The sequence below is a fragment of the Physella acuta genome, unplaced genomic scaffold (assembly GCF_028476545.2).
Source record: "Physella acuta isolate Inbredline_101_S28 unplaced genomic scaffold, ASM2847654v3 ptg000195l, whole genome shotgun sequence".
In the NCBI taxonomy this organism is placed as follows: domain Eukaryota; kingdom Metazoa; phylum Mollusca; class Gastropoda; family Physidae; genus Physella; species Physella acuta.
Genome location: NW_026731714.1, coordinates 2,178 through 72,710, shown reverse-complemented (window position 1 = coordinate 72,710; position 70,533 = coordinate 2,178). Strand labels below are relative to the sequence as shown.

The window sequence follows — 70,533 nt, the reverse complement described above, 5'->3', positions numbered from 1 at the left end:
TATGTCTATTTGATCGTAAACGTTACCCATATCCCAGAATTATAATTATTATAATTAATGACGCTCAGTTTTTGAGTAAACACATTAAAGTGAACATTACTGAGATTGAGTTTTATGAGAATATGATATTCCATTTTAAAATTCTGAATGCCTTTGAGAAATCAGAAAGAAGGCGAAATACACCATTAAAGAGCACTAAATTCTCCGCTATATAATACACAATTTAGAATATAATAGAATAGAACCGCGTAGAAAAAAGACTTACGCCCCTAAAGTGATGTAAAATTATCGATTTCGCATGATTTTTTTCTTGAGAAATTGGAATTCGCGTTAAGTACTACTTCCGTTAATCGGAAACCACGCAGAATTTGAGGGAATCTTGAGAATATTATGTGGGAAATGTCGCCGACTTAACTGAAACGGTACTCAAAATTATGGGTGTTATAGAAACTTGAAAGAGTACAGGTACACTTCCGATAATTGGAGATTGCTCAAAATTGAAAGTGCTTCAAAGATAGTTATATATGTATATGCAAAATTAATTTCTCCGTATCCTTGAGGCTATAAAACGTCAACATGTAACGAAATCTCGACTTAGATCTTTGCACGATTACAATACTTCCTTTTTATTCCGTATGATAAAGTAGGGATGAGTAAAACGGCGAAAACTGTTAAAATATATGTTAATTATTCATCAATCAGCACGATTAAAACACTTTCTGCAGTATATTGTGTACGAGAAAGTAAAATGAAGATTACAAAGGGAAGCAACTAACAATTAAATTATAAATAATGCACAAAGAAATAAAGATGTGTTTTGATCAAAAACCTGTAAGCAAAAAGTCAATTTATTTTTGTAATTTATTATTATGTAGCATTTTGTAAATTACGATTTACCGAGTTTTTCAGTTTCTGGAAAAAAGAAAATTCAAACTAAAATTAACTTTAAATTAGCACTTTATTCTTTTGTTAATAACATTTTTTTAAATAAAGGTATTCAATTTTTATTTTCATTACAATTTCTTTTTCCACGAGATTTCATTCTATTTAAAAAGTTTAAGTAATTAAAATGGATTTTATAAATCATGTCTATATCCCGAGATGCCATCAACTATTGTTTCATATAAGAATATTCGAGAAAGTTTAGGGGAGATCACTCCCGGTTTATTTTTTAAATACTTCTGGCACGCAACAAGATTGGCCTACAACTTCAACATACAGTAAAAGACAATCGAAAGTAATTGAACATGTTAAATGTTTTGAGATGAAATTTAAAATGTATTGTACCGTCAGTTAAAATTAAAATAAATATATCTAGATCTAGGTAGGTACTTGTAAAATTTAGTGAAAATTGAATATACAAAACGATACGGCGTGACGTGTATGTATCTTGCGCATGCGTGGACCTCAAGACATTGTAGGTCAATGTGCGTAAGTTCCTGCCAGATCCTAATCTATATGGTTGTACACGCTGAAGAGTGTCACATGAATGTCCCGACCTTTGTAATGTTTTGAAATCAAATAACTGAATTATGTTGCTGTCGTGTTTTCATATCTTAAAGAAATCTATCTGTCTACATATTTGGGACACGTGCCTGTGGAAATTACTCGTAAAACTTTTTTAAGATAAAAAGTAATGTTCGTGCTATTCGCACATTTTATCCGATTCAGGCTATTTGTTACAGATCTTAACGATTGAACTATTTGTTTAGGACACATTATGTCGTCTAATTATCACTTCTATGCCAGGCCTTGCCAAACTTGATGGTCCAATTGTCACTTTTATGCAAGACTTGATGGGCCAATAACAGCTAAAGTTAATATTATTATGCTTACCAAAGGTAAAAAATCTAGAGATTATTCCCCAAAGTCTGTAGACAATCCCAAAGTTGGGTGGAGATCCCAAATTCTAAAGGCGATCTCCAACTCTGGAGATGATCCTAAAATTTGAAAAGGATCCCAAAGTTTGGTAAAGACCCCAAAATTCTAGAAACCCCTGGAACTATACCATTTTATGATAATCCCAAAATATAAAATTCGGAATTATTTAAAATCTATTTTAATTTGCTAATCAATGCTTTTATTTTGAATTTTATAAGAGCAGATTAGATTTCTAATCAATGCACACGTTGTTGTGTTTTTACTAAAATATTTCAACTACTTTTAACTTCATCTTAACTGTACAATTAAATAAAATTGTTAAAAACACATTTAAAGTCACATGGATTCGTTCGTAAAGCCGAATATTTTGCACCAGTTTATTTTTAATTTCACAAGGTCTAAACTGAGACCACGCCCTTGACAGTTGTGACAAACTGTCAAGGTCATCTTTTGGCAAACCAAGGTCTATGTGACAAATTTACACCAGACCCTTGGTCGTCTGCTTGTTTGATTTTGTCACTTAATTGCCGCTTTTCGTGGGCACGTGGCCCGGGGGGGGGGGGGGGGGGGGGTGCGCAGAAGAAGAGCCGCGCCTAAACGGGTCAGTGTCGGAGATTACCGCCAAATATTTAAAACACATTCTGCTGGGTGAGAACAGGAGTAGCCGCCCTTGAGTTAATAGAGTTAATAATAGTTTATAGCCAACTCTTCTTTCTGTTATATTTTCTATGTTGTGACTTGATCAGTGTTTCTTTCAGACTTTTTCTCAGTGGGTGGGGGGGGGGGGTAGGACACTGGTATAAGTATATACTTTCCATATAATTTTTCTTTGTTCGAGGGGTTGTAGCCGTGCTTTGTGGGGGGGGGGGGGGGGGGCGCACCGACACCCCCCAACCCCAAGAGATACCTGAAAAAAACACTGGATGTGATCGTCTTGTCTTTTTACCACTAGAAAGTAGATTATTAAGTTAATTGTGTTGTAGTTTGAAATAAGGAATGAAGATGGGGTTCAATCTCAGACTTAAAGATTCAAAGAGCAGATGAAGTAGAGTTCACATGTTTCTTGACCCCGGCACTATTCTCAGCTGCCTTTACTTTCACTAACGTGAGTCAGTAGGTGGACTCAGGGGCATCACCCCACCTCAACCCTCCACATCATCCACAGATATGCCTAAAAGAGTCAGTGATATGCTCTGTCTTGCACCCCCCCCCCCTCCATTAACATTATATTAGTTTTCGGGAATTAGTGGTTAGTGGAAGAAGGAGGTCAAAAGTAAAAACCTCGAATTTTTTTCTATTGAAATTTTTGCGTATTTTGATAAAATTACAATTAGTAAAAATTGTTCTTTCAAAACAAAAAATTCAAAACATCTGGCTAAACTGGTATCAGTTTGTGAGCTGAGCTACGTCAAAATGAGAATCCAAATAAAATCCATTAGTAAAGTTGCCCAGGTTATTTTAAAATGTTTGAAACATCGCAACTTAATCCTACCACGTGGTTTCTAATCTGATAACCAGCTACTCCAGTTGTACGCGACCTTGACCCAAAATCAGAATTCCGATTAGGTAGAGCTTTTCGGTCTGAAGGTCATCAGCTGAAGGTCATGGTTTAATTCTGGTGCGGTTTTGGCAAGCGTGTCGAGCAGGAATGTTCAAAACCAACTAAACTAAACTTTACTCACGATTACGCGCAGAGTTTCTTTCAGGCATCTCTTCGGGGGGGGGGGAGGAGGAATTCGCCCCCCCCCCCCTCTAGAAAAGTCTACCGCCCTCGCCCCCCCCCCCCCACCCCCAACGAAATCGAATTTATGTAGAAAATATATACGTTTAACAGTGTCGACGTCGCCCCTCTCTCCCCGGAAATTTTAGTCCGCACCCCCCCCCCCCACCCCGAAATTTTCAAGTGCCCCCCCCCCCCCGGAGAAAAATATCTGGAAGAAACACTGACTACACGTACGATACGTGTACTGTATATCGCCGTACATGATTGATACACGACTGTTCTAAACAACAACAACTACCAGCCGTATAACCTTACAGGATTAGAACCTAGATCTACATCACATGATTATGTTACCATCAGTTTCATGGAGAATACTGAATAGGTTCACCACCAAAACGATGCTGAGATGAAACAAATCAACACAAGAACAAATTAGTTTCAGATCATCAAATATCTAATCAACCCCCCTCCCCACACCACTAGCCGGCAACATCCGTGGACTGATGTCAATATTTTCATTCAACAGAGGCTGACCATCAGGTGTCGTCGCCCCCCCCCCCTGGTGTTGACCCCGGGCGCCACGTCAGCATCCAACACACAACGTGTGGGCTTTAGATGACGCGCTCGTCTCCTGATGGTGTTTTTCTATTGGTCGGACGATCGTTCATAAGGTCACACGATTGGTTGATCAGACACCACGTGACATAGAATTCACTGTTTTATTATAGCCTATGTCATGGGAGAATTTGTAGTTTTATTTTACATAGTGCAGAGATCCAATGTGGACACAATTACCCTCAAATGTTGACCACTAACCCCTCAAATGTTGACCAGTTGACCAGTTACCCTCAAATGTTGACCAATTACCCTCAAATGTTGACCAGTTACCCTCAAATGTTGACCAATTACCCTCAAATGTTGACCACTAACCCCTCAAATGTTGACCAATTACCCTCAAATGTTGACCAGTTACCCTCAAATGTTGACCAATTACCCTCAAATGTTGACCACTAACCCCTCAAATGTTGACCAGTTACCCTCAAATGTTAACCAATTACCCTCAAATGTTGACCAGTTACCCTCAAATGTTGACCACTAACCCCTCAAATGTTGACCAGTTACCCTCAAATGTTGACCAATTACCCTCAAATGTTGACCAGTTACCCTCAAATGTTGACCAATCACCCTCAAATGTTGACCAATTACCCTCAAATGTTGACCAATCACCCTCAAATGTTGACCAATTACCCTCAAATGTTGACCACTAACCCCGCAAATGTTGGCCAGTTACCCTCAAATGTTGACCACTAACCCCTCAAATGTTGACCACTAACCCCTCAAATGTTGACCACTAACCCCTCAAATGTTGACCACTAACCCCTCAAATGTTGACCACTAACCCCTCAAATGTTGACCAGTTATACTTAAATGTTGACCACTAACCCCTCAAATGTTGACCACTAACCCCTCAAATGTTGACCACTAACCCCTCAAATGTTGACCACTAACCCCTCAAATGTTGACCACTAACCCCTCAAATGTTGACCAGTTACCCTCAAATGTTGACCACTAACCCCTCAAATGTTGACCACTAACCCCTCAAATGTTGACCAGTTACCCTCAAATGTTGACCACCTATATCTCAAACGTTGACATGTTACCTTTAACCTTTATAACTAGAGTAAAGACTAGTCGTGTTGTTATAGTTATGGTTAGGTTTGGTGTAGAACAGTGTTTCTTTCAGACATTTTTCTCCAATGGGGACACAATTCCACAATACTCTTTTCCCCTCCCTCCCCTTTCATGAACAAATGCCTGAAAGAAACACTGTTGTAAAAGGATGTTTAATGGCGATACAAGCTATATAAATAAGTGGGTACGGCTAACCAAATATTTAAAAATACTAACAAAACCGCAAACAAAAAATAAAACTATTTTCACAATTAATAACTAAACTTTAATCAATCGGCAGACGTCTGCAATCCTTACGGCCGTTAATTAAAAAAAAAAAAAAAAAAAAAAAAGGACGACACTGGGCGACAACTCCAAGTCTTGCTATGCCAAGACCGACATAATTAACATGACAACGGCGCGATCCTCTCCCTTTGCCAGATTTACTTTCAACCGCATCAAAACAACCACAGCCCGCCCTACCGGACGACGGAAGTCGCCGCCCAAGGACATACGCGCTGCGAAAAACGGAAGCGCCGTTGGCCTTGCGGCTGATTGTGCAGGGGAATTAACCCACGAGATTCTGTTGACTTTGAAGGGAGACAATTTATCCGTCAAGTGAAACAGCCTTGAGAACCAGGAACGTATTTCACATGACTTAGAGAGTCAAGAAAATCGAAATCCCCCTGGCTAAAAAAGCACAGAAATAATGGCAACGGTTATTTTAAATACCCAAAGGTTAGGATGGATCATTAACCTTAGAAAACACACCTTTAGAAATAGAATCCGGGGGGGGGGGTCTTATCCTGGGTAATCCGTTAGGGTAAGGTTTATTTTAAGTTAGCGAGATTTAGGCAAGGCCGTGGGAGATACACCAGGAATGGAGCAAACGGCGTAGTAAGATGACTAAGATCAGTGTTTCTTTCAGACATTTTTGTCCTGGGGGGGGGGGAGGCGGGGGCACATAAAACTTTCAGTGAGGGGTGGACAGTGGTTAAAGTATACATTTTCTATATTTTTTTTGTTTTGTTGGTGGGGGGAGGGGCCTTCCTACTTTTCAAGTAGAGATGCATGAAAGAAACTCTCACTAAGAACTAAGATACTTGCTATTTTTTTTTTAACCACGTCTGTGAAAGTTCTGTTTTAATTTATATTTTAGGCCTACGTAAGTTACATTTATAACTTAGGTTGATGTAAGTTACATTTATAACTTAGGCCAATTTAAGTTACATTTATAACTTAGGCCTACGTAAGTTACATTTATAACTTAGGCCTATGTAAGTTACATTTATAACTTTTTAAAACAAATTATTGCTGTCCAAATCACTTTCCAAGGGGTATTATTAGCGTTCACAGCATTATGGGGCATCACTGACAGAATAACTGACAGAACTGACAGAATAATTGATAGAAACATTGACAGAGCTGACACAATCACTGACATAACAACTGACAGATCTGACAGAATAGATGACACAGCCACTGCCAGTGATGCCATTAACAGTACCGGTACAGAACTAGGTTAACGACGTCTTTAAAACATCTGAAAGAAATGTCTACCACTCCAATGTGTCTTGATGCCAGGGTTTCTTTCAGGCCTTTTTTTCCGGGGATAACTTTCAAATTTCCGGGGGACGGACACGTTGATTTTTTCTCCATTTTCTCCGGAGAGGGGTCAGGGGTGAGGGATTCGGGCGTATTGACTAATACTGGAGTACAATACATGTGAAAGTGTACAATTTCACTCATATAATTATATTTTCACCTTTTTTTTTATCTTTAATTATACACAATATAACTCTAAAATAATTATTAGGATCCTTTCCCCTCAAACGTCCCGAGTTCAGTCCCTTGTAGATGAGGCTCGATAGTAGAGGACATCAACCCTTCTAGGCAGTGGCGTAGCGAGGGAGGGTGCAGACCGCACCGGGTGACACCATTTAGGGGGTGACATCAAGGCAAAAAATAGCAAAATATAAAGAGAAAAATGATAATTCCACTTAATTAAGTGATTAATTTGAGTGTTAAAAAGTCTTTTAAGAGCAAATTTGACAAATCCCGACAAGGGTGGAGGGGTAGGGGTGCAAATCGAGAGTTTGAGGGGGGCGGTGCAAATCGAAAATTGAAAGTTTGTCCCCGGGCGCCGGGAAGGGTCGCTACGCCTCTGAAGGTTGACACCATTAAGTGCCGCACTGGGTGACACCCGACCTCGATACGCCACTGCTTCTAGGAGAGATAACTCCAAAATCAAACAACTGCTGCCTTGTAGCTTGTTCTAGGGTGGACAAAATGGAAGCAAATCTAGAAAGTAAAGCAGGCTGGAATAGAAGTCAACGGCCTATATGGTACATGACATACTGACACGTCATACTTAATTCTGTTGGAGGAAATCCCCTTTAATATTTTCAATTAAAAACGAAGAAGGTGTCCGACTTCAAAGAAAAATTTCTTGTGATTATATTTATAGATAGTCAAGGAGGTGCTTAGAGATCACATTCAATACCAGCATATTTAGTACAATCACATTCACTACCATCACATTCAGTACCATCATATTCAGTACCATCATATTCAGTACCATCATATGCAGTACTATCATATTCAGTACTGTCATATTCAGTACCGTCATATTCAGTACCATCATATTCAGTACCATCATATTCAGTACCATCATATTTAGTACCTTCATTTTCAGTACCATCATATTTAGTACCATCATATTCAGTACTATCATATGCAGTACCATCATATTTAGTACTGTCATATTCAGTACCATCATATTCAGTACCATCATATTCAATACCATCACATTCAGTACCGTCATATTCAGTATTATCATATTCAGTACTACCATATTCATGAGTCTATTATTCGTTTAATAATTTATAGAATGATAATTAAGCACTTGCTAACGGAACATTATGTGTAAAACCTTATTTAAAAATGATATGTTTAATAGTTTGTAACATGTTCAGTGCCATCATATTAATTTGTTTAATAAGTAACATCATATTCAGGCATCCTAAATACATGTAATTGTTTGTAATTTCATATTCAGAATTGTTTGTAGAGATGGGATAAGCTGACCCCAAAATTCCAGAAATTAACTTCGAATTTTTTCTAAAATTTTGTAGATGCTGATTAAAATGGAGAGTAATCTCCCGTTAATTTTAGGGGCGGTAATCCTGTGGCTGTTATTGGGTGTTTAGCCAGCGATCATTGCGTGTTTACCGGGGCTGCAGACAGAGGAAGCGTCACTCGACGGCCGAGACAACACGAGGCAAGACGAGGCAAGACGAGATGATCGGCTCGTGGACCTGCCGACAAACACGCGCTGGTCAAACAAACAGGGGGGTGGGGGAGGCATGACCTTGGCATTGGACACCACGTTGCTTCAATGGGAGGGGCAGGCCGTATAAAAGCCAAAATCTGACTTTGATTAACCATTAAGAAGACATCTCGCTGACGGTGAAAGGAACAGCAGTTTAAAACATTGGACTACTCCACAGTGCGACACAGTGTTATCATATCTAAGCACAAGTGTGAATAGTTTCCATAAGGATACTACAACAGCACCCCGCATCACCTACGCAACAGGAATTCAAGAATTTGAAGCCTTTGCATCAGGAGATATATTTCTTACAACCAGAACGAAATAATTTGCTTGAATCTAGAGTCATGTGGCCGAAAGAAATTTGGCTGTGTATTTCGCTAGTGGCGGTCATCTTACAACATGGGTCGACTGTGTTCGGTAAGTCAGAAATTATCTTATAAATCTTGTGTTGGTCAGATAGATACGTACGTAAGACCTATTGGTCATGATGCTTCCAGACCATTTCTGCAAGACAGATCGGGGAGTTGTATGGCTGATGTACGGACATTCGAATGTGTTGGTTTTCAAATAAAATCGTTTTGTAAAGCATGTTTTTTGTTATCAGTTCGAACATTTATAAATAAATCAGCTGCATTCGTTAACTGAATGCCAACCTCGGATTTGAAGCGAACCTAGTTTAGAAAGCGTTTCTTAATCCACAACACTTGTAGATCAAAGAGAAAGTAGATTAGAAAACAGGGATGATTTATAGGAACCCCCCCCCCCCCCCCAACGAAACGTCCATAGAATATCTTTTCCGAGCAGTCTAACTGAGAGGCAAAAGCATATGAGTTTGTGTCTCGGTAATATATATATATATATATATATATATATATATATATATATGGGACGGAGTGGTCTAGCGGTAGAGAGCTGGACTACTAACCCGTTAGTCTCGAGTTCGAATCCGGGTTCAAGTCAGTAGACCGTTCCTGAGTCCACCCAACTCTGATGGGTACCTAACTCACGTTAGGGGGAGTAAAGGCGGCTGGGCATAGTGCTGACCACACTATCCCTTCATATGCCGAGGTCACAGAAACAAGTGAACTCTTCTTCACTTGCCCTATAGACCGTCAGGTTTGAAAGGGAAACTTACTTACTTTATATATATATATATATATATATATATATATATATATATATATATATATATATATATATATATATATATATATATATATATATATATATATATATATATTCTAGCTTTATGTATAGCTGTCCTCCCTCCACAGCCAAGAAGATCTTCTGCTACTACAGCAGCTTCGCCCAGACACGTCACAGCGTCGGCAACTTCCTGCCCGAGAACATCAACCCTTTCCTCTGCACCCACATCATCTACGCCTTCGTCGACATCTCCACGGATGGGCGGGACCTGAGACCGTTCAACCGTAACGACCACGGTCAGAACGGTGAGTAGCCAAATCTTGAAATAGAACGTTTAGATGGGGATTCCAGTCACGTGGTGTGGCTGCTCTAGTGGTGACCCAGTGACCCATTCTTCATTAATGTGGTGACCTAGTGATCCCTTCTTCCTTATCCATAATGTAGTGACCCAATGATACACATGAAAGACAATCTATTTCACTGGACCTACACTATGCCACAAGAGAAGCTGTGTACTTTCTCCAGTGGGTGACATCGCCTCAAAAAGTAGACATGCTTTGTTATACATTTTTGGTTTTGTTGGGTTTTTTTTCATTTGGGAAAACCGTGCCACAAAAATATCCTGCAAGAAGCTTAGATGACGTAATGCTAGCTGATCTTAGTACCACAGTCTTGAAATATATCCAACAGGAATCATCATAATGACGAGAGATAATATAATACGTGTTAAAATAAAGTGTTGTGTCAATAGCAGTTAGGTTGGGCGTCACACGATGCAATCCACGCCCTCCTAACCCACCCCCCCCCCCCCGTCCCTGTCCCGGACTTATAACGCTTGTATAGCAATTAGGTTGATTCTTATATCTCGATTATCAAAATGGATTATCTTCTTCTTCTTCGTTCTTAATTGAGAATATGGTGGAGGATTCAGACAACAAGTCCAACTTCGTGAACAAACCGGACTGTGGTCTCCAGTTTGGCAGGGGCCCCATATAATTTTTCCATGAGTGGGGTGGGCAGGGGCCAGTGTCTGACTCGTGCCTGGCTATACAAAGTACATTCCTGAAGTATAAATGGATTATCAAAATATAAGATTATCGTTAGAAGTTCATTGACTCGAAGATCCAGCAAGCTGTTTTTAGTAGAACTCAAATACCAGAGTAGATGTATAAGAAAGAAACAAGCTCCCCTAGTTAGCCATTCACCCTAGCCTATCTCAACCATCTGTGCCTGATTTTCACACCATCGGGAATCCCCATGACGTACTGTTGTGTGCTTTGTCTCCCTTCGTGTCAACAACATTTCGCCCAACCATGTGTGTTCGTGTCAATAGCATCACGCTGTGTGCCCGTGTCCCCTAGTCCCCTGGGGGGGGGGGGGGGGGGGGCTGTTTATCGTTGTAGGTGTTGCCATAGGTGTAGACTTCAACTGGCAGCATCCCGTCGGTCTATGTAGGTGAATACAATTTCAGGGGTACCAGCCATATCGTACTTGCAGATTCTCCTGTTACTAAAACAAACAAAAAAAGTTGTTATAGAAAAGATTATATTTAAATCTCAACTTCTCAAGTACAGCCGTAGTAGAGCAACGAAAAGACATGGCCCGATGGCCCTCAACATGAATGAAGCCATAGTCCCATGGCCTCAAGATCAATGTAGCCATGGCCCAATGGCCCTCAACATGAATGAAGCCATAGTCCCATGGCCTCAAGATCAATGTAGCCATGGCCCGATGGCCCTCAACATGAATGAAGCCATAGTCCCATGGCCTCAAGATCAATGTAGCCATGGCCCGATGGCCCTCAACATGAATAAAGCCATAGTCCCATGGCCTCAAGATCAATGTAGCCATGGCCCGATGGCCCTCAACATGAATGAAGATATAGTCCCATGGCCTCAAGATCACATTTAGTGTAACATCATGTTTCAATATAATCTTTTCCCTTTCGTGCCCAAGACACATGGCGCAGATGAAGTAGAGTTGATATGTTTCGGAGACTACAGCATATGAAGGGATGGTGTAGTCAGCACTACGCCCAGCCGCCTTTGTTTTCCCTAACGGAGTTCGGTACCCATAAGAGCTGGGTGGACTCAGGGACGTTCTACTGACTTGAACCCGGATTCGAAAATCATGTTTGGTATAACATCATGTTTAGTGTAAGAAAATATTTTAAACGGCTGGCACTGTTTGCAGGTCTGTACGCCAGGACTCTAGCACTGAAGGAAAAGAACCCGGATCTGAAGGTCCTACTGGCTGTAGGGGGGTGGCAGATCGGCTCCAAACCTTTCATCCCCATGATCAAAGATGAGTACACCCGGAGTGTGTGGATAGGCAACGTCATCAGCTATCTCAGAAGGTGGGTTTTTATTGGTGGTTTTCATTTTGGTGGGTTTTTGCCATTTTCTTGAGTTTTTGTCGTTTTGATGAGTTTTTTAAAGTCGTTTTCGTGAATTTTTGTCATTTTTTGGTGTTTTTGTCATTTTGACGAGTTGTTTTGTCATTTTGCTGAATTTTTGTCATTTTGGTGGGGTTTTGTCATTTTGGTGACATTTTTGTTATTTTGGTGAGGTTTTTCATTTTCGTGAGTTTTTTTGTTTTGTTTTTTTTTTGTCATTTTGGTGAGTTTTGCCATTTGTCCGTGGAGATCTTACGAGTCCAATAACGACCACCATTTTGTTCAACTGTCACTGACACATTTCTTGTTTGTCATCATCAGGCACGGTTTTGATGGCTTCGATGTTGATTGGGAATTCCCGGCTACAAGGGGAAGTCCCGCAGATGATAAATATAGATTTACGCTTTTGATGAAGGTAATTATACAGTAGAGATTATAATATAAGGTTAAAAAAAGATATAATGAATGAAAATTAGTGACATGTCTAGAAGATAAATTAGAAACAAGACTATTTTAAACACAATATGTTGATCACACTACACCATACAATTTGTTAAACACACTACACCACACAATAAAGACACCATGTTGTATTGCTACGTAACAGTGTCATAATGTACTTGATCTGATTCTAAACCAAACCTGTTGGTTTTTGTGTTGACCACTCCTGACTTGATTAAACGAAACACAACCGCAATATGGCGTTACAAATTGAAATTTAAAAAAAATTAATAACAAAACCTTTTGTGTGAGCCTTCTAATTAACAGTCGTCCTCCACATAAAAATGGACGTATACAGCAGTATTTACAACTAATTAAATCTATAACACTTGCTTAGGGCCTGTACGAAGCTTTTGAAGAAGAGGCCAGAGAATCAGGCAAAGAGAAACTGCTGCTAACAATGGCGACCGCTTCCGGTACTTACTACATAGACCAGAGCTACGAGCCCAGTAAAATCATAAAGTAGGTCATGGTTAATCCACAAACTAGGATATACCATCTAGGTCATATGTTGAAATGTTAATTAAGATTTTGAGATAGTAATTCTTAAAGTGATATAGTTTCTGGATTGCGTATTTATAGAGTAGGATGTTGAACATGCCTGAATAAACTATTCTAATCACGGATCTTTCTACAATGTTACAGCTACATCGATTACATGCTGCTGATGACCTACAACTACCACGGTCAGTGGGAGAAGGTCACAGGTCACCACAGTGGACTGTACCCCCACAAGAATGACCCCAAGTCAGGCGAGAAGGCCCAGCTGTATCAGGTGAGTTCAGGGATCTTGACAACAGTAGAAGTGTTCAGTTGAATGTTGGCATTCCCAGCTACACACAATATTTGATCTGCTTGATTCAGTGGTTCCTATCTTCATTAATGGTCGAATATATTGTCTATTGCAATCGTTATGGTCGATTAAATGGTCTCTTCACAATCTATTATGAATGGTTTTATTGACTGCCGTTTGCAGGCTGTATAAAATCGTGAAACATGCGTTGAACGTCTAGTTTGTGTCTTGTATGAACGGTCCATTGATGGCCTATCAAATTCAATATTTTGTAGGATTGTGCCATTTAATTGTCTATAGACTTGCTCCTTGGATCAGTCTATTAACTGTTTAGTTAACAGTTGTTTGATTTTTTTGTAGGAATGATCTTTTGAATATCTTGCAAATTTGGAATAGTTTTTTGAAGTCTATCGAATATCTTGTAGGAATGTTGTTTCAAATATCTTGTAGGAATGGTCCATTGAAAGATCTATCTAATATCCTGTAGGAATGGTCTATCGAATATCTTGTAGGAACGGTCCATTAAACGGTCTAACGTCTCTATTCTAGGAATCGTCGATCGAATATCTTGTAGAAATTGTCTATCGAATATCTTGTAGGAACGGTCGATTGAACGGTCTAACGTATCTATTCCAGGAATGGTCGATCGACTACTGGCTGAATGTGGGCATCTCTAAAGACAAGTTGATCGTCGGCCTCCCCACCTACGGGATGTCCTTCACCCTGGCTGACCCCTCGGACCACGGACTGCACGCCCCAGCGGCGGGCGGGGGTAAGATGGGCGACTACACTCGCGAGACTGGCATCCTGGGATACTACGAGGTGAGTCACGTGATGCGGGCTTCAGGGTTATTTATAGAAAAACTTGCCTTGTTTTAATCATTGATAAATACGTATAATACATTATCTCTAATATAGCCTCTAAACCCTGTTCCTTATGGCCACCTAAAATCTATTCTCTCCCCTATGGAAACTAACCAATTCTTTTCTTTTGACCACTAAAATCTATTCTAAACCAACCTGTTTTCTTCTCTATAGCCACTAAAAACCTGTTCATTACTGCCATTAAAATCTATTCTCTCCCCTATAGCCACTTAAACCTATTATCTCCCCTATACCCCACCAGATCTGCCTGAATCTAAAAGACAAAGGCTGGCAGTCTGAATGGATCGATGACCAGGCCGTCCCCTACGCCTATGGAGGTGACCAATGGGCAGGCTATGAGAACAAGAAGAGTATCGCCATCAAGGTAGACTGGGGCACCTTCAATCACATTCTATTTCTATAATACAAGTGATATTTTTTTATACCAACAATGTGATTAAATATTTTGGGGGTGTGTAAGTTTAAAGTAATTGGAACTTTAGTTGTTTATCCTATATTGACTTATATCCACTACAAATGTAATAAGTCGCTGACGTTTCACGCTGTTATCATAGCGCTTAAATTAAATAGTTTCGATTTTTTTTTATTGATAAGTGCTTTAACGTTTTTATTTTCGCTTTGATGTATGTAATATTGATGACATGAGCTTTGACCACGTGACCCATATATGACCTTTGATATTGTGAACTATGGTGACATGAAGTTTGACCACGTGACCTATGTTGACATGAGCTTTGCCCACTAGACCCATGGTAATAGACCTTCACATCGTGACCTTTGCTGTCATGACTTTTGACCACGTGACCCATGGTGACATGACCTTTGATATCGTGACCTTTGCTGTCATGACCTTTGACCACGTGACCTTGTATTCCAGTCCAACAACATCATGACCCGTGACCTGGCCGGAGCGTTCGTCTGGTCAGTCGAGATGGATGACTTTGGCGGCGTGTGTGGGGAGGGTCAGTACCCCCTCCTGTCCACGATTGTTGAGATCATTGGTGGCGGCTCACCGGTATGTCACGGCCTTTTGTGGCTTTATTTCTGTGTAGCTGGTGTGTGTTGGTGTGGGATGGTGTATGCTGGTGTATGTTGTGTATGCTGGTTTACGTCTGTGTAAGCTGATCTATTTATGTGTAAGATAATGTATGTTTGTGAAAGATGTTGTATGTTTGTGTAACCTGGTGTATGTCGTTGTAAGATGGTGTATGTCTATGTAAGATGGTGTATGTCTATGTAAGATAGTGTATGTCTATGTAAGATGATGTATGTCTATGTAAGATGGTGTATGTCTATGTAAGATGATGTATGTCTATGTAAGATAGTGTATGTCTATGTAAGATAGTGTATGTCTATGTAAGATGGTGTATGTCTATGTAAGATAGTGTATGTCTATGTAAGATAGTGTATGTCTATGTAAGATAGTGTATGTCTATGTAAGATGATGTATGTCTATGTAAGATGGTGTATGTGTAAGATGGTATTTATCTATGTAAGATGGCGTATGTCTATATAAGATAGTGTATGTGTATGTAAGATAATGTATGTTTGTAAAAGATTGTGTATGTTTGTGTAAGATGGTGTATGTGTAAGTTGGTGTAGGTCTATGTAAGATGGTGTATGTGTAAGTTGGTGTAGGTCTATATAAGATGGTGTATGTGTAAAGTGGTGTATGTTTCGCTTGTATATGCGGAGAGTCCACAATGAAATTTGTATCCATTTTGACGTCGCTTTTCTTAAATATTCTCTTCAATTGGGTTTCTTCTTCAGACTTAAGATCTTTTCCCCTTCATAAGTTGATGTTTCAAAAGAAATAAAATTATTTAATTTTCTCTTATTCTAGAGCCAACCAGCAGCAAGACAAGCAGCCAATCAGCACCGACCCCGGCACGGGCTCGCCGAGGTCGTGACCCCACAGAAACCCCCACCCCACCTCTCGGCTGCCGAGAAAGCTGGCGCCAACCCGCAGCTGAAGAAACTGAAACGCAAACTTGGCTGGGCCACGACTTCTAGGACGCCCGTCCCAGAACCCGACACCACGACACCCAAGGTGTCCGACACCACGACCCCGGACAGCGACCCTGCCACCAAACCCCCGGGCTGGTGGAGCCAGAAGCTGTGGAAGAAGGCCAGGCAGCACCACCCCAAGACGACCACGACTCAGACCACGACCGTGACCGCCAGCCCCGCCCCCGCGGCCACTCAACTTCCGCCTGCGCCGAAAAATGGGGTCAGAAAAAGTGGAGCTAAAAATAGACCGGCGTCTTTGGACCAGCCAAAAGGTAAGAATACAAATATAGATGCGGGTATAGTGACATCTAAACATTCTTATGGTCCAACCATAAGTTTCGAGTTGGTATTAAGGGATGGTCTGTAAATAACGTGGCGCTTTGTTTGCCAATTTTACCAATTGGTGTTGCTTGCTAAGAGGCTTTCAATCAGAAAGTAAACAATAAAATTCTCTTCGAAACTTTACTTGATCTAGAAACTTCAATACCTATGCACACAGAAACTTCACTTAAGAAACTTTACTCAAAAAATAAACTTAGGAAATTCACTGAACAAATGGAACGGCGTGGCCTAGCGGTAGAGCGCTAGAATGCTATCCTGAAAGTCTCGAGTTCGAATCCGGGTTCTAGTCAGTAGAACGTCAATGAGTCCACCCAGCTCTTATGGGTACCTACCTAAAGAGAAAAGTAAAGGCGTCTGGGCATGGTGCTGACCACACTATACCTTCATATTCCGCGGTCTCTGAAACAGCTGAACTCTACTTCATCTATCCCTTGTGTCTTGGGCACTAAAGGGAAAAGACGATGATGATTCACACAGGAAACTGAGCCAGATTTTTCCACCCATTGCAGACAAAGTGGCCCACGAGTTCGTGTCCAGCGAAGTTCACGAGGTCAAGTCCTGGCAGACGACACCCTGGTGGTCAGGTGGCGCCCCCAAGCTCAGGCCCGGGGACGGGCAGTTCTACTTGAACGCCATGCCGACCGGCAGACCGGGCTTTGGTCTACAAAAAGAACCGACGCCATCCCCGACCCCAGCAACCACACCCTCACCAGCAGCAGAGGACGCTGAAAATGCTGAAGGTAGTTTGACTTAATTAGTCTAATTATGTTTTTAGTGTTTGGCGTAGACGGCGGGGATAGAGTTAAGGTTTCATTCAGGTATTTTACTCCGGGGGAAGGGGAGGGGGGGGTTCACTTGAAATTTCCAAGGGGCGGGGGGAGGACGACGACACTGGTTGAAGTATATAATTTGCTATAAAATTTATATAGTGTTTCTTTTCCCTTTGGGTTGGGCGTTAGGCGTGTTCCTGTGGAGGGGGCAGTACCCCGGGATAGGGGGCAGTGCCCCGAAGTCTAACGGCACGTAAGGTTAAATTACAGCGATTGGTCCTGAGGTTTCGTGATAATGTGTAACTTTATGGCGGTGGGGGTTAAACTAGTCAAACATGAATGTGACGTAACACCATGGACAGGACCTTCCCTTTCTAGCGCTGGATAACTTTTGTATCCTGGTTTATGCAGCTCTTGATACATTTTTATGGTAGACCCTTTCACCCTCCATGGGACGGAGTGGCCTAGCGGTAGAGAGCTGGGCTGCTAACCCGCTAGTCTCGAGTAGAAGGTCCCTGAGTCCACCCAGCTCTGACGGGTACCTAACTCTCGTTAGGATAAGTAAAGGCGGCTGGGTATAGTGCTGACCACACTATCCCTTCACAGAAACAAGTGTACTCTACTTCGCTTGTCCCGTAGACCGTCACCCCCCTCCCCGTTTAATAAAATGCTTGTATCTTTTGATGGAAGCCCCACTCCAACCCCCCCCCCCCCTCCCCCTCTTTAATGCCAGATAACTTTTTATATAAACCCACCAGTGGCGTAGGCAGGGGGGTCACAACCCCCCCCCCATAGACCCCTCTGTATATATATATATATATATATATATATATATAATATATATATATATATAATGCTTGAAAAAAATTGAACCCCCCCCCCCCTTATGAAACGATCCTGGCTACGCCACTGAAACCCACGTTTCACGCATTACTTAACCAACAATGTGACCTTGTATTTTCTCCCAGCAGAAGACTACGAGTACGAGGAGATCGAGATCGACTGTCGTCTGCTGGGTGTCGGCACGTTTGCAGACCCGAGTTCGTGTGAGCACTTCATCATCTGCCTGGGTGGTGGGTGGATGAACTTCCCCCCACACATCATGTCCTGCCCGTCTGGAACTAGGTTCGACCCCCAACTCAAGATCTGCAACTACGCCGAGATAGTGCCCTGTAACTTGTAGACTATGTCCCTTGTATCTTGTAGATTATGTCCCTTGTAAGTTGTGTCCATTGTAACTTATAGATTATGGTCCCTTGTAGATTGTGTCCCTTGTAACTTGTAGATTATGTCCCTTGTAATGTATGGATAATGACCCATGTGATGTGCTGATTTTGTACATTTGTGTCCCTTGTAATATGTGGATTATGCCTTTTTATGTAGATTGTCCCTAGTCATATGCGGATTATAAACCTTGTTATTTTTAAATTATATCCCCTATAGCATTAATAATGGTCAATTTTAAATTTAGAGCCAAGTTTTGCTGCGATAGTCCCATGTCAAGTTTTGCTGCTATAGTCCCTTGTCAAGTTTTGCTGCTATAGTCCCATGTCAAGTTTTGCTGCTATAGTCCCTTGTCAAGTTTTGCTGCTATAGTCCCTTGTCAAGTTTTGCTGCTATAGTCCCATGTCAAGTTTTGCTGCTATTGTCCCATGTCAAGTTTTGCTGCAAAGTCCCTTGTCAAGTTTTGCAGTTTTAGTCCCATGTCTTTAGCTGCTAGTGCCATAGTCCCATGTCAAGTTTTGCTGCTATAGTCCCATGTCAAGTAGCTGCTATAGTCCCATGTGAAGTTTAGCTGCTATAGTCCTTGCCATGAACACTAAAAAAGCCAACAGTTAAACAATTTGATCATTGTGTTTCTGTTGTGAGAAAGAGATTAAGTAGCCAAATTGCTGAGGCCATTCTAGAAGAATACCATCCACCTCATCCCCACAATGGTTACCCTACCAACACACCCCTTAGTCCATGGCGGTCAATTTTTCACTTTCCTAAAAACATCCCTGCTGTCTATAATTCTTTGAGAAGACTGTATACTGATCTGCCTTGGGTGCTCTCTAATTCATCTCCCCTGTGGGTTTGATTGTGTTTTGTATGTTTAGAAACGGTTCACATATATGTAAATAACAGACATGTATATTTGTACATAACCTGAGGCCATACGATAATATTATGAATTGAGAACTTGTCAATTGATTCCTATCAAACTGCAAGTATGCCGTTAGTTTTTGTCAATTGATTCCTATCAAACTGCAAGTATGCAGACAGTATTTAGCTTTAGACGCCATTAAGGAACTTTTGAAATTTTGTTTTGTTTTCCAGTATAAAAATCAAATATCGTGACTTTAAAGTATGGTGTTCATACTAGTTTGTTTGACTTCCATTATTTCAATTTCTGACCAAAAAAAAGCCACAACATACTGTCATGGTTTAGTAGGAAACAATTCACCCATAAAGCATTATATTTGTACATAATATTTATGTTGATTGTCAAGTTCATATTGTTGTTCTACAGCATACAATTTATGATGTTTCTTGTTATAAATAGTAGCACGACATAAGTGAACAAATTTAACAATGAATAAACCCAATAAAATTTATCATGACCATCTTGTGTGACAAAAGTTGCCTCCCTTAAGCTGCTATTTTACGCACAGGTGTAAAAAGAATTTAATGATAACAAATACAGGTAACCAATAAAATGTGTTCACTTTTTGTTTACTTACTTCAATAAATAAGGAAGAATTTTTTTTTATAAATGTATAAGCTATTTTTTCAATAAATAAAACCAATGCCACTGAATGTGTATCTATTAAGTTTATCAAACAGAATCTGTTTTTAATATATATTCCAATGTATAAAATCATATTTACTTTATATAAAAGAAAGGAAACCTGTATTTTTACACATTTCTTTAGAATGGGTATTCATGTGAATTCAAAGCATCAAAATAACTCTAATTGTTAAATAACAAAACCAGACAATTTTAGATTAAAAACTAATAGTTTGTTTCATATGTAAATAGCAAGTGTTTTCATGTTAATTTGTTTTAACTTATTTTCTGATGACAAATAAAATGTCAAACAAAAGCATTGTTGACTTTTTTCTTCAAAGTGTGTGCATTACGTGAAGTTTCAATTTCAAGTTTAATAATCCAACACTATGGATTGTGCAGGAGATCATTTACAGATTCATGGTCTGAATCACATCTTAAACACCCTGATTAGAGCAGCTTTCTCAAACATCTTGATTAGAGCTGTCTCAAACACCTTGATTAGAGCTGTCTCAAACACCTTGATTAGAGCTGTCTCAAACAGGATTAGAGCTGTCTCAAACACCTGATTAGAACTGTCTGAAACACCTTGATCAGAGCTGTCTGAAACACCTAGATTGTGGTGCAAGCAAATTTGACATAAGGTACCACCTGATTAGAGCAAGCATTGCTAGACACATGAGGGAGGGAGTGATGAATGAAGTAGAGTTGACTGTGTCACCATCACCGCACCACAAGGAGAGCGCAAGTGGAGTTGGCTACAGATCAGGACAGAAAACTTACTGCCTTATGGCAACTACAGCACACTGACAAACACACTGAAAAACTTAACGCCTAATGCCAGCTTTTTACAGTACACTGACAAATACAGAGACAAAGTTAGTTGTTCCAAATTTATTCTGACATGTGCTATGTATCACAACTATGTATTATAAAATCTTTTTTACCACACATCCATTTGAACACACTAATTCATCAACTTCACCCTTTTCCTGATTCAATACACATCTGAGCATGCATTTTTTCTCTACACTATATATACACAAAAAAAAAAAACTGAAAGTCTATTGTACACAACAAAAATATAATATTTTCATTTTCTCTTTCCTTTCATTTTGCTTGCAACCTTTGAACTTTTTGTAACCAATTCGGGTCCTTCATGCTTTTTGGGATCTTTTTCATCCACATACTCATAAAGATAGTCTAATATTTCTAAATGGGAGAGGTTGCCTGTCTTGAATATCAGTTTTTCGCCATCATCTGCAACAGGAAATAGTTTGTTTAAAAGTACATAAAAAAATTAGAACATGTTTACCTCTTTAGATGATGACTAAGTCAACATTTCTGCCACCTTAAATTATATTTCTCACATAACACTAAGCTGCTCATAAGGTAAGAAAGTTGTCAATGTTACATACTGAATTCTACATCAATCTGAGGTGCTCATAAGGTAAGAAAGTTGTTAATGTTACATACTGAATTCTACATCAATCTGAGGTTCTATCCTGTCTGATCTGATATCAAACTTGACGGCGGTTCCGACATTGGTTTCTAATACGTCAGGCAAGTGAAGGGTTGATGCCACATCCCTGAAAGGGAAATAAAAAAATCATTTAGCATTGTCTAACAACTATGCTTTGGTTAAATGAAGAAGCATGGGGTGATGGGGTGAGCAATCTATTGCTAAACTCCAGAGTTTGAGCCACAATATAGCGGAGGACAGCAACCCATCTAGGACTACTAGGAGAGAAAAATTTCCAATAACACATTGTTTTTGGATGGACTAATGCTATGGTAGCACATTTAGATGTCATTGGATGGACTAATGCTTTGGTAACACATCCAGATGTCATTGGATGGACTAATGCTTTGGTAACACATCCAGATGTCATTGGATGGACTAATGCTATGGTAGCACATTTAGATGTCATTGGATGGACTAATGCTTTGGTAACACATCCAGATGTCATTGGATGGGCTAATGCTTTGGTAGCACATTTAGATGTCATTGGATGGACTAATGCTTTGGTAACACATCCAGATGTCATTGGATGGACTAATGCTTTGGTAACACATCCAGATGTCATTGGATGGACTAATGCTTTGGTAACACATTTAGATGTCATTAGATGGACTAATGCTTTGGTAACACATCCAGATGTCATTGGATGGACTAATGCTTTGGTAACACATTTAGATGTCATTAGATGGACTAATGCTTTGGTAACACATCCAGATGTCATTGGATGGGCTAATGCTTTGGTAACACATCCAGATGTCATTGGATGGACTAATGCTATGGTAGCACATTTAGATGCCATTGGATGGACGAATGCTATGAAGTTATTACTATAACTAAGTACTCGACTAGTAGTGTAAGTGGTAGATTATAGATCCTTGATCTAAAACCTTACACTTAGTAAGTGTTGCTCGCTGGCCTGGAGGCAGGGCTGGTTGCTAACAACAATATGGTGTCCACACTGGATGCATGACTTCCAATGATTTTGTCTTAGTTCCAATGACCTTCTATGAATTACTTTGAAAAATGTTTACCACGAGCAAAATGGTGGGTTTTTCATGTTGTAAAACAAGCTATATGTGGCAGGGTTATAAATGTCAGAAAGCACTTCAAATTTGCTTTGGAGAATGAAGGCTAAATTTAAAAGCCGCAGCGCTGTTATTTGGAAGTTTTAATATTTATTAATTTAATAAGGTAACCAAACCATTAACGGTCAGTCAGTATACTTTATACTTTATAGTATATGTAGGGGCCTATAATGGCCTATATAATATATATCTAGTATATCAATAGGCCTATAGCCTATAGCTACATCTAATCTATATTCTATAAATTATGTGCCAAAATTTGCTACGTTCACTCAATTGTATTGCCCATAGACTTGATTTAATCAAATTTATTAAATTTAAATTTAAAATTTAGGCCTAATAATATTAGGGTTGTCGGCATCCGCCGAGTTCGCGGTAAAAACATGACCCGAAATCGCCCATTACTTTCTGATACCGGACCCACGAGATTTGGTTTTGCATACTAATAAGTTTTTAATTTATGGTAATTAATTAAGTTTAAAAGGTCATTTCCTAAGGTTAATTAAAAAGTAGAGTGGTTGTCCCTTAGTTTTAATGGCTTTGCGACCTGATTGCATGCTGTCTCTGCTTTGGTCTTCCCTCTGTATCAAGGTTAGTTTCAAATACGTTGGAATCTCGATTTTTTAAAAGATTCCTCTAGATGAGAGTAGATTACTGATCAGACATATCTTAAGTAATTGGAAATGAAATTTGTTTTTGGATATTTTGACTCCGACATTAGTTATACCCCTCCGAACGTAGTCACTGTATGTAGGTCACGCTGCCACCATTGTTATATTTTTTCATCCCGATCTTCCTGCCTTTAAGTTTGATCAACTAATAACAGCATTCTTATGGCATATGCAAACAAATCTAATTTTTTATTTCAAAATATATTTACATACCCATCTTTAATTTTTTCAGCTCTAGTTCTAGTTTTGCAGAATATGTTTTTCCTAAAAATCCAATTTTGTCAGACTAGACTCTAGACTGACAAGAGTCAGACCTAGATCTAGGTTACCTGTCTGTTGCTATACACTAACATTGTGCTAACTGTAATTTTAAGTATTCAAGTTCTACTTACCCTTAGATATAGTTATATGCTGAAAATCAGAATCCATACACAATTCACACATAAAAACATTGATCTGATAACTTCATTTCACTTATTACAAAATGACTTTTATATGGACTCTACTTCACCTGCCCAAAATAACAAGGCAGTTATAGACACATTACAGTGTTCAAGTCATTTACTTTAGATTTCTGACTATGGAGTTCTTTCATTCACTGTATTTATATAAAATATTGCTTTAGAAACATTTTCATATTTGCGCAGCAGTTTTATAACAAAATGGCTTAAAGATGGACTCTACTTCACCTGCCCAAAATAATGAGGCAATTATATGCACATAACAGTGTTCAAGTCATTTACTTTAGATTTCTAACTTTGTAGTTCTTTCATTTGCTGTATTTATATAAAATATGGCTTTAGAAACATTTTCATATTTGCGCAGCACACAGTTTTTTGGGGTTATGGGAGGAAGCCAACACAAAAATATAAGTTCTGTATTATTTTTATTAATTTCAACAGCATTTACAAGTTCTATATATCATTCTAGTTAAACTCTGCAAATATGAACATAATACAACTACAAGTAAAATAACTATGCTCAATTTATTCAGGTATACCATGACTTGTCACAATTGGCCAATGCAAAAGCAAGGGGATTCCACCCCTCACAAAAAAATTCGCCAAAAAAAAACTATTTGAGCTAGACAGAAACTCTTTTTTGTTTTGTTTTCATATAGTTGAGCTCTACAAGAATATGTAATTTTTATTTTTATATGATGATTAGTGTTTTTTTACCTAAATCCCTAATAATATAGTAATAATTAGGCCTAGTAATTATTAATTACGTGACAATACGTGACCTCGGCAACTCATTTTACAAACCATTTTATTATGATTTTTTTAGTAGATCTAGGCTAGGCCTAGAGTCTAGGTGGTAAAAAAATATGCATACAAACCTGATAGATTTTACATTATTCATATATGGATCAAAAGTAAATTTAATTTTCTTAACAGGACGCAAATGTAATCTTTTAATTAAATAACTTGTAGCTTTTCGTAATGCGAAAGCCATGTTTTGTATTTGGTTTCACTGCTTGCGAAGAACGTCACAATAACAAGTGTTCGAGTATATTGAATCCCGAAAACTAAATTAACCTACATTACACCGCCTTTATTCAATGTATTCATTTTATTCAATAACGGTATAAACAGTAGGCACGAACCCGAGGCCTTTTTTTTCACCTTGGCCGTTTTAATAATAATGATAATAATAACAGCAGCATTGTAATAAAAAGCAATGGAGTAGTAAACACATAGCATTCAAAGATTTGGAATAAAGAAATAATATTACATAGTTATAATACAAAATGAGATAGAATGAGAATATAATAGATGAATGAGAAATGTTGCAATGAGTCAGTTAAGGATGTCATTAAGTAATTGTTATTTTAGTTTAGATTTAAATATATTTTCAGATATAGATAGTTTTATTTTATTGATAAGATTGTTCCACAAATTAGAACCAGAGTAGGCGTGGCTATGTTGTTTTTTTTTTTTGGGGGGGGGGGGGGGGGGAGGGGCGGTTGTATACGGATGGGTAAGCTAAGACGACGTTTTAATTTTGTGTTAAGGGGTCATCCATAAATGACGTCACACTCGTAGGGGGGAGGGGGGTCCGTAATTTTGTGACGGTGTGTGATGGGGGGGGGGGTTCAGATGGTGCGACGTCACACTTTTGCATTATAAAAAAGCAATGTTAGAAAACTAATTTTAGACGTTATTTCACGTTTTAGAAAACTGTTTTAATAAATTGTAATAGGAATTAATTAAAGAACTCTATTTTGACAGAGTTCAGACAAGATTTTGGAAAAATATCGATGTTTTAAAAAAAAATTCAACTGCAATTTTGAGGGGGGCTGTAGGCTGAGGTATGACGTCATTTTAGGGGGGTCTGGCTTTTTGTGACGATGTGTGACGGAGGGGAGGGGGGAGGTAAAAATAGTCCAAAAAAGCCTGACGTCATTTATGGATGACCCCTAAAAGAAAATAGGTATGATAAGTATACTGGGATGGGGGGTCGCAGCAAGATGTATGAAAACATTGTTTTCCTCGTGGAACATCCATACTAATTTACTGTGAGTTTTTCTTCTAGACATGTACAGTATATAGGGTAAACGCGGTAATCCGGTATCATGATTTAAAGGAATATTACAACAACATAAAAGAATGGGGAAATTGTCTCATAAATGCAGTTTTCTGTTTTAAATTATAAAGAATATGTTCATAGCATATTGTTTTCCTTTGCTTTATGTTTATAGTTTATGTTTATAGCAATTCCCGCAGCATGGGAATTCATAAAACCGCTACGCCCGCCTATATAATAATCACATTACCAATCGATCTTCCGAGTAACCTCCATGTCGTAACCTCCCTCCGGATATACATACTTACAAGAAACACTCAAGATTATGTTGGATCGTACACGAAGGATTGCGGTGGTGGTCTATAACAGTGCAAGGGTCACATACACCTCACCTACAAAAACAAAATATTGTCGAAATGATTATTCGTTTCTAGAACCAGTAGCACATCAATTAAAAGTAAGAAAATTTATTAATAGTACTTCAGTCGTTTTAACTAGGCTAATAATTATATTTTATAGATATGCATTTATACAAAGCTGGCTCTGCAAGTATTTTGATATGGTAGATCTCCACATAAATTCACTTGCTAATTTATATACAGTTTCGTATGGTAAATAGATATACAATATACTTTCTTGCTAGTCTTGCATTCTCACCCTTATTATCTGAACTGTCGTCCTTTACAACTATAACATTTACATATGTTCACATTTTTAAAATATACAAACAATGACAACTCGGAGTAAAGACATGATTTTTAATCCATTTTTATTTAGGCCTACTCAAACTTTTTTTTTTAAATAGAATAGAATCTCGTGGAAAAAAAAGAATTGCGCAGCAAGTGAATGGCAAACAAGATGTGTATAATAGTGTGGACTATTATTATTACTTTTTAAATTTATATTCGTTGTTTGAGAAATCGGAAATAGCGTAAATTACTATTTCCAATTAACGGAAATAACTCAAAATTTGACAGATGGCAGAGAATTAAATTTTTTAATGTGAAATTAAATTTCATGTGAAACCAAATTTTGGTTTATCTATCTGAAACAGTACTAAAGTTATAGGCTTTTGAAAAAAACAAAAGTAGAATAAGTTCTACTTCCGATTACCGGAAATTGCTCAAAAGTTGATACAGAACTACAAATTCGATATAATACTAAAATAAGAAATTTCTTCAGCTTAGCTGTAACGGTACTCAAGTTATTGTGTTTACAGACATACATACACACACACACACACACACATACGGACAGAATTGCAAAGTCCAGTTTTCCCGACTCGATTACGCCTAAAACGCCGAAACTTTGATAAATCTGGATTTATAATTTTTGCCCGATTAAAATAAGTCCCCTATACTCCGTATTTGACGAAGTACTGGGGTTTAAAACGATGAAAACTGTCAAAATTTCATGTTATTTTTGTGCACGGCTACAATACTTCCTCTATACTCTGTATACGAGAAAGTAAAAAAAAAAAAGTGAAGGGGGGTTAGTTCATCGGACAAAGCTGAAAAATGACATGGAAGTGTAGGTCTAATCATTGAACGGAGTTGTTATAGCTTTAATAATATATTTATAACAAAGAAGTAGACAATAAAAACTTGACTGACAAACTTGTTTATAATATAGCTACACCTTTTTATTTCTTTTACTGTCCTATCAAACCTATAAAACATGAAAACGTCAATTTAGAAAAGCTTGGTGATACGTTGTTAATAAAGAAAACGGCCATTTTTTGCAACCCGGCACAAGCCTATTTAAGTGATGCGCATCATGTATTTTTATAGAGTTCGGCCTTTTTGGGCAACTGATAAAATTTTTATTAAATGTTCCCGTTTTAACCAAAAAAGGACGTCAATCATGTAAATGCTAATAAAAATGTATACGGTGTCAAAATCACATATTAATAATTTAATTTGCCAATTGCTTCATTTTATTAACATTAAAAACATTTAGTCTTTTGTGCATTTTTTGTTTATTATCACACAACTCAATTCTGTATATTTTACAGTTATTTGTACAGAAATACTTTGAATGGCCTAGGAGTTGAATGGAGTGGGGGTCAAAATCCGTTACGCGGCTGTCGTTAAAAAATCATCTTGGTGATAGTATTCAATAGATAAATGAGATAGGGCCTATATTGTGTAATATCAACAACTTTAAAAAGTACGAAGAATTACAGGGCCTAAAATTTACTTTTTAATGGTAACAAGTTTATGATTATAAGAGGCCCTTTTAATATAGAAACTATGAAGTGAAATGCTACTTCATTTTGCGACGCGGGCGAAAACCGCGTTTATATTCGGTCGTTTGACACACCTGTTGTATTAGGAATTTTAAAATAGAAGTTTGCTAAAACACGTGTCGATGAGGATATAATATTCTTTGCTAAATCCAAAGATCAATTATTATTATTTTATCACACTGTTCTTTAAAAAGAATGTTGCATTTGCTTACACGAACGGGCGTCATTAGTAAAAAAAAAAATCATCTGGTACTTTTTATGTATATACGGTATTTAGTAAGTACGGATTTAATTTAAACTGAACTAAATAGATGATGTTCTGTTGTAATTTATTTATATAAACAATAAACCAATAATTGTTTTTCAAATTTAAAACTGACTACAAGGAATTATAACAATTTTCCAATAAACTAAATAAAATTGTAGATCTGTGTTATGTCCATTTGGTAGGGCAGGCTAGGATATGAAGCGATATTTTAATGCTATGACGTCAGTAGAATTGTAGCCAATCGCATTTCTTATTCTCTAAGCTTATGGATGCTTTGACATCGATTTTATCCACCTGCAGAAGACATATAAATCTGGATTTTCTGTGGGAAATAACAAACCATACCACTGCTAACAATGTAAGTGTTAATATGTTAAATAATACACCATCCTAATTGATTATTTGTCGTTTTAAATAAGACAAGATGATATATTTCTGTGTAATTTATATTTTCTATGTTGCGATTATTGAAGTGTTCATTCCGCCATCTTGATTGTTGTGAAGAAACGAAGGCTAGCTAGAAATTTAGTCTAGATTTAGAGATCTAGTCAAAGTCTAGATCTAGGACTGCTTGTCTCGTCAAGATTCTAAAGCTAGAGCGTCTAGATTCTAGATCTAAACTAGGATCTAGATCTACGTTTTCTTAGACATCAAATAGCACTAGATCTAGTCTAGATCTAGAATCAGATCTAGATCTAGAATCTAGATCTACATTTTCTTTTTTTCTAGGTAGACATTCAGGGTAGTTAGGTAAAACTCCATTTTAGCGTATTTTATTTCTCCGCTGCTTGTTTACCTCCAGTTGAGCGTATTTTATTATAACAACCGAAACACACCAAAACATTAGGAAAACACGATCTTTTAGATTTTGATAATTTAGTTTTGTTAAAACTTGAGAAAAATCAAAATTTAGAATATTGAATGTGCAATGTTCGTGTGTCAGAATTTTCATGGCATTGGGTGAAGTACGTGTAAACGTAACTCACAATTGCAAGGCGGTTAAGTTTGTATTGTTACAAGTATCTCCCAGGCATGATACTATAAATAAACATTAATGAACTTACAATGACCCCAAAACTGAGGCCAACACAATTTCAAACAGCTATTGCCCGAGCTATGACGTATGCTGATAATTTTTAATTAAAGTCAATGTGAACTCACGGTGAACCCGCGACCGTGTAAGGATTTTTCTCCCGCTGACGATCACACGATATTTAATTGGAACAGTTCTAATGCTTTTTTGTTTCTTTACCTTTTCTAATAAAAAATCGCATTCATAAAAAAAAATAAGTAGATCGGTGTTTTCCTAACGTTTTTGTGTGTTTCGGTTGTGTTTATAATAAAATACGCTGAACTGGAGGTGAACGTCAAGCGGGGAATAAAATAAGCTAAAATGGAGTTTTACCGACATTCAGATAAGCTGCCAGATAGAGCTAAGCCTTAGGTACATATTTTGGTAATCTATCGTTTTAGGTGCGTAAAATCAACCAAGGCTAGATCTAGTAATGTGCGAAAAAGTTGCCTCGGTAAAACTTTAGTTTAGTGTCTGTTTTTATTCCGGAATGGTATAGCAGTAAAAAACAGTAAAACAATGGCAAAGTCTGTCACAGTTCCGGAAGTACTGTAAACCATACTTTATTTGCCGTTATCTTTTATTTTTAATACAGAACATTCAAAATTTGGATAGGCCTATTTATTTTAATTGCGTGTTAAAAAGGCCTATTGCTTTATTAATCATTATGAATAGGCCTAGCTAGTTATTTTTAAGTGTTTCAGCTTAATATTTCTGCTACTAACCCTAAACATAGTTTAACAGAGTTCGAACGCAGTTTGGAAAAAATCTTGAATTTTGAAAAGTGAATTTCAGACTTTAATTGCAGAAGAAACCCGATTTCTCAGTTACTATGACGTGGGGGGGGGGGGGGGGGGGTGAGTGTTAGCCCTGTCTTTTTTGTTGTTGTTGCAAGACTGACAGTGTAAAGGTGTTACTAGTATTTAAAATTGTTATTAAATGAAAGAATTATCGGCCATAAAAAATCTTAGATATCTAAATATCTCCAAATTGTTTTTGAAATCTTTTGCAAAGAAAAACGATTAGGGCTAGACTAACCCGCCCCTCCTAGTAACTAAGGTCACTGATATCTAAACTTGTATGAACTCACCGTGACCCCAAGTACGTATTTGGTGCTGTTTGGCTAGGGGAGGGGGGAATAAAAGTTACAGTACAGTTTATGATATGGCGTATTATATTGGGCTACTGTGACCTTACAGTGACAGTGACACCTCCACAGTCTCTTGCTGTGTGTGTGGGGTGGGGGGAATACCGGTAGTTTTTAATAGCAGACAAAAGTTGCTCAGCTATAAGTCACTTTTACTATTTTTGTAATAATTTTTACTATTTTGGTAATTTAGATTTTTTTACTTGGCCTGGCAGCTATCTAGATCTAATTAATTAATGGTCGCAAATCTGCTGCAAGCCAAAAACATTAAATTATTACATTTGACTTTATTATTTATATTTATATATATTTTTTAAAAATTTTAGATCTACTAATTTAAATCTACTATTATATTTACTCCTGTTTCCTTTTGTCGATTAAACTTCAAAAATTAAAACATTAATTTAACTTTAACTTTATTTATATTTCAATGGTCAAATAAAATAAGGTTTATCGTAACTTTAGTTACCGAAACTCAACAAACATTACCCGATAAATTCCGACGCTCAACTAAGGTTTTAATAAATAAAGGCTTTAATAGAAGTATATTGATATATTTGTATAAAATATTATAAAAAACTGAATAATAAACCAAAATCAATGGCTAAATATACCAATAGGCCTGTAGGCCAGTAATTAGCTTTAAACAGCAGTGTTTGCGAGCAAGATTTGCTAGAGTTAAGTTATACAGCCGATCATACATAGCAAAAAATTCCAAACTCGTGATTTTCATCGGGCGCTATTTTGTAACCGTTTCACACAGAAACTAACCGAAAGTGCTATGTTACAAGCTGCCATTTTACTTTAATATGTAAGAGTTATTTTGTATTCCTACTCATAGAATTTGAGATATTCGTGTTTTAGTGGCATCACTACTTGCAATAGTTTTTCCCCTTTCTTTTTTTTCCTGCGTAACAATTGCATTTTATACGTTTTAATCCAATTTTAATAACTAAAATCACTATTTTACACTTTTAAACGTGTTCTTGATTGTATTATTAATTAATAATTGCAAAATAAAAAAGTCTTTCGTTAAATTTATTAACTATAGCAATTAACATAATAATCATAACACAAGGGACGTAACAATCACTAACAAGACATAACACGTAACAATCACTAACAAGACATAACACGTAACAATCACTAACAAGACATAACACGTAACAATCACTAACAAGACATAACATTTGCTCAGACATGCTTGTATGTAGAGGCACAAACTAGATCTAGAAGAAGTAGATGTTCGAAATAATTTAAAACAACTAATTTAGAAACTATATATATATATATATATATAGATTCTAGACTTGGTTGTATCTGATGAAAACATCACTAATCTTTATTACTGAAAAGTTTTCTTAAGATAGTTTAAAAAGAGGTACATTCCTAAAACTTGAAACATTTTTGTAACTTTCAATACATAAATCCTCCTAAAATGTGAAATAATTACTAAAATTTAATGTGTCACCCTTTCTTTCACATTACTAGCTTCGGACAATTTTACGTACCTAAAATGATAGATTACCCATTTTTTTATAGACCATACTCGCCATACTGAAGGCATACTATCTTCTTGACTCTAGTCACACTCTTGTGACTTGTCCCATTGTCATTTTTTAATCGTCCTTCACGAGCTACTGATAGTGTTTTAAAGCAAACTAGCTGACCTGTGGCGTAGCATAAGTCTCTATTTAGTTTTAAAAAAAGTTTTGGGATTGAAATTTGAGATAAGTGGCACCCCAAAAAATGTCTGCTTTTGTGTGGTTTAATTCAATTTAATTTGGCAATGGTCATACACGTTGAAATCTGTATGAAAAAAATAGCAGGGAATTTTCTGGTAAAAAAAAATGTGGGAACCCTGTATGTTCTTCTCTGAAGAGTATTTCTATGCTTTCATTTTCATTCTATCTAGTAATTTAAAAAATAAGATGCCTCAAACCGGAAACAAGTCTTCATTTTAGGTCAATTGTGTTCATTACTTGTAGCGTTTATCTAGTGATAAATTTTAGATTTATTTTATGCGCTCAGCAAGAATTTTAACAGATAAATGAAATCTCTTGTAGCGAGCAAGAATTTTAACAGATTAATGAAATCTCTTGTAGCATCTATGGAAATAACGCACTTATTTTCTCTCAATCGCAAGAAGATAAAAGCACCATGCATACTAGTTGGCCACAATAAGCCCTACCTCAAATAACACAGAAAGTTCCTGACTATTATTTATATTAAAGTATAGCTGATACTTTATATAAACATTTACAGATGCCTAGAGGAAGACGGAAACGATCTTACAGCAAGGGCAGTGAATGTCAAGATGAAGAGTACAGGCGACATAAAAAACGTAGAGATGAAGATTTAGACTACTTTGATAGTCCTCATCACAGATCAAAAACGTAAGTTTACTCCCTTTGTTTTGACACAGAAAGGTTATTATATATTGTTCGTGTACCTTGTTTTTCTTAAAGAGAATTTGTGTTTTGAAAAAAGAAAATACTTAATGTTCATTTAGACTCATGAATATATGACATCCACACGGGGGAGGGAGTGACAGAAAATTTGACTTGTTACACATCTAAATACTTACAAAAACTCAAAAATCTAAAAATTACTGTGATGTAGTTTGTTCTTGGGTAGCAAAAGGCATTACAATTAAGAAGGAAGAAGAATAATACTTATTTGTACCCAAAAAAAATCATTTAACTGGTATGCTAAATTTATACATCAAAATCACCATGCTTGGTTTTCAATTGTAACCTCTCTGCTTTTTTTTTTACGTTAATCCGCTAGCAGGAAATTGTTCACTTGTTATGAATTATTACATCTCGGCTTACCCCCTTTTCCAAACAATGGAAAATCATTTTGACTCTTCAGGATTTAACAGTAAATACTAATAGCAGGGGTGCCACTTTTCCGGGGTACCCCGGATTTCCGGATTCAAGAACCATATTTTTTCCACTTTCTGGATTTGTAAAATTTGAGTTAAAATAATTTCCGCGTTAACAGTTTTAGAAAAATAAATCAAGACTCTTTTAAAATAGTTTTTATCAGCGAGTCTCCAGAGCATTTTTACAGCTTATATACCTTTTAGTAGTTCCCGCATGCGTAGATGGTACCAATTCCACTGCTGTGTAAGCTAGGCTTAAACCAAGTGACGTCATTCATATTACGCCGCTACTTTCGTTTTCTTAACTGACACTAAAACATCATAAAACTTAATCTAAATAGAGAATTTGATAGGAATAAAATTTAGAGTTAGAATGCAGTATACAGGAATTTTTTAGCAGGAAACCATTTTGTGGGACTAAACTAACATTTATAAATGCTGGGATCACACTTAAAGCAGTCTTGTTGAATATTTTGATATCACAGACAATCTTGAATGGGTCAAATACAAAGTTCTGTACTTCTGTCAATCCACCTTTCGTTAAACTGTTTTTGAAATCTTTGAAAATTATGATGATTAGGGTTAGTCTAACCCACCCCTCCTTGTAACTATGGTCACTTGTGTGATCTAACCGTGATCCCAAGTGCATATTTATTGCTTGGCGTGGGGAAAAGTTACATCACAATTCATGCTATGACGTATTAAACAGGCGTACTAAGTCTAAACTATAATGACCTCACTGTGACCCTTAACTGTGCCGGTATCCCCCCTTAAGATTACATAATGTTGGAAACAAAATAATTTCATCCTCATAATAAATATTAATCAATTATTTTAATTATTAACATTTTTGGGGAAGCCTGGAAAATGTCTTTTTTAAAAAATGAGGAATTTCATTGTACGTACCCAGATTATAGGCTTGAGATGGTTCTAAAAACAATTTAAACTCATTCATTACAGGCACAATACTTTAAATATTAATTTTAGTCTGAAGATTTTTACAAAATTAATAATGCCTCTAAAGGACTATGTAGTGGGCATAATATGAGCTAAATGTCTCAAAAAGTAATGAAATAATTTGCGATTTTGTTTTTTAAAACAGTGTGACATTAAGGTTCAGGGTTTTAAAAGTTTCAGATTTTGGTTTCATGATTGGTAATATTAGGGGATTGATTTTCAGGATTCGTTTAAAATTGAGTGGCACATTTTTTGTTTCCCCACTATTTATAATTATAGCATTATTGAACAACTTCCAAAATTTTGTAATACATAGTTTACAAATATTTCATAATTAATCCTTTTTACTGTGATTTAAAATAGCATTCATAATAGTTTTTTGCATAATCTGATAGCAACACTGTTATTTATATCAGATACACTTTATTGAGTTATAAATTTAAAGTGGAAGCAAAATTACACAAGAAATTTTTTTGACTGAACAGTAAATTGTACGCAATGCCATGTAAAAATGCAAGGTTTTTTTTTTTAGATATCACAGTTTAAAACCTAACTTCTATCTGTACATACTATCTACATCTCAGGTACATCTTCTCTTTCCAAGTTTCTTGCTCCTGTTTTTAATTTTTTAATTAAACATACACAGGGGTGATCTTGTATTTATAAAAAAACGCATCCCACATGTCTTTCCAAACCATTTTACAAGAAAATATTTTAACAAATTAAAAAATTGCTGCCCAAATATACAATTGTTACTGTCATATGATTCCTCCCCTCGGAGGAACCAAAGTAATTATACAGGGTCACTTTTACCCTAAAATCCTTTCTAAAAAATAAATGGGTCATAAATGTGGACATATAAAGCCATAAGTAATTTTATTCTATTATGCTGACTAAACTTTTTAAAAAACTAATTCATAATATGTTTGTGCTTTTCTCTTTTGGTGTTGAAAATAAATAAAAATTGTGCTAAAAATTAGTATATTCAAGCAAGCCTGAATCTAAACAGGAAGCTTTTTTCTTTCTTAAGTTAAAACCGTTTAGAAATACTAATTCATAGTTCCTAATTGTAGAAAACATTTGTTATCAGGCTTAACTAAAAGTTTTGTTTACTTAGTCATGTGATTATCGATTGCTTGGTGTTGGCTTGTTTGTTGTATGAATTGTTTAATTTTTTTCTTTTGAGTAGCAATGAACATAAGACCAGACATAGAAGACATTATGACGACCACCACCACTCTCCATCCTACAGTGTTAACAACAACAACAGCACAACCACCACAGTATGCAGCCACCATCACCATCGAGATCACTACCAGGAGGCTGAAGCGCAGGACTACACAGAGAGTGGTGGCCACCATCGACACTCTGGGAGCAGGAGACGGCACAGGCGGAGACGCCACCACCGACACTCCTCCTACTCCTCAAAGCGGGTGAGTTTCCCTTGTTTGCTCATTTGGGTGCTCAGCTGGCACTCTTGTACAGCTCCCCTACCTTCATTATCTCTACCATATTGTTATTTTTGAGGCTCTGTGACATTCACTTTAGTAACTAAACTAGTAGCTTACCCTTGAAGTGTTTCAAGACCTAAGGTAAGATAGACTGTTGGCATTCTGTAAAAGGCCAAGATTTCCCTTTTTGAAAGGGGTCAACAAATTTGGTTAGTTCTTTATCTGGAATACTAGAAAGTAAAGGATACCCCAGTAAGTTGTGGAGTGTCTTTGCCTGCTCCCCCTACCTCCCAGTGGGTTTGTTTCTTTAGATTTGTTTCAGATTGGTGGAGGACTGGTGAGTACACACACAATGTTGTTTTAACTGTTTTAATGCCAGTCACATCATGTTTTTTTTTTTCATTTGGATGCAAACAGCTGTTATGAGTGCCTGTCAGTTAATCAGATATTTAATTTTTATCTGGGAGCTGTGAATGGTTTTGATCAGAGTGATGGATTAAGTTGCAGGGTTTATTTAAAAAGATTTTTAGTTGGCAGGTTAATCATACTTTACAACTTTAACAACTCAAAATTAACTGACCACTTCTTGTGCAAAGGTAACCTCTATTCCAGGAAACATAACTGCTACTGTACTTTCTACATTATATTCATGGGTTACCTCCCCGAAAATTAGGTCTGTGTGTGGGACGTACTTTAAACAAGAACTTTTTTTTTGTTTTTGTTCAATCTATGTTGAAATGTCAAACAAAATCTTCTAGTTTAGGAAAGTAAAAGATTTCATGTCTGTATGCATTAACTAGTTTATACAATTAGTTGTTTACCTTGCTTTTCCCACCACACAAAAATATAAGCTGCAGCCTACATCTCACATAGCTACGGCTAAACGTTTGTACATGTGTAGCTTTACCTCATCCACCTAGTCAGACAAGATAAGACTTAAACTTGCCTTAGATAAGCTTTCAGGTGATTTTAATGACCAATGCAAGGCTGGGGCCTTGATGTAGAAGTTGGTACACCACGCTATGTTACACCTGGTTTCCTTCCAAACAAGTCTAAAAATATCACCGGTTTCTCATCTTTCACCTGTGTTCCCAGCCTACGGACTGTAGCTGACGTATACCAGCATGCCTAACTACTTCAACAATTTTTTTTAAACACTACACCTACTGGTTCGTCATGGATGCCAAGTCCTTTTTCTTACAAAAAAAAATGTTTGAACAATGTATGTTGTTGCCAGCCAGACTTCTACAGTTAATACTTATTTCTGAAATATTCATTTTAAAAACTGGAACCCCCCCCCTCTCTCCCACCTTCCCACGGTCAAGTCTACCCCACCTCCCCGCCTCTAGTGGCGTGTTGTTTACCTGCTAGCCAAGCATGGAATGTTGTGGGAATAAACTTATTATTAAGGCACCTGTGACACACAGCAGCATGCTCGTTAGTTGGACCAAATGTTCCCCTGGAAACAATGATATAGTTTCAGATAATTACCCTTGGAGATTCCTTAGCTTATCCTTCAAAGAAAATATTTTATCTCTTATGTGATATTTAATGATGGCAAAAATACAAATGATTTATTGCAAAACGAAAACGTATTTAGTTTAATGTCAGGCATTGGTATAGTTAATATCACGGCTGTACGCTATTAATCGGTTATTTAAGATCAAATATTATTGGGAAAGAGGGTGATTTTAATGTCTTATTTGACTTTGTCTTGTTTACTAATCTTTAAAAAACCAATGGCTGGATTTTCCGCAGTTTAAAGTACGAGCTCAAAATGCTGTTAACGTCATCGCTTGTCTAGGTTAAAATCTCAAGTCGTAGAACGGTAGAGCGCGTAGACCCTAAAATAACTTAAGGCATCATTTCTAGTCGGGGCCGGCCTAGCCTAGATTGCTTGATGCTTGAGTATAAATATAGCTACTTGCTTCTACCTTCCACCCCTTCCCAGCCAAGTTTCCTGCGATGTGTAGTCTGTGTGCTGCACGTGCGATAAGTGCGTGTGTGACTACACCCAGGTCAGGTAACTGCAGTTTCAAAGGCGTAACTAAGCCTGCATGGCCTGAAAAAGTTTTGTCGGCTCTAAATTTTAGTTGAATTAAAAAGTTTATTTTCAGTGTTAGGGAAAGAAATATTCAGTTACATAAAACATAATTGTAACTAGTACTATCAGTTATGTCCTTGAATTTAATAACTTTGTTGGGTACACAATTCAGTTCGTCGCTATTAGTCCTCTTGTCACCAACCAACACATCTTCGTATTTATAAACACTAGGTAGTCAACATTTAATTCTACTTTGTGGAGGTCTTGATATGCAGCGTTATTATTAAACTCAGGTTCTTGTTTTTTAAATAGTAAAAATAGAATATTAGTGTTTAGTAAGAATAATTGCTTTCTATGGCTGAACAGATCTGTGGTCCGGGAATTATTAGTGTATCGTTCTTTCGTCTACACCAAAGGAACCCAGCGCAGATCATCTTAAACTGGTATCATCTTAACCTTGTACGGTTTCGTTGAAAGTAATAGTTCCGCGACCAGTTTCACAGTACAGTATCGTTGAGTTGTTTTTTCTGCCGTTACAAGTTTGGATTAGGATGTCGATACTTTGAAAATCCTGGCCAGGTTACCACCTACTAGCGTTATATTGCAAGTCACACTTTTTTGCTCTAGTCTTTCAAATAACCGAACAAAAACGAGATTCCAATGGATAGACTTGATGGTCGAGTTGTTGTTGTGTAGAGGCCCCCACACCGAGACACGCCTATGGCAGCATCGCGTTTTGCGCATCCTCTCTCCCTGAGCGTGTAATGACATTGTTGTTAGCAGAGTTGCAGGAGCTCGCAGCCACGGGAGCCAGCGCCGCTGTTTGACTGGGTCTTGCTGGCTTGCCGCTCTAGAAATAGAACGGCACAGACTGGGTTTTGATTCTGTGCCTTGGAGGATTCCACCGCCGGCTGTCTTCCCAACCTTTTCAACTGCTGGGCTGTAGCCATCTTGCTCCAGTGGTGTGAAAAGTGATGAGAGTGGATGGGCGTAGGGTGACAGGGGGCGCCAGAGAATGGAAGAAGATGCCTGCCTATAACTATAGCTCTAGATATGCCCTTAACGGCGACAAGGTATACTCCAGGGTCATTGGGGACGGTCATCATCGATTGAGTTTATAGTGCCGATTGTCGCCAGTGTGGAACCTGTGCAATTAGTTCTTGTACATTGGAATACTTTGTCAACATTCTCTTGGGAATTCTTAGCTTGGAATCTTTACTGTTGGATACATTGTTTTTCCATGTTGTATATTAGTGAGGAAGTGCCCGTTCTATCGATGTGTGATGCCAGATTTGTGAGCTCACCTTTGGTCCAATGGATATAGCCATGGTGGTCCATCCATCCGTGCGTCGAGATTATTTATCTTTGCACTTGCCTAGTCTTTTTGGCATGCTTTTCTTATGTTTTCTGCGTTTTGTTCTTCTTTTATTTCTTTGTAGTGATTCATGCTCTTTTAGATTTACTTTCAAATCACGGCAATAGTGACTTACGTCACTTCATACTTTGTTATCTGGGTTTTGTTTTATTTATTTTTTCTCTAGTTATACTAACGTTTTCATCATTAGGTTTGATCTTGTCTTTTGGGTTTCTGCATGTTATAAGGTGTAGACGAGTCCAGATCACCCTTTTCTTTTAAAACCTTAACAGTGGTACATTCCTCAAACAGCCCTGTCTCTAAATGATATATTAATGTGTATAAACATTATAGTCCAATGGAAATCTTGTTTTATCACAAAGTTATTTCACAATTTTATTGTAATTAGCACGCAGTCCACCTCGTTTTTATGTATTCTATTTTGCGAGTATGGAAATATTTAATACTGTAGTAGTAAAGTAAAGGTATTTGCCTTCTCTAAGAACGTGGTATATTACTTCATCCCGACCTTCACGTGAATAAATTGCTGTACCCTATAAACCACTGTCTCTGTCTATACAAAATGTGTCTAATGTGTGTATTTGTACACCAATCTGCATAGACCAGTGTTATCGCAGTAAAACCCGCCGCCTACCCTCGTGTAGACCTGCAAACGATGGACGAGTTTGTGTTGTCTGCTCTCGCCCCCAGACGTGATTATGCAAATACAGCAGCACGTGCCGGGCTATATCCAAACATATTAGAAGCTGACAAGTCGTGTAAAATAGAATGTTTGAAATTTGAACCGATAGTAATGCGTCATCAGTTGACTAGACCATATCGTTACATTGCAGCTCCTTTGTCCTCATCAACCACTTCTGGCCTTCTTGGTGTAGCTTAATTTTTTAGTACTTCATCATACATGCCTGTGTGTGTGTGTGTCTCATAACATTTCCTGCGCTTTCTCTCTCTCTCTCATTACTGGCAGTGTGATGCTAAGCGCACGTATTCACAGGCTACAAGTAGCGAATAAGTGCTCATATCCTGTATCATTATTGTAGGCAACGTAGAGAATCTTTGTGACCTTTCCATCATTAGGTTTAATCCAACTCTCGCCCCGACTGGTCCCTCTGCGCATGTCAAGTGACACAACTACTCTGCACGTAGAATAACTCACTGGGGCTGCTTGTAGTAGTACACACTGGATATGCCCTTTGTTTTTGTCACGTGTGAAAATAATTTGTTGTTAAAAAATGATGTACTTTAGTTAACACGTGTTGCCGGGCTAGTCGTAGAGAGATGGGCCGGTACAGTGTCACAGACATGTCACTGTCACACCGACTTGTTGTCGTGTCGGTTTAAACTTTTGGCCCGCAATGGATTTAACTGACTTAACTAGGATTTCAGTATTGGAATGATTCACAGTTACACTTTACATGGTCACGCCAAAGGTTGGATGGTTGCATATTTTTACCTTTGACATAGATCTAAGTGTCGTACTAATTAAATGAGCAGTTGTTTGAAGCATACGACGTGTCATTGAGATGTTTTCATCAGGCTGTTACTCTCATTAGTGTCTCGTACACACGAGCACTGTACTTCAGGGGATACTGGGTTCTCTATAGTGTTTCAACTTTTAGTCTGGAATTTATCTTTCTAACATTAGCATAATAGCACTGGCTGAATGGAACTATTTAATGTGCATTATTTTAGACCATTTGTTGTTAAATCTCTTCAGAAATAGCTCACCATGTGGCCGTAGTCTCGTCGTTCATTATATTCTCAAATACTGGTTACGTTGTTTTTTCATTTAACTGTTTTCATGGGGTTACTCTAGGCTTGGACTATTTAAGGGTTAGGTTTAGTTTGTTTTTCTCATTCCTTGATTACAACCAACGGATTAAAAGTAATGTCGCAAGAAGTCTGAAAACTGTGTGCGCTTAGTAATGTTGTTTAATCACATTATAGAATAGTAATTATCTCGACTAGCTGCCGTGTATCTTTTTCAGACACAGCCGTAATGAGGTATCGCTAAAAAAAATCTACTCGCAAATATACGCTGCCTCGCCATTCTCTTTACTACACGTAGGACCCAGTTAACGTGGGTTCATGTCAACTTGCGGGTTCTACGTGTTGCCGATAGCACTATCTAAGCCTAACTTTCAAGTGGGGCGACTAATGCTAATGCTAGGGTATGTCACCCAACTCAGCAAGTAGGTGTCAGTCCAGATCATGACTAGATCTACAAGTGTCTTGCATTCACGCGCAGCCTCTTGACAGCTGCGCCCGTCAAGTACAGCGTAGGTTGATGCTCCTATTTTTATTTCATAACAATAACGGTCCGCTCGTGCTAGCTTTATACGCTGTCTTCTTCGGGGGTTAATTTTAACGCGCTTTACTTGTAAGGTATGCTTTCTGTTGGGCTGTGCCCATCGCCCACGTAGTACGAACGTGTGGTATTTATTGTAACGTCCAGATGTTTTCAGGGGTCTGGTGGTCACTTGGTCTTCCTGTTTATATTTCTTTAGTGTTAGCGTTTCAATGAGAATTTACGCTCTTGACACGTGGTTTAAGGTTAGTCTTGTGCTCAAGGTCCAACTTTTCACGTCCACGCGCGTCAGTGGTTTTTATGAATTTTATTGGCTAGTTGCATTTGTCTTTTTTTTCTTTTTAGAGATTTATCTTTTTAATCCTAGCCTTAGACTTAAAATTAGTTTTTCATTTCGTTTAGTTTTAGTATTAAATTAGTATTGTTAAAATGTATATTATTTATAAATATATAATTAAAACTAAATGATTTGCCTGCCAAATGAATGCTTTAAAAAGCAAAGTAGTAATTGTTATATCAAGTAGCCATCACTCTGATGTTTGACAGATTGTATTGTCGTGTGTTGTGAGAGATGGCTGTTTGATATGATGCTATGACTTGAAGATGCGTGTAAATGATGCCTCGTAACCCATCATTTGACACGATCTTTACCGTGTGTTGCCTTCCCCTATCTATCTCTGTATGTTCGCGCCTGTCGGGCCTGTCCTGCCATATTTCAATGGCTGCCACTGCTGCATCTCATACCCCTCCAACCCAACACCGCCTGCCCCATCGCTGCATCCACTGACTCGGCTCAACTTACCTGTGCTATTGTCTCACCGGCTCATCACCTGCTGATCATGATGATCCTGATGCTGCTGCTGCGATTGTTGTCGTCAGGACCAAGGAGAGAGTGGAGGGGGAGGAAGAGGAGATGAAAAGTCCATAGAGGATGATGAGGACGGCCATCTCATCTATAGGGCCGGGGACATCCTGCAGGCTCGATGTAATCAAATACCCTATCCTCGTAATGTCATAACTACATGTATTACATGTCTTTCATACAACTTTATTTACTTGTACACAGGGGATCTCAGTTAACTTGTGGAGGGAGGTGGGTGGCCAACACTGACACACAGTTCAGCTAGTAGGGGCCCCTCACAATAACCATGTGTTCAGTTTCCCTTGACATAACATTTAATGGCCCTTGAAAGTGGTTTTTGTTAGGTACAACAGCACACTACACAAACACACTAGAACCTAATTTTTGTGATCTATAAATCTCTTTCATTAAGTACAGGAATTTTTATTTAATAACACTGAGGAGGAAATTGCACTAACAATGGAACATTTTACTTTTAGTTTAAGTCAAGGACGTTTTTGCTGCTAGTTACATACAGGTGGTGTTAAAACATATTGGCTGTAGCTTCCTTATGATATTAAAGTAGCTTGTTCCATTATTTCCTCCTTGATGCTACTACCAAAGTGTGGGGGTTAATTGCTACTTGTGTGTTGTCTTTCAGATGAAATCATCAATACTCTAGGCGAGGGCACCTTTGGCAAGGTTGTTGAGTGCAAGGATATACACAAGTAAGTTGATGACTCTAATTAGCAACCTATTGCCATGAGTAACTGTAAATGTGGTCCTATTTGTCAAGTCTTGGTGGATGTCCAAGCTTCTGTGTGTATTTGTTGGCTGCTATTACAAACTCTTCCTACTTCTACCTGTATTCCTACATCAGCATAATCTTCTATCTTGTCCCCTTGGTCACCCTTAATCCAACCCATCCCATGGTTACTTAGCTCAGTATTTATACCTAGATATTGACTGGTGTAAAAAAAAATTGTCATGTTTTCAAAGAAAAATAAATCTAGTAGCTTGGTAAGGGGAGTGTGGGTATTTCTACCTGTGATTCAGTTGGGGGGGGGGGGGGGGGGGCGGCATGTGGAGGAAGAGAGCTGTTGATTTCTTGCCAAGCTATAAAAAAAAAAGTTGGCCTACCTCAGGCCCTCTCCCTTCTTTTTGTTGCTAGATCTAATTGTTGCTACGCTCTGTGCAGTGGGGGCTGGCTGGTGTGATTGCTCACAGCCTTTCCCCAGGTGAGGTCAGAGGTCAGCTAAATGGGTCAACTGGTTAGAGCATCTTATGATGCAGTCAAGTTTTTCACCTCCCCCACTCTTTAGTGTTTAGTATGAGCTCATGAAAAAGGGTGGTAGACTATATCTAGGGTGTAGGAGGAAATAGTTGTACATTATGAAAGGATTTCTCAGTCTACACAATACACATTAGCCCTTCAGAAGGAAAAAGTTATCTCAATCATTCTTCATCTAGTTAAACATTCCAAAGGTTGCTCATGGCTCTAAGCCAGGCTAAGAATAAGTTCCTGTCTTGTTTCTGTTAGTGCCTCTAGGAAATCCTTCAATGTATTCTTTTCTACAAAAAAGTGAATCCTACATAATGTACATTTTGAATTGAATTCCTTAGACTGTAAGTCAGCTAAGATGTGTGGGCAGAACATGTCAGCAGCAAACATAACATTGGGAAGGGGGAGGGGGGGTATGGAAAGACTGGATGAAACCTTGCTGGCCTCCATCTTTACCTCACATTCCCCTTTTTCCCCCTCCTACCTCCCTCCCCTTCCCCCCCCCCCCCCCCCCCCCCATCAACACAGAGCAGTGTGTTACTCATCAGGCTTGCCACACCAACATAAGTATCTCTCCCTACTGGCTTCAAGTTCAACATTATCTTATCCAGGTTCAAATTACTTTCCCAGTTGTTACCCTTGTGTATGTGTGGTGTTACCTGAAGACTTGGTGGTGTTTTACCATAATTCACCCTCTTCTGTTTAATCATCTATCATCTTATCCTTTGAGTATTTGTATCACAATATTTTTGAATATTCAGCCTATAAAATCCCATAGTCAAATGTTGACTTCAGCTTGCTAGCTCTTACAGTTAACTGTTTAGTACTATGACTTAAGCTTGCTGGATCAGTTATTAACTGTTTAGTACTCTGGCTTAGCTTGCTGGTTCTACAGATTACTGTTTAGTACTCTGACTTAGCTTGCTGTTTGTACAGTTAGCTGTTTAGTACTATGACTTAAGCTTGCTGGTTCTACAGATTACTGTTTAGTACTCTGACTTTAGCTTGTTGGTTCTACAGATTACTGTTTAGTGCTCTGACTTAGCTTGCTGTTTGTGCAGTTAACTGTTTAGTACTCTGACTTTAGCTTGCTGGTTCTACAGATTACTGTTTAGTGCTCTGACTTAGCTTGCTGTTTGTACAGTTAACTGTTTAGTACTCTGACTTTAGCTTGCTGGTTCTACAGATTACTGTTTAGTGCTCTGACTTAGCTTGCTGTTTGTGCAGTTAACTGTTTAGTACTCTGACTTTAGCTTGCTGGTTCTACAGATTACTGTTTAGTGCTCTGACATAGCTTGCTGTTTGTGCAGTTAACTGGTTAGTACTCTGGCTTAGCTTGCTGGTTCTACAGATTACTGTTTAGTGCTCTGACTTAGCTTGCTGTTTGTGCAGTTAACTGTTTAGTACTCTGGCTTAGCTTGCTGGTTCTACAGATTACTGTTTAGTGCTCTGACTTAGCTTGCTGTTTGTACAGTTAACTGTTTAGTACTCTGACTTAAGCTTGCTGGTTCTACAGATTACTGTTTAGTGCTCTGACTTTAGCTTGCTGGTTCTACAGATTACTGTTTAGTACTCTGACTTTAGCTTGCTAGTACTACAGTTAACTGGTCAGTACTCTTACTTTAGCATACTGGTTCTACAGTTAACTTACTGAATCACATTCTCAGATGGTCATCACTTAACACTGCATGCCAGAAACTCTCTGCACACAATTAATTACCAAATTTTTTTTCTTCAGCTGGAGGATACAGCATGTGTTTCTAATTTCTTCCCTTCCTTTTAAATTGCTACATTAAATGTATGTTGTAGATTGATTACTCAATAGTCCCAAGTAAGAAAGTTGGGGATAAGAGTGGTAGTTGAAAAAGATGAATCACTCTCTACATGTGGAAATTAAAAATACGCCTAAACTCAGAAGTTACACTGAGAAATAAACAATTGTAGTTTTGAGCAAAGAACAAACAAAAAGAAATTAATAGGAAAATAGATGAATATTGTACCAAAATTAAGATTATCAGTGCTGCTAAAGGGGGAGTATTGAAACATGTAGCAGGCAGTTGGATATAGATATTGTTAAGAGATAGCTGAGTTGGATTGGAGTGTAGAATAGCTAGGGTATAGTAGAGGTCAGTGGAGTTAGATTAAAAATTAACTGGAGTTGTGTATATTATAAATAAACTTGGATTTGTGGCAGTTATAAATTCCCACTGAAGAAATTCATCAGGCACTACAGATGAGTTAACTATCCCCCATCTATACACAACACAGAGTATTTATAAAAACATCAACACAACTTCATATATGGTCTGTTCATTTAATGCACTACATTTATTATATGGTCTATACACTTAAGCCTGTTTTGTTTTTCCCTTCCTGTTTATGTTTAAGCAATATTGCTTGTTTCTATAGGGGCTGTGATCGACTAGCATTGAAGATCATAAAAAATGTTGAGAAATACAGAGAAGCAGCCAAGCTGGAAATCAATGTCTTGGAGAAACTCAGGGAACGTGATCCTCAAGGCAAATAGTGAGTAGCATCTATTGCTGTCTAGTATTTTAAATGTACTAAATCTTAAACAGTATTTAAATGGAGCCAAGGTGTTTGTGCAGTGGATATAGTGGCATATTTTATTGTATTATAAAGCTGTCTGGATAAGAGATGCTTGCTGTCCTATCATTGAAATAATAGACATTGCAATAAACCTTTTTTTTTTTCTATGACAGTTTATGTGTTCAGATGCTGGATTGGTTTGACTACCATGGTCACATGTGTATTGCTTTTGACATGCTTGGTCTCAGTGTCTTTGATTTTCTTGTAAGTAGTATATTTTATCATTCTAATTATCTGATATTTACAGCTGGATGTAGGTAAATATTTTGATTTATTCATCATTCTCTTTGAAAAACTTTTTGAAAGCTATTTTTTCTGTTGCAATTGTTAAAATAAAAATGTGTAAATTTTTAACAGAAAGAAAACAATTATGTCCCTTATACACTGGAACAAGTCAGACACATATCATATCAGCTGTGTTATGCTGTTAACTGTAAGTAATGTTATTTGATTTTCACACTTTTGATCTTTAGGTAAAGCATTAGTTGTACAAATTTGTAATACAAATCTTTTTTTTTTCAGTCCTTCATGAAAACCAGCTAACACACACAGATCTAAAGCCAGAGAATATACTTTTTGTCAATTCTGATTTTGACACTTATTTCAATCCCAAAAAGGTAGTTGCATGTTCTTATTTGCTCTTGTCTTCTGCTGCATGTTTTTACTGGTATATTTTTTTTTCATTAACTTTATCCAGACAACAATACCCTACTGAATTAAATTGATGGGGTTTTTTAAAATTCCTTTTTTCTACAATTTCTGTAATTTTTTAAGTAATTTGCATTCATTTTGGTTTGTTTTACAAAGTAGCATTGCTATGTGCATGAGTTTGTGGGTTGTTAGATAAATGAGTAAATGTTTGTGTTTGAGGCATGAAGTTGGTTAGTGTTTAAAAAAAAGTCTTGGATATCTAGACAATCTAAACTTTTCTAAGTCAAGTGTATACATTTTTCTCTTATTGTTCATGTAAATCAACTAATCAGAAAAAAAAATCTTTAAAGAAATAAAACGGCATTTTAAAAAATATTGAAAAATTATAGTGTATTAAAACTTCTGTACAGGTTATGCATGTTTGTTCACAAGCTGTGTTATGGAGCATGTTTGTTTAAGGGTTCATACAGCTAAAAATAATGCAGAAATCATGAACATGGCTTAACATTTCAGCCTTTTTTCTTATTTTTCCCATGAATTGGATTAATATTTCAGTCGATTGCAAGCTAATTTAATGAGTTGGATGTTAAAAATGAAAGATAGAAGTAGAATGCTATTTGTAAGACAGGCCACTAGAGTGTTTTTTTAATGTGATCCAAGTCATTGCACTGGCGAATAGTGCAGCTGCCAAATGGTGTAATGGGATGTCAGAGCTTGACATTTCTTGGTGCATGCTATCCAGTCACGTAGAGCTCATAGCACCCTTTCTTACTTTCAGTCTCCCTTTGAGTTTGCTGGGAATGTTCGCACCAGATTATCTGTAAGTTGGTTTACCTCATTACTGAACCTCACGCCTAAGTTCCATTTTACTTTTTGCAAATAAGTGCATATATTCTGCAAACAATTTTGTAGTGTATTTCCACAAGTTTTGCAGCAGCTAAAATTGTGAGCTGGTTGGATGATTTTATTTTTGGCTCTATGAACCCTCTCTTTGTTTGCTTCATTGCTTGTGTTCAGTCTGTGGTTGTGTTTTTTGGTTTTCTGCTACCTCTTGAGTTGGTGTGATTTCTCTTGTACTTGGAATATCTAGATTAAGATTTGTTCTTACTCTTTCAGAAAAGGGATGAGAGGCGAATAAAAAACACTGATATAAAACTGATTGACTTTGGTTCAGCCACTTTTGACCATGAACACCACAGCACCATTGTATCTACTAGACATTACAGAGCACCAGAGGTCATTTTAGGTAAGGTATTAACATAGGTGGTAATGTGTGTAAAAGGTTGAATCTCATGTGTTTGACGTTTTTTCTAGTTGGTTTGTTGCCTTGGGCTTCCTAACTTGTATTTGCTTGTGTTTTATCTCCAGAGCTTGGCTGGGCACAGCCATGTGATGTATGGAGTATTGGGTGCATCATGTTTGAGCTGTATACCGGCTACACACTCTTCCAGGTAAATGGATTTCTGGTAGCTACAAAGTGATTCTTTTTTATTACATTGTTATGCCTTTTTTTTTTTTAAATGTATTTAAATTCATCATAGGCAAGTGTTTTTTTTTTAATTCAGGTTAACTTCTGTGCTATTTTTATGAAAATTGTGTGAATCCACTAAAAATGTCAGAATGTTCCGTAAATTTTTTTCTCATACTTTCTGCGTTGTTTTTTTCAGACTCATGATAACAAGGAACATTTAGCCATGATGGAAAGAATACTTGGCTCAATGCCTTATAGGATGACTAAAAAGACCAAGTGAGTCATTTGTTTAGTCGTTTATTTTTATTTTTTTACAGTTCTTCATTGCATACAGATAATGATGAAATTCCAGTGATTGAATTAGAATCATCCTTTATGTTCAGACAGACATTCATACATTGTGGTATTTAATGTTTCATGACATTGATAACATTTCTCTCCTGGCTACCATGTGATCTGGTTAACTTCATCACTCATGTATCATTGTGTATCTGGGTTGTTCATGCTATGGTCAGTCACATGTTCCTACTTTGCCTGGTCTTTAATTCTATGAACTGTATGTACACCAACCAACTATAGAACCAACTACTTCTGGCATGGCCGTCTGGACTGGGACCCTACAACTTCTTCTGGCCGTTATGTTAGGGAGAACTGCAAACCCCTTTATGTGAGTACGCTGGTGCACATGCGCCATGCGTTGTGACATTCTACTATGGATATCACTTCTTTAGCCTGTGCATGCATGAACTTAGTGCTGAAAATTCTTCTTTGATCAGCATTTGTATAAACACGTCCAACATTGACTAATTGTTTATGTGCTAGCCTTATTTGTCATGGTCTGGGGTTTCAAATTAAGCTCACTTTGTCTTGAGGGGAATACAAGTTCAATGGCCATGACATTATTAGATGTGCTGCATTGTAGGAGTTTCTAGCATGTGCTTCTATATGTTATAAACTTATGTTGTCTCTAGTCCACACGTAAAGGGTTTGGTTGACTTATTGTTGGTTTTTGTGGACTAAAGGCTACATTAGCTAATGCTATTGTTATTTGCATGCTGGCTAACCTTTTTTTGTTAGACACAGTTAGATGGCGGGGCATCAACAAGGGCAGCTGATCAACATTTTGACATCGTCATATAGAATAGAGAAAAGCAATTAGCACATTTTTATGCTTATTCCATTCAAAGCACTTTATGTTTACTTTTTTTATAATTTGGACAGTTGTGTTCCAGATGATCTAAAATATGTGGTTGTTGCTTTTCTTGTTCTAGGAGTTATTGTTGCATTGTATTATTGTTTGACTCTGCATGTTATCTAGGCACATTTTCTCAGTTTGTTTGTTCTTTTCATCCCCAATTATTTTTGCTGCATTGCCCTTTGCCTGTGTTGCTGTTACTTGCCACCACCACCACATGAACTGCTACCTGCGGTTTGGTTGTCTGCGTGCTTGGGTGCTTGTGTGTGTAAAGGAAGCAGAAATACTTCTACCGAGGTTGCCTTGACTGGGATGAGAAATCTTCAGCTGGAAGATACGTAAGAGATACCTGTAAACCACTGCGGGTAAGATGCGGTCCTGTACTTAAATTATGTTGACTGGAACCACTGAACCAATTGATCCTTCTTTAATCAAAGGGGTTTATTTAGTCACTACAATTATAAAAGGGATGAAGCACTGTTGGCAACATGCTTTTAACAATGTAAGTTTGTGCATGTGCAAGTTTCTATAACTGGGATGAAAGTTATGTTTGTAAGACAATTCTGTTTGCTGTGAAGTGTAAAAATTAAGGTAAGTACTGTCTTGTCTTACCGAAACAAAAGCAGCTTTTTCTTATAGATCCCTTTCTTTATAAAAATGGAGCACAATCACCATATCATATTTTATTTGTTTAGTCCTTTTGTTTTTATTTTGTAGAAAGTTTGTTAGTTTCTTATCAGTTAGTAATGTGCATGATAATCATTTTAAACTGCCCCATGATTTTGACACACACAAAAGTGGAAATTTTCATTGACACATTTCCTTTAATATCATTGTCCAATGTATTTGTATTTATTAATAAGTTTTGAATTTAAAATTTTATGTAAATTCAATGAAAACTGTACCAAGAATATAAGAGTTCAAATTTTTATAGTTTGAAACATTATAGCATGTGAGAATTTGTTAATATCATAACTCATTTTTTGTTGTGATCACATTTTAATCATTAGGTGTGCTTGTATGGATGCATCTTGCCATTTGTACTGATCCTTTCATCAATAAGTTAAATAGTTGATTCATTTAGTTTTTTATTTTAAAATGCATTAAGTTATAGTTTAAGAAATAAGTTGTATTTTGTAAATTTTTAAACTTATTAAAAGTATTGTAACAGTCAACTTTTTTAGTTAAAAAAAAAATCTTAAATATTTTTCTGAGCCCAAATTTGCATTTGGCGTTGGAGATTGATGGGGAAATGCTAGCCAGTAAAGTGCAGGGGGTTTAATGTAGTGTACATCCTATCTCTCCTCAGCACTATTTGAAAGACAAAGGACAGGAACACATTCAAATCCTTGAAGTTATAGAACAAATGTTGGAATATGTCCCAGAAAATCGGGTGACGCTGAAAGAAGCCCTCCGACATGGTTTCTTTGAGTCTATCCGACACAAAGAGAGAGAGAACACTTTGATGAGTGTACCTCGGGATTCCCTGTCTGCTAACTCTAGTAGTACTAACTTGAATGAGCTTGCTAGTAATGATACCTCTGTTGTGCCTGATGGTCTGTCCTCTACTAATCCTGAGAATTTAGCTAGTTCTAGGTTGGGGGAAGGGGAAGGAAATGCTGCAGCAAAGCGGGAAACAAATGCAGGCACAATCTCCAGCAGTCCTGTGTCCATGTTCAAGAAGAAAGAGGAAGTGGATGGAGAATCTTTTGGGCTTGCTGTAGCTGATATCAAACGCAGAAGGTTCAATAAACTGAGTAGACATCACACAATGGAGGATGCCACTGACATGAGTGAGTTCCAAGAGATGGGCACTGCTCTAGATTCCATATCAGCTAAGGATAAGATGGCAGGTGGCACGAAGCAGGATGATGCCAGTTCAACAAACCGTAGACGTACATCTCGTCTTGAAGCCATGAAACATGCTAAAACTATGGACATGAGTGATCTGAACCAGAATGACTTTGAACCTGAGGAAGAACCAAAAAGTGTACTTGACAGACCAATCCCACGTCAGAGAACTGAATCTAAAGGTGAGGCGCCAGTCACAGCCAGACGACGCAGAAGAGAAAAACAGTTTAGAGAAAAGACTCCTCCAGTTGGACAAAAGCCTTCAGAGAGCTCTTTTGATGATGAAGTTTTTGACAACTCACTTTCAATGAAGGTTGGAGATGTGACTAGTTCAATGCTAAATCCAAGTGCGTCGGAGTTTGTTCCAAAGACTGGCTATGTCCGTCGGCCGCCTTATGAAATAGCTGAGATGGAAAAGCAGAGAGATGCGAAGCTGCAAGAAAAAGTCAATGCAGAAAAAGCTGTCCAGAAGTCTCTAACCTTGTCAGACATGAAATTTCCTAGTAGAGATGAGAAAACAACTCAGGAGACCCAGACTTTAGTGGACCGTGTCACTCGCATATTCTTAGAGAAGAGCACTCAGACACCTGACAACTTCTATCCCCCCATACCAACTCAGGACAAGGCCATTGATGCCAACCAGTTTTCTGATGGCACTACATCTGTCAGCAGTGCCTGGTCTTTCGACTCTGTAGCAGATCTCAGCTTAGATTTAGAAGACACTCAGGAAAGTGTTTCAACAAATGCATCATCTGTTACTCCAGTTCCATCTGAAGGTGCCACTACAGTTTCTGTTGTACTACAAAATCAAGGCATTAGTATGAATAACAAAAGTGTGTCATCCTCCCTACAGCCTACAGCTCCTCTACCACAAGTACCAAGCCAGCCAGTGCCAGTCACCCTTCCAATGTCAGCTCCAGTATCAGAAAAGAACTTGGCTCACCAGCACTCTCTGGGCAGTAACATGCCTGTTCAGCCTGCTGCCCCATTAAAGCAACAATTTAGTTTAGACAGTGGAAACTTCATTGTTTTGGAGAGTCCTGTTGTAACATTGCCAGTGGCCAAGCTACCTCTACCTGTTAGGGCTGCTGCTAACCCTACAGCCCCTGCGGTAGTGATTCCCCAAGGACAAATGGTTTCAGCCCCACCCCAACAAACAATTCGGCTCCCACCAGCACCATCACAGTCAGCGCCAATACATGCACCAGCTCCTGCTGTTAGTCAGCTGGTAGCACCTGCTGGAAATCAGTTACAAGAAGGAGTTATAGCCAATTTTGTCCAGCCTGTGCCGCCCTACACTAACCAGGTTTGGAGTGAGAGCCAAGGCATGGAGTCTGGAAATGAGGTGGTGTTGCCAAAGTTAGAGAAGGCTCGTGCCAGGAGGCGGCGTCGAATGGATAGAAAGAAAAAAGTGGATGGGGAAGGCTCTGGGTCAGATGTTCAAAATGAAAATGTTCCTTTGGGTGCAGTGGCTGACTCCCCTCAGATTCCTGCCAAGCCCAAAGCTCCGGATGAAAAAAAAAAAATCCACCAGCTAAACAATGTGAATGCCAGTGAGAACCAGATGCCCAGCTCTCCAGTGGACAACCTGAGGAAACACAGCCAAGAGAGCAATGGCTCTGATGTGTTTGTCCTTGCCTCAGACAAACTGGAGACAACTGATAGATGATTGGGTTATATTCAAGCTACTTATGTACAGTACTCCCCCTTTATTTGGAACTTATCATCCCCCTAAGAAATGTGATCTGCGCTTCTTAAATCATTCTTGTACATACACTAACCTCCTGATTTGATGTGTTTTTTTTTTTTTAATCCATATTATCTGCTGATTATGAATGTGGTTTTATTTAAAGGCTTCTTGTATTGTACAGTTTAGTTTAGTATGTCATGTTTTTGCAGTTAGTTTTTTTTTTTACTGTTTAATATTTTTTTAAGAGCGGTTGAAATGTTTTATTATATGAAACATTAAAAAGTAAAATGTTAATTTCTATTTAAATATTCCTCATTTTCCCTCAGTCTAAAAGAAAATGTAATTATCTTAAAATTGTTGTAAACTGATGGTCCCCCCTAACAGTGTTTAATATTTACTGGAAGTCATTGAAGTATGTGCAATTTATTTATTGGCCCATAATTGTGATGATGGTTCTATGGCTAGTGAGTCTTCTGTGAAGGCTTTTTCTTTTTATGTGATAATATTTGGTAGAGTTGTGTGTTTGAAAGGTGTGGTCTTATTTAGTTGTCAACCTGTAGTCTTTGCATCCTTCCATTGGCTGACAGCATGTATGCTGCTCTGTTTTTCACTAACCATGCTAGATCTGTCACTAAAGTTACTAAAAAAAATAGTGTAACAAAGTCGGAAGGCTTCATAGCAACAGCATACCCTTTTTTGTCTAACTTTCGAAAGACAAAATGGCCCTAAAAGTGCTTAAGTTGGCTCTGTCCCCACCTTCCCCTGCAACTAGACCATGATATTGCTGTTGGTACTTAGAGTAAATGTTCGGCAAAGGAGGGGTCAGAGAAAAACATGGAGGTAAGAAACAGCTGTTTGAGCACATTCCAACTTGCTTGATGTTAGATGGTATCTACCCTACAGCATGGCAGTCAACACTTTCTGCTTATGTGTCAGCTTTACATGTGCACTAACACTGCTTGTGTGTGCTCATTAGTTTGTTGGCCTAGTTGTAGTGTAGTCTTTAATTATTGTTTATCACATTTTTGGATTTATTGCATGCTGCTGAGTATTCTTTAGATAAAAGTTTTTAATCGTGGAATGGTTATAAAATGTTTATTAGAAGGCAAAACATGTTGTTTGAAAAATGTCCTCATTAAATCTTAAATATTAACCAGAAAAGGAATATCTACTTAGATAAATACTAACAGAATAGTTCCCTCTTTTCTTACGTATATTCAGTGGTTCCAGTTAATTTTAGTCTTAGGTAAAGTCAATGTTGCATTAAATATTTTAATTGACCTGATACATGGCCAAAAAAAATACATTGTTTTGGTTAATGCATGTGATTGTAGTTTTAGCTAGCACTTCTTTTGACAAAACATTTTCTGATAAACCATTTTTTCGTTTAGCGCTACTTAAAAGATCCTGATGATGAAGACCATATGCAGTTGTTTGAACTCATCTCCAAGCTCCTGACCTATGAGCCATCACAGCGCTACACACTTCGACAAGCCATGCGCCACGACTTCTTCTTGCCATATCAGCGGGACTCTTACAGGCACGATGATGACCCACGCTCTGACTCTGCTTCTGACCGCTGCCGGTCTCATAGCTTGAGCCGGTGACGGTGCGACGCCCAGCTCAACTCTGACAATGTTCCCTCCTCCTCCAGAATTGATCCCTCCCCCTACCAGGGTCATGACAGCGGCTACCCACAGTATAACGAACAAAGCCTGGAATATGATCACCACTACCATGCTGGTAGAGCTAATGACAATGCTAGTAGCAGCTACTATGATGGAAACAACCGCAACAACCAAGACTACTACAGCAACAACCTAGCCAACCGCGGCCAAGCTTACCACCACGGCCACTCATCTGGCAATGGTGAGAGAGACTACTACCAGCAGCTGTACTCCTACAACACAGCCCCACACAACCCCGGCTACGCCAGGGCTAACCTGCATCACAGTGGGGGCCATGATCAACAACAGCACAACTATTCATATAGCCAACAGGGCAGCTACTGGTTATAACACTAGCCCCATACATTAGAACACTAGTGCCCTTACATCACACTCCCCTGAATGACATCCCTAAATCAAGTGGCATGATTGTCATGACTTTAGTTGGTGAGCTAACACTGGAAATGGGTAGGCTGGTAAAATTAAGGCAAATTTTTTGTTCTGGCTGTTGTAATATGAAGCTTTAAAAAATATTGAGCCAAAATGGAGGAAAACTGAACATTGTCTTGTACCAAGTTGTTCTGGGCAAGATTTTCTCTGAAGTGCGACACATGCATTTCTTATCCCTGTATTTAGTGTGCAAGTGGGAGGTTTTTTTTTGTTGGGTTTTTTTTTTGGCTTGTTTGCTTATTTTTGTTTTGATAATTGACAATGAGTGACAGTTGCTTTTTTTTTTTTTGATAATTGACAATGAGAGACAGTCAGAATGTTCTGGTGTCAAAGACTATTTGTAGCAGTTGTATGTCAGTAAGATATTTACACCTTGTTTTGTAACTTAAGTTTTTTGTTCTTGGAACTATTTGACACCCAACTGATCTAATTGCTAGTGTTTGTGAAACGTATTTAACTCCGCTACCTTTGTATTCAAGCTGTAGCCCAGATGTTAGCACATGCCTGAAATGTAAACACGAGTTAGCACTGTAGTCTTGTGTAGCATCTACTCTAGAGAATTGTATGGACTTTATCATGTATGGCAGTTTCTTGTTTGCATACCTCATTCATTTTTTTACCCCTTGGCTAATTACTGTATTGTTTTTTTTTTGTTTCATGTAATTCATAGAGTCGAATAGAGGGGAAGTGAGATAGATTAGCAGCATTTTGTTAATACTTGAGTTAGTTATTTGGCTGAAACCAAATTGTTCTGGCATTGATGTTTTGTCAATCACTGGATAGGGCCATCAGCAGGACAGTTGTGTGCTGCACGCTAATTAATGATTAACAGAGTTTGACTGTATCTACTATCCTAGTCTTTAAATGATAGAGTTTGTAATTGGATATATTCTTTCTAATATAATGTCCATTTTTCTCTTGAGTGTAAATAAATCAAATTTGTGAATTCATAATTTCGGTGTTGGTTAAATTTATAAGATGGGATTGATGGCTCATTTCATGAAAAGAACAAACAAATAGAATGTAATGAAGATACTACTTCACCGCTATGGTGGGTAAACTCTTTTTTTTTTAAACTGATAGAAAACATCTTGGATCTTTATTTACATAGACACAAATATCAAGGTTACATGGGTAGTTACAAGGTTTTGAAAATGTATTTATCTGTAAAATATTTAAGTATTGGGGGGGGGGGGGAGGGGGGTGTTATTACTGTTGAAACTTCTAGTTGAAGAATTCACTTTAAGCCCAGCATGTAGGCCACTGCTATGATTTGGTACATCAAGACAAGTCAGTGTAAGCGCGCATATATCATTCAATTAAACTTAAAAAATAACTTCCTTTTAATAAAAGTAATAACAGGAAACAAATGATTTTGATTATCAAGTCTTAGAATAAACCGTTATATATGGACCAGAATCTTAAGTCTCCACGTGTAGTTCCTTGACGCACTGGACCACGGCCTTCTTGGATCCTGGTGTGTTCTGCAGGTAAGCGAAGTAGGCGCTGGTCATGTTCTTACGGTTGATGGGGTGGACCTGGTCCAGTTTGTCCAGTTCCATGGCGTAGAAGTCGGACTGGGTTCTCTTGTAATCCTCCTCTATCTTGCTTTTGGCGTTGGAGCTGTACTTGGTCCTGAGTTCCACCCTAATGGAAGCAACACGATTTGTACAATTCTTTAAACTTCCTAAATTTATATTTAACTTGTAAAAGTCGATTTGGCACAAGAATTAATTTTCTATCGCACATTTATATTTTTAAAAAGTAGCCAAGTATCAATAAGTAAATACTTGTACCATAAAAGTGACTTTCTTAGAAGTAATAGAAGGCAGTTTAATATTATGAGCAATGTGTTGGACTATTTTAAAATCCCATTTTAAAAAGGACCACGAACGGTTCGCATGTTTGGTGCTAAGACCAAGGGTTCACGTTCTACTAACGAAACCAGTGGCGTAGCCAGGATCGTCTCAAGGGGGGGGGGAAGGGGTCCAATTTTTACCCGGGGACAAACTTTCGATTTGCACCCCCCCCCCCTCAAACTTTCGATTTGCACCCTCCCCCTCAAACTTTCTATTGGCACCCCCACCTCAAACTTTCGATTTGCACCCCCCCCCCTCAAACTTTCGATTTGCACCCCCCTCAAACTTTCTATTTGCACCCCCCCCCATCAAACTTTCGATTTGCACCCCCCCTCATACTTTTTCTATATACCGAGGGGTCTATGGGGGGGTTATGACCCCCCCCCCTAAACCCCCCCCCCTGCCTACGCTACTGAACGAAACATTTTTCAGAGAAAATAGATATTTAATCAGATTTGCAAAAGTTTTGTTTTGAGAGAAGGCGTAGTGCCATCTCTTCACCCCCCCCCCCCACACACACACACCCGCCCCCACCAAGACAAGAGACGCATGAAAGAAACTGACCACATCTTAAGTAGGCATACAAATCATAAAACCACAATGGAACCCACCCAGATGTTTTAGTAAAACTACATAAATAAAATTACCAACGCATGCAATGAAACCTATTATTTGTATTCATGAATTTACATATCAACATACACAGAGGCAATGCGAGGGGGGGGGGGAGGTGCGGACCGCACCGGGTGACACCATTTAGGGGGGTGACGCCAAGGCAAAAAATAGCAAAATATATAGAGAAAAACGTGAGGGGAGGGTGCAAATCGAAAGTTTGAGGGGGGGGGGTGCAAATCGAAAATTTAAAAGTGTCTCCGGGAAGGGTCGCTACGCCTCTGGGGGATGACACCATTAAGTGCCGCACCGGGTGACACCCGACCTCGCTACGCCACTGAACATCCACACATACGCCAAACACTCCTCTCTCTGTAAAACTACTAAACACCGCCAGTACTGACCTTAGCGCAGGCACGTCACTGTAGTACAGGGTCCGGTTGACCAGGTCCTTGGTGTCCATGTGGATGACGGGCAGTTTAGCCAGTCGGATGCTGCCTTCCTTTTTGTTCTGGGCGGCTTTCTGTTTGCGCTCGGTCACCATTTTACTGGTTCGAACAGACACAAAAAGTGATGCAACCCGTGCGGTCGTCAAACTCAGGGGGGGGGGGGGGGGAGAGGAGGGGGGGGGGAATTATTTCAGTGACCCAGCTGGTGGGGGGGTCGTCCATAAATGACGTCACACTTGTTAGGTGAGGGGGGGGTCCGTTATTTTGTGACGGTGTGCGATGAGGGGGAGGGAGGGGGGGGGGGGGTTCAGATGGTGTGACGTCACACTTTTGCATTATAAAAAAGCAATATTAGAAAACGAGTTTTAGCCCTTATTTTGCGCTTTAGAAAACTGTTTTTAATAAATTGTAATAGGAATTGATTAAAATACTCTATGTCGACAGAGTTCAGACAAGATTTTGGAAATTTGGAAAAATATCAATGTTTCAAGAAAAATTCAACTGCAATTTTGAGGGGGGGGGGGTGTAGGCTTAGGTAAGGTGTGACGACATTTAAGGGGGGGGTCTGGCTTTTTGTGACGATGTGTAACGGAGGGGAAGGGGAGGTAAAAATCGTCCAAAAAAAGCGTGACGTCATTTATGGATGACCCCCTGGGAGAATAATATTTCAGGACTCTTGACTTAAACCCCCCAATAAAAACAAACTTTATGAAGTAACCAAGGGAAGTAACCAACTCACTCGTGTTTGACCATCTCCGTGTGTCGGCTGGCTGGCTTGGAGCCCACGATGGGCGGTAACTCCGTGTCCATCTTCAGGTCCATCCAGGGGTCAGTCAGGCCCTGGGCCGTGTGTCGACTTGTGAAGCCGTGGAACTGCTCCTCGGGCTGTAGACCAGATGACAGTGTCATGTCAACAACTTGTGTGTCATGTCAATAACTTCAGTGTCATGTCAACAACTTGTGTGTAGTGTCAACTTCAGTGTCATGTCAACAACTTGAGTGTCATGTTAACAGCTTCAGTGTCATGTCAACAACTTCAATGTCATGTCAACAACTTCAGTGTCATGCCAACTACTTCATTATGTCACTTGCGAGAATACCTTAAGGCTTCTTTACTTAGTAGCTTAGATGTAACTTAAAACCAATGACAAAAACATTGAATATATAAATATTCCGTGATATTTTATACCCCTCCCCGATATACCTATTAATAAAAGCTATTATAGCATAGATACCTTCCCAAACTTGACACGCTCTGAACATAAACATAGATACAAGTCGCGTTCAGGTTAAACAAATGTTTAGCGTACGCGTTCAGGTTAAACAGGTAGCTAACCGACACGTCACAGAACTGGGTTCAAGGTTTAACAAAGCCACTCTTTACAGTATTGCACTTAATTGTGTCGGTGCCTAAATTTTAATTAATTACATTGCCATAGGCTCAGTAATTTCATGTTAGCTACTGTATGCTATAAATAGGGTATTGTGTAGCCTACTAAAGAAGAGGTACGTCTAACAGCTAAAGACACGACTTTGAAACCACGGATCACTAAGGTTACCAGATTGATCAGGTAATGCGGTGTGTAGGTGTTGTAGTAGGGCTCCAGTGAGTTGAATACGTAGGGTGTGTAAGGTTTCCTAAAATAAATAAAATAATCTGTCACAAGATCAAGTAGGTTAGTTAGACTCATAAACAACAATCAACAAAGACATGAAATCAATTCAACATTTTTGGCCAACAAAATGCATGTATTACTTTATTACTATTATTTTAGTATTTTGCCAATCTTGAGTTTATTTTTTGTTAAATTAATTTTTTAACAGGCTACATTTGTTCCAGGTATATTGAACCACCTACTTCAACCACATACACTAATTACCTCATCTAACCACCTCCTCTAACCACCTCCCCTAACCACATACTGTATCCTTCTACTCAAAACATTATACTCTAACCCCTAGTCTAGCCACCTAACAACCTACTTTAACCACCTAAGCACCTACTTTAACCACCTACTTTAACCACCTACTTTAACACCTACTCTAACCATCTAACCACCTACTTAAACCACCTAACCACCTTCTCTAACCATCTACTTTAACCACCTAAACACCTACTCTAACCACCAACTTAAACCACCTAACCACCTACTCTAACCACTTAACCACCTTCTCTAACAACCTACTTTAACCACCTAACCACCTACTTTAACCACTTAACCACCTACTTTAACCACCTAACCACCTACTCTAACACGTACTTTAGCCACCTACTTTAACCACCCAACCACCTACAGTAACCACCTAATCTAACCACCTAGTTTAACCAACTAACCACCTTCTCTAACCAACTACTCTAACCACCTACTCTAACCACCTTCTCTAACCACCTACTCACTTAGCTGGTACTTTAATCTTCGTAGACTCCCTCTTTAAGCTATTCTCTAGCCTTTGGAGTTCCAGTTTAAAATATTCTCTCTGTTTCTTCTTGCCTTCAGCGCTTTCTGAAATTCAAAAACAAGCTTTTAAACAGATGTTGGCATAGATCCATTTATTACCTATGGTAGGAAGGGGGTGGGGGGGGGGGGGAGGGGGGGGGGGGTTGCCTCAGGAATATTTTAAACTGACAAAGTAGAAAAGTTCCAGATTATTATCAATCGATTTTAATATACGTCATATGTGTTATGATATTGAGCTTCGATCATTATGGGCGGAGCTACATCGCAGAGAAGTCATGACGCAGACATTTAAAAAGGTAAGCCCCCCACCCCCCACCCTGACCTCCATTTTAAAAAAGACAAAAATCGGGGGGGGGGGGGGTCTGGTGTTGTTTTCGTGATGGAGAATGAAGTTAGGAGACCAGAGAATGCACTCGCTGTATCCAAAGATATGCAGATGGGTAGATCACTAAAGGCGTAGCTGTAAAGTTCCCTTTCGAACCTGACAGTCCATGGGGCAAGTGAAGTAGAGTTCACCTGTTTATGAGACCCGGCATACGAAGAGATAATGTGGTCAGCACTATGGCCAGCCGCCTCTACTTCCCCTAACGTGAATCGGGTACCCATCAAAGCTGTAGGGGCGTTTTACGAACGTGAAACTGGTATTCGAACTCGAGACTTTCAGGTTAGCAGTCGTATGCTCTACTACCCGACCACGCCGTCCTATCGTTACTGTTAAGGCTCGTCCTCAAATGATGTTAGTCTATTTAGCATATTTTTATTCCCGTTCCCATATCTTCCCATACCTGACCACCCCTAAAAAAAAACATAATAATCACGATTTGAACAGAAAAAATATTTTAGTCGTTAAAATTTTTAAAATTCTGCGTTACATTTTAAACTCCTTTCCCACGTAACCAACAGTCATAAAAGTCAGAAAACTTTCTCCACTTCAGGTGCGTGACGTCATGTACAGACAACCTCTTAAAATGTAGGCCTACAAGTCTATTGGTGATATTCGATTTCTGTTTTTTTTTTAATTCTCCAGATCAGCTTCAATGGCTTCTGTCTTCGTTTCTTGTCACGGGCCGTTGAACACAGATTGTTAGGGAACACAAAAGATTGCAAGTAAACCTAGACAATATATCAAATAATACACCCAGGGCGGGGTGGGGGGTACGGCGCCACCAAACATGGCTGAGTGGGAAAGAAGGGGTGGGGGGGGGGGGCTAGAGCACGCGAACTCTATATAAATATAGAATTAAAACTTAAAGTTCAGAATGTTTATTATGTTATATTTATGGCGACAAGACTTTGTAGCTGAAACTACAAAGATGGACTAAACCTGGAGTCAGGTTGAGAAAATGGCACATGACAGAGGACTCTGGAGATCTTTGGTTTGCAACCCATACCCCAGCAGGACAGAGGACTCTGGAGATCTTTGCTTGGCGGCCCATACCCCAGCAGGAATGACGGATAGTGATGACGATTTTTTAAATGACACCCTTGCACAGGTGGTTACATTTTCCCATCTAAATAGTTGTAGAGTTCAATAATTTTGTCTTGATCCCGGGGCTAACGTTTAGCAAAACATACATAGACTTTAGTGTGAAACAGCACACCACTTTTTGTGATCAATGTACACATTACTGTGGTCGATTTTCCCATTTCGTTGACAGTTTTGTAACTGTAAAACCTAATACATTTGGTGTATTGTCCTAACTAGCTCCTTACATCTCAATTACAAATCTCTAGGTGGTAGACGGGGTATAGGAGTTGTATACAGCTGTTGGGTGCCATTGGTGCCAGTTGAATTTAGGAATTTTAAAAAAGTTTAACGACTCTCCACAGAGTACCATTTAAGTAAAGCGACAACAACAAGGTTGTATTTTTAAAAACACGTGTTAAAATAAATTTCGAGGTATAATATTTGGGCTATTGTCTCTTCTGTCTAGAATTCAACTTTAGTGTCTTTTTTACAAACAGTGAAATAACAATTAACTTTTAGAACTCATTCCCATATAGCACTTTAATAAACAAACAATGCATAGAAATAAACATTAGACCTACCTTTAGCCATTGTGTTGCGTAAAATATAGGTTAGATTATATTAAAAGCCAAACTGGCAAGTAGAGCTGAAAGAAACACTCTCTAGCCAGATTTTTTAACGTGTTCGATATATTTTTATAGGAATGAACACAAGAGATTTGATTGAATGATATTGTTGGTGAGAATTCAGTGATCGGGTTTATTGGAATGTGAATAGCTCTAGCTAGCGTGCTATAAAATTGTCAACGGGAACTGGATTTTAAATGCCCTAGTGGTAAACACGGTGTTAGCACTAAAATCAAACACTGAATACAATTCTTACTATAGTTGCACGGTCAAATAATTAAGATAAAAATAGATTTTGTTGTAAATCCAGTTAAAATTTAGAAAAACGTACTTTGCTTTATTTTCATGCAACAAGCAATTTAACTTTAGAGTCTGCAGTGGATTTTTTTTAATGTAGATGTTCTTTTTGTATAATCCAAAGCAAGTGGTGTCTAGATATAGATCTAGAGCAGTGGTTTTTTTTTTTTAAACCTTTTTGGAGGTACCCAACCTCACTAGTTTCATATACGCATTCATCAAACCCTTCATACTAGTTCTATTACTTCTATCGTCCGCGCTGACAAAAATCAGATAGTGAATCATAGGACATTCATAGGAGTTGGGTGTGTGTCTTGACTTCCGCCGAACCCCTGAGACTGAATCACCGAACCCCTGGGGTTGGAACGAACCCATTGATCTAGGGCTTCAAGTATCACAGCCGGTCACACTTTCAGATGGTTATTTCAACATCTTTATAAGAAATTATGACTTTTTTTGGGGGGGGGGGGGGGGTCACTTGCATGCGCCAATATCACTGTTCTGTGACTCATCAAAATGTACAGCAGGAAATGTTGGGGTGGGGACAGTGCTACTTTGTTGACAAAGCAAGTAAAATAAAGATACATATAAATTCCACTTACCTGCATCGGATCTAGCAGTCTCCTCGCCTTTCTTATCATTCTCTTTATCTTTTTCTTTATCTTTTTCTTTATCTTTTTCCTCTATATTGTCCTCATCACCCGTCGCCTCCTCTCCCGTTTCTTTCTTTTTCTCCACCTTTTCTTTCTTTTTTTTCTCATTGTCTGCGTTCTTTGAATCTTCCTTCTTCCTCGCTGCACCTTTGCCATCTTTGTTCTGTTTCTTTTTGGATTCACTCTTTTTATTGCTCTCACTTTCGTCATTTTTAACATTATCTTTTTCGTTTTCTTTTTTGTTTTCCTCTACTTTCTTCTCATCTGATTTGTGTTTGATTTCGTCACTCTTTTCTTTTCGTTATCTCCGGTTTTCTTTCTTTTTTATCAGTTTTCTTTTCCTTTTCTTCAGTTTTAGTTTTCTTGTCGGTATTTTCTTTACCTCTTGTTTCGAGTCTTTCTTTTTCTCAGCTGGTTTTCATTTTTCGTCACGTCATTTTTGCTCTCGTCAGTTTTTCCTTTTACTGCTGTTTTGCCGCTTTCTTTATCATTCTTCGGCTTATTTGTCTTCTTTACTTCTTCTTTTTTCTCTGCATTTTCTTTTGTTTTTATCATCTTGCTTCTGCTCATTTTTCTTTCCTGTTTCTTTCTTATTTTCTTTCTTTTCTTCTTTCGTTTCGTGGTTCTTTTCGTCTTTTTTATCATCCTTCTTCCCTGTTTCTTTCTTATTTTCTTTCTTTTCTTCTTTCGTTCGTGGTTCTTTTCGTCTTTTTTATCATCCTTCTTTTTAACATTATCTTTTTTTCTTTTCATCGTTAGTCTCCGTCGGTGTCTCATCATGTTGAGCAGCCTCGTTCTTTCTTCGACATCTTTTCACCTCATGTTTCTCCTCCTCTGTGTGTTCCTGTTTCACATTTTTTACCTCCCCTTCAGAATTGGAATGTTCCTGTTCTTTTGTGTTGACGTCACTGTCGTCTGTCTGCGAGTTGTCTTTCTTGTCGGAATCCAGGTTTGTCTCTGGCTTGTCTGTCTCGCTTTCACTTGGATTCTTGATATCTGCTTGTCAAATGAATGTTGATATTTAGCTGTTGTCAAATGAATGTTGATATTAAGTCGTTGTCAACTGAATGTTGATATTTAGCTTTTGCCAAATGAATGTTGATATTTAGCTCTTGTCCAATGAATGTTGATATTTAGCTGTTGTCAAATGAATGTTGATATTCAGCTGTTGTCAAATGAATGTTGATATTTAGCTGTTGTCAAATGAATGTTGATATTTAGCTGTTGTCAAATGAATGTTAATATTAAGCTGTTTTCAAATGAATGTTGATATTTAGCTGTTGTCAAATGAATGTTGATATTAAGCTGTTGTCAAATGAATGTTGATATTTAGCTGTTGTCAAATGAATGTTGATATTTAGTAGTTGTCAAATGAATTAGGGGGGGGGGGAGCACTTGAAATTTTCGGAGGAGGGGGGCGGACACTGGTAAAAGAATATAATATTTTCAATATAAATTCTATTTCGTTGTAGAGTGGGGGGGGGGGGGTTGGTTGCGGGTACATGATTATCTCCCCCCCCCCCCTCTGAAAGAAACTCTGATCAAGATAATGTCCTGACACACCAACATTGTGTCCCGACTCCCGATACACACCATTGTTTCCTGACTCATCAAGGTTGTATTCTGAGTGTTCTAACACGCCAACATTGTATCCCGACACACCAACATCGTGTCCCGACACACCAACATCGTGTCCCGACACACCAACATCGTGTCCCGACACACCAACATCGTGTCCCGACACACCAACATTGTGTCCTGAGTCCTGACACACCAACATCGTGTCCCGACACGCCAACATCGTGTCCTGATACACCAACATTATGTCCTGACACACCAACATCGTGTCCCGACACGCCAACATCGTGTCCTGACACACCAACATCGTGTCCCGACACACCAACATCGTGTCCCGACACACCAACATCGTGTCAGGACACACCAGCACTGTGTCCCGACACACCAACATTGTGTCATGACACGCGTGTCTTTATATTGTGTCACGATCCACAATGTTCCAACACCCGCCATTCATAGAAACCTCCACACAAAACAGGACACGTAGGGCTGCCAGCAATATGACGTTTAATTATCTAAGATCGATTCAATCAATTCAAACGATGACACTAGTAGTGTCGACACGGCCCGTAAACTGTGCTGTTTAGTTAATTTAGCCAACAGTTGACTGACCAACACAGCCCCAACTCTCCTGTTTAGTTAATTTAGCCAACAGTTGACTGACCAACACGGCCTCAACTGTCCTGTTTAGTTAATTTAGCCAACAGTTGGCTGACCAACACAGCCTCAGCTGTCCTGTTCAGTTAATTTAGCCAACAGTTGACTGAACAAGACAGCCCTAGATGTCCTGTTTAGTTAATTTAGCCAACAGTTGGCTGACCAACACAGCCTCAGCTGTCCTTTATCGAGTAACATCAAACTAACCTTCATTCTCTGTGTTGTTCTGTCGGCTTTCATCGGCCTTGACCTATCAGGAAAAAAAAAAGCTGGTGTTAAAAAATGGGTGTGTTTTTTTGAAGACGTAAAATAAAATTGTTAATACACAAACTTACAAAATCTTGCGTTCTAGTATTATTAAAACTGTTAGTTTACTAATGTGTTACAAGCCCGGCTAGCTCAGTCGGTAGAGCATGAGACTCTTAATCTCAGGGTCGTGGGTTCGAGCCCCACGTTGGGCGAAATTTTTACATGAGGATGAATAAATTGTGATTTTACCAAGATCACATTTAAAGTATTGATATTTTCTTCAAAAACCCTTGCTTGGCTAGTGGTGGCAAATTAAAGTTAATTAATTAATTTTTTTTTTATTGTTCACAGCTGTCCCAATGACGTGAAATAATGTTTGGCCGATGTGATTTTCAAAAAAAACTATGTACATTACGACATAAAACCCTAAACGGACTCAGCCGTTTTTATTTCGATACAACCGCAGGCGACATTATAGAACACCAGAGGCGTGGCGAGGGGGGGGGTACATATGTCCCCGGGCGCCGACCCCAGGGGGCGCCAAAATGGGTTGAAAAAAAATAATTACAAGCTCATTTTAGCTGCAGTTTTGCATTATAAATATAAAAAATACATGGGGGCGGCGCCAAATTGAAAGTTTGTTCCCCGGCGCCGGGAAGGGTCGCTACACCTCTGTAGCACACGACGCTTTAACGCCTTACTTCCGCCATTTTAACTTGCAGATCGTATCGAACACTGCGCCGTTGGAACAATTCTGTTTGAGGTAAATAAAAAATGCGACCGTTCAATATCGAGCGATTTAAACTGCTGTTGTTAGTGTTAGCTGACCGAACGGCTCTTTCGGTGCGGGCTGACTACCGACCGTGGCGCTAGTTAACAAACAACCACGCTACTTAAGACCGTCTACTGCATGTATAATCTACTGGGTTCTTCCAAGATCTCTATGTAAAGGTCAACACACTTGACATTCGCCTAGACTTGACATTAGCAAGTCGTCATATTTATATTAGTGATAATTCAACAAGTTGATCCTAAAATTCTTAGGCTATTACTGTTCTGTCTAACTGATTTAAACTCGACTTTTGTAGTTTAGCTCAGCTTGTTGTCATTTCAGTGTGCAGAAGGAAAAAAAAAACTGGAAAAAAAAATAATGAAAGAATTCCTAACACATCATTTGAGCCCGACTGTATTTTATTTGCTCCTGTAATTTATTCATGTAGCCTATGAATTACTTTTCCGTACTGTTTTGGATTAATTTTGCAATTAAAATGTCTTCAGAGCTATAGGTCTGTTAAGTATTTACAACAACAAAAAATTTAATAATAATTAACACTAAAAAATAAAATGCCCAAACGAAGAACGGGGAGAGAATTTTTTTTAATTTAAAAAAAAAAGACAAAATATTTCTCACTAGAGAAAATTGACATGAAGATTCTTCCGAGCCAAATAGCATGTAAGATTTTGAACCCGTAGATTGACAGTGTGTTTTATATTGGCTACACGCTGTAGCGTCACGATGCGGGGGAGGGGGGGGGGCGGACACTATTGTTCAGTGGGTGACTACAAATCGTAAAATATACCGTCGAATTGAATCAGAATAGAAAATTGAGATAGGAGACACGAAACCCGAAACGGCGATTTTATTTTGGGTTGGAGTTGGGGGGGGGGGGGGGTGACACCCTCAGATACCTCACCAGGTACACCCCATTTAGTGACACCACAGTTGAACGGATTAGAGCCTTACCATTTTTGTGAGACCATTTTGACTGGAGTAAATCTACTCACGCAAAAGTAGTGTCACGTTTTTAAATCTATAATAATAGTTTCGCTGTCTCTCTATCTATCTATCTGTCTGACAAGAACGCTCTAGAGAAAACACAAGGAATTTAAAAACCTGCACAGTAATTCGAAAAACGAAATATGACGTCGACACATTTAGCGTAGAGTAGAACATAATCTCAAACCAGAGAGTGCACACAGTAATGTAATGACGTCATTGAAACATTGAAAAAAAGGAAATGTTGTCTAATCTAAATGGTTTGCGTGAAGAGTTTCTTGCATACAATTCTTCGGGTAGGGGCGAAGCCCCACCCCCGCGTAAGAACGTCTGAGGGGGGTGGGGTGGGGGGGGGGGTTGAGTGGGGGGGTGGTTTTAATTTAGACTTTTTCCTCCCGGAGAGGGGTGGGGGTACTTGAAATTTTCGGGGCGGGGTAGAATTTTCGGGGAGGGGCGGACACTGGAAAAAGTATAAAATTATATTTCGTTGAATGGGACGGTAGACATGTTTTTTTAGGGGGGGGGGGGTTGTGGGTGGGGGGTGGGGGGAGGGGGGGGGATGGGGGGTGAGTGGGGGGGGGGGTGGTTTTAATTTAGACTTTTTCCTCCCCGGAGAGGGGTGGGGGTACTTGAAATTTTCGGGGGCGGGGGTAGAATTTTCGGGGAGGGGGCGGACACTGGAAAAAAGTATACCTTCCTCAACGGGCCATTTTTCTCGTCTATAATAATAGTTTCGCTGTCTCTCTATCTATCTATCTGTCTGACAAGAACGCTCTAGAGAAAAGACAAGCAATTTAAAACATGCACAGTAATTCGAAAAACGAAGTATGACGTCGACACATTTAGCGCACAGAGTAGAAAATAATCTCAAACCCAGAGAGTGCACACAGTTATATGACGTCATTGATTATCGAGTAAACTATTCAATACAAAGGCCAATTTGGTCTAATCTAAGTGGTTTGCGTGAAGAGTTTCTTGCATACAATTCTTCGGGTAGGGGCGAAGCCCCCCCCCCGCGTAAGAACGTCTGAGCCCCTCCCCCTCCCCAACTCAAAAGAAATTTCCTCATCGATACTCTATAATAAAATTAACTAGAATACCCGTCATCCGTTGGATAACTGTGGGTTTCGGGGTCATCCATCAAAAAACATCACGTCTGTCACTCAGAGGCATAGCGACCCTTCCCGGCGCCCGGGGACAAAGTTTTCGATTTGAACCCCCCCCCTCAAACTTTTGATGTGCACCCCCCCCCCCCACTCAAACTTCGATTTGAACCCCCCTCAACCTATCAATTTATTTTTCCAAACCATTTTGGCGCCCCAACATATGCCTTCCCCCTCCCCACCCCCCGCCTCCACTTCCCCCCCCCCCCCCCCCCCGCCTCCCCTCCCCACCCCCCGCCTCCCTCCCCTACCGCCCCCCCCCCCTCCTCGGTACGCTACTGCAGTGTCACTTATCGTCACAAAAAACAGACCCCACATTCAAATATATGTTTTTTATCTTTTAAAAACACCGAAAACACCGATTTCGGACTATCCCTTCATAAACTGACGTCACAGGTGACCTACTCAACTCTACTTCACCTGCCCAGTGTCCTGCCAAGTCTCAGACAACATGTTTTTATCGTTTAAAAAACAATTCCAGCCGAGCATGTATCTGACCACACTATCCTTTCATATGCTTAGGACAAAGAAAACAGATGAACCTCTACTTCACCTGCCCTGTATCTTGCCAAGTTCAGATAGGCAACGTTATCATTCACATCTAAAAAAAAAATTGAAAAAAAAAAATTTCATTGACATATTGGTCTAGAACCCGTGCCTCCAGCGTGAGAGCTGACTACGCTACCATTTTAGCTATTTACTCGTGACGTCACAAGTGAATTTTTATACTATACTATGTATCTCCTTATGCAACTTGATTTACGGCGTATAGATTCTAGATCTAGATCTAAAAATAAGTCTAGTAGTACTAACTTTCAAATTAAATTTTATCTTAAATAAGCCAAACAAAGATTTATATAAAATAATTAAGGCCTGAAATAGATTCTAGATGTAGAATTTACATTAAGTCTAGATCTAGAATTTACATAGAAACCTAGTGACCTACATCTAGGCTAGATCTAGATCTAGGCTAGATTCATAAATTTCCTTCGATAGCTGATCTTTAGATCTAGAGAAATTTATTGTAAAACTAAATGAAAAAGACAGTTGAACATTGATATAAGTGTTGGAACGTAATAAATACAGAAACGGACGTATTGTTAAAGTTATGACCGACAGAAAATTAGATTTAGAACGCGTTAAACTTGTGAATGGGAACACAATTTTCTTCGATAGACGCCGCCATTTTATTGTAC

At 38.6% G+C, this 70,533-nt stretch overlaps 3 protein-coding genes and 1 non-coding gene across 11 annotated transcripts; 3 read left to right on the top strand and 1 right to left on the bottom strand.

Moving 5' to 3' along the window:
* The first annotated feature begins 8,743 nt into the window (after window positions 1-8,743).
* On the top strand, window positions 8,744-18,666 carry LOC131936898 (acidic mammalian chitinase). The gene is made up of 12 exons (XM_059294004.1): window positions 8,744-9,026; window positions 9,884-10,060; window positions 11,949-12,111; window positions 12,472-12,565; window positions 12,989-13,113; window positions 13,297-13,426; window positions 14,081-14,266; window positions 14,571-14,693; window positions 15,207-15,344; window positions 16,173-16,611; window positions 17,191-17,421; window positions 18,420-18,666. Exons 1-12 carry the CDS (start codon window positions 8,954-8,956, stop codon window positions 18,632-18,634), a joined length of 2,094 nt encoding a protein of 697 aa, XP_059149987.1. The 5' UTR covers window positions 8,744-8,953; the 3' UTR covers window positions 18,635-18,666.
* A 2,386-nt stretch (window positions 18,667-21,052) lies between these two features.
* On the bottom strand, window positions 21,053-36,955 carry LOC131936904 (large ribosomal subunit protein mL53). Of its 2 annotated transcripts, XM_059294019.1 has the most exons (4): window positions 36,877-36,955; window positions 33,845-33,958; window positions 21,698-21,810; window positions 21,053-21,481 (listed from the first exon to the last, which is right to left on the bottom strand). In XM_059294019.1, the coding sequence occupies exons 2-4, from the start codon at window positions 33,919-33,921 to the stop codon at window positions 21,315-21,317; spliced, it is 357 nt and encodes a 118-aa protein (XP_059150002.1). In that variant the 5' UTR covers window positions 33,922-33,958; window positions 36,877-36,955; the 3' UTR covers window positions 21,053-21,314. The 2 variants fall into 2 exon arrangements, with proteins under 2 accessions (XP_059150002.1, XP_059150001.1); XM_059294018.1 differs by lacking the exons at window positions 33,845-33,958; window positions 36,877-36,955 and adding an exon at window positions 24,839-25,008 and having other exon boundaries at window positions 21,081-21,481.
* On the top strand, window positions 28,662-54,902 carry LOC131936903 (serine/threonine-protein kinase par-1). Of its 7 annotated transcripts, none has more exons than XM_059294012.1 (16): window positions 28,662-28,899; window positions 33,026-33,156; window positions 35,857-36,037; window positions 42,662-42,767; window positions 43,285-43,351; window positions 46,315-46,431; window positions 46,629-46,719; window positions 46,873-46,948; window positions 47,038-47,132; window positions 47,945-47,986; window positions 48,283-48,412; window positions 48,535-48,617; window positions 48,834-48,913; window positions 49,217-49,304; window positions 51,142-54,213; window positions 54,765-54,902. In XM_059294012.1, the coding sequence occupies exons 1-15, from the start codon at window positions 28,807-28,809 to the stop codon at window positions 53,350-53,352; spliced, it is 3,591 nt and encodes a 1,196-aa protein (XP_059149995.1). In that variant the 5' UTR covers window positions 28,662-28,806; the 3' UTR covers window positions 53,353-54,213; window positions 54,765-54,902. The 7 variants fall into 7 exon arrangements, with proteins under 7 accessions (XP_059149995.1, XP_059149993.1, XP_059149994.1 ...); XM_059294010.1 differs by having other exon boundaries at window positions 28,761-28,899; window positions 35,794-36,037; XM_059294011.1 differs by lacking the exon at window positions 47,945-47,986 and having other exon boundaries at window positions 28,768-28,899; window positions 35,794-36,037.
* Window positions 54,903-66,536: 11,634 nt separating this feature from the next.
* On the top strand, window positions 66,537-66,609 carry Trnak-cuu (transfer RNA lysine (anticodon CUU)). The gene has a single exon. It is a non-coding gene; the product is annotated as a tRNA-Lys (tRNA).
* Window positions 66,610-70,533: the final 3,924 nt, after the last annotated feature.

Excerpts from the sequence above, each read along its gene's own strand:
- LOC131936898 (XM_059294004.1), top strand. The coding sequence starts at position 8,954 with ATGTGGCCGAAAGAAATTTGGCTGTGTATTTCGCTAGTGGCGGTCATC. Across the intron at positions 14,267-14,570 it reads GCATCCTGGGATACTACGAG|ATCTGCCTGAATCTAAAAGA; the intron begins GTGAGTCACGTG and ends ATACCCCACCAG. Across the intron at positions 17,422-18,419 it reads GGACGCTGAAAATGCTGAAG|CAGAAGACTACGAGTACGAG; the intron begins GTAGTTTGACTT and ends ATTTTCTCCCAG.
- LOC131936904 (XM_059294018.1), bottom strand. The coding sequence starts at position 24,954 with ATGGCTTTCGCATTACGAAAAGCTACAAGTTATTTAATTAAAAGATTA. Across the intron at positions 21,811-24,838 it reads AATAATGTAAAATCTATCAG|GGATGTGGCATCAACCCTTC; the intron begins GTTTGTATGCAT and ends TTTCCCTTTCAG. Across the intron at positions 21,482-21,697 it reads TCAGATTGATGTAGAATTCA|ATGATGGCGAAAAACTGATA; the intron begins GTATGTAACATT and ends TTCCTGTTGCAG.
- LOC131936903 (XM_059294010.1), top strand. The coding sequence starts at position 28,807 with ATGGATGCTTTGACATCGATTTTATCCACCTGCAGAAGACATATAAAT. Across the intron at positions 33,157-35,793 it reads CCTCATCACAGATCAAAAAC|CAATGAACATAAGACCAGAC; the intron begins GTAAGTTTACTC and ends TCTTTTGAGTAG. Across the intron at positions 46,432-46,628 it reads CGTGATCCTCAAGGCAAATA|TTTATGTGTTCAGATGCTGG; the intron begins GTGAGTAGCATC and ends TTTCTATGACAG.